General features: G+C 42.4%; 1 protein-coding gene across 1 annotated transcript; it reads left to right on the top strand.

The window, feature by feature from the left end:
• On the top strand, nucleotides 45,582–62,140 carry LOC102168731 (transmembrane and coiled-coil domain-containing protein 5B). Its single transcript, XM_005685455.3, has 13 exons — nucleotides 45,582–45,637; nucleotides 46,497–46,541; nucleotides 47,205–47,354; nucleotides 47,669–47,786; nucleotides 48,074–48,124; nucleotides 48,667–48,735; nucleotides 50,308–50,364; nucleotides 50,855–50,914; nucleotides 51,490–51,554; nucleotides 57,043–57,174; nucleotides 59,774–59,849; nucleotides 60,113–60,156; nucleotides 61,740–62,140. Exons 2-13 carry the CDS (start codon nucleotides 46,507–46,509, stop codon nucleotides 61,936–61,938), a joined length of 1,056 nt encoding a protein of 351 aa, XP_005685512.2. The 5' UTR covers nucleotides 45,582–45,637; nucleotides 46,497–46,506; the 3' UTR covers nucleotides 61,939–62,140.

Raw genomic sequence — 72,089 nt, 5'->3', positions numbered from 1 at the left:
TACTGATTGTGTGGCTGACCAACAGCTACCCTTGCCCAGCATCACAAGAGAGTATCGTACTAGCCTGGGAAAAGATCAAAATATGAAGTATGATTTCTACTGCACCACTGTAAAGTCAAAAAAATCATAGTCAAACTGTCATAGGTTGGGGACTGTCTGTATCCATATAGGAGTATGCACGCATGCACATGTACTCAGTCGTGTCCGACTCTTTGTGACCCCATGACTGTAGCCCATCAGGCTCCTCTATCCACAGAATTATAGATAAATAAATAAACACACAACTTGCTGATTCTATTTCTCTGGTAGCACCCAGAATGACACAGTGGGACTGTCCAAGAGTTCTGAAAGTAGTCCCTATAGTGGTTGGGAGAGGCAGGCACACATTCATTTTAAAAGAGGGGTTGATTAATGTAAAGAAATGAATTGTTAGTGATGCTTTTCTTTGATGAAATCCAAAATGAATGATCCAGATGAAAATTCTGGATCTCCCTCAAGTTATGCATACTGGCCATCTCCCCGCTGGTCTGAATTAGTCCCAGGTAACACCATCTTCAGACTTTTTTCAGTCACTCTTCCCTGTCCCATCAAAGCTTTACTTGTCATGTTTTCCATTCTCTCAGGGACCTCATTGCTAATACATCGTTCTATTATTCTGTTTTATTCACATTTACATTCCTAGCTCTGAGCATTGCAATTTATGCCATTTCGTACAGGTTTACTTGAAGACCGATTGGTAAATTTACATTTAAATAAGAGCATCCAGTGTCTTAACCCAGTGATAAGACAAATGGTCAGGTTCATGTACCATGAGGAGCTGCTGCTGCTGCTAAGTCGCTTCAGTCGTGTCCGATTCTGTGCGACCCCATAGATGGACGCCCACCAGGCTCCCCCGTCCCTGGGATTCTCCAGGCAAGAACACTGGAGTGGGTTGCCATTTCCTTCTCCAATGCATGAAAGTGAAAAGTGAAAGTGAAGTCGCTCAGTCGTGTGCGACTCTTCACGACCCCATGGACTGTAGCCTACCAGGCACTTCCATCCATGGGATTTTCCAGGCAAGAGTACTGGAGTGGGGTGCCATTGCCTTCTCCGCCATGAGGGGCAGTGAAAGAGAATACCTTGGGGCAGGAGCTCCTCCTCACGCTCCTCAAATCCTATTACTCAGCCACCTAATCAACTACCCATATTCATACACAGTCCTGTGCCTTTTCCCATACGTGATCACAGACTGATATTAAACCGTGCAAAATGGTTAAAGATCCGCATAAAGATCAGTCATCTCAAAAAGTGTGGTCTCAAGATCCCAACAGGTCCCCAACACAGTCTCAAGGGGTCTGCTAGGTCGTCCATGTCCACCTGTATTTCTGTGCGATATGATATATTCTTCATCCACTTCAATCAGACCAGCATATTAGAACATATTAGAAATGAAAAGGCAGATTTAAGAGTCATGTTCTCTTTTACTGTCATCCATGGAAGAGATTTGAAAAAATGTATCATTGCGGTCTTTTTCTCACTAGTTTTTTCAGGAAAAAATATTTTACATAAAATGTTACACACAATGACTTTATTATTTTAAATGAGTTAATACATGCCTATTTTTAGAAATTTGATCTGTTTTAACTTCTAATATGAGAAATATCGTTAGCTAGAGGATGAGATGGCTGGATGGCATCACTGACTCGATGGACGTGAGTCTGAGTGAACTCCAGGAGTTGGTGATGGACAGGGACGCCTGGCGTGCTGCAATTCATGGGGTCGCAAAGTCGGACATGACTGAGCGACTGAAATGAACTGGACTGATAACTCACATAAATAAAAGCTCTCTGTGTTCTCAGTAATTTTTAAGAGAGTAAAGAATTCTAAAACCAAATGCTTGAGAAACTGTGGTTATAGATCACTGATTATGTTTCTGTTGGACCGAGAAGCATAGTGTGCCCCGGGGGTGGGGGTGGGGGGCGGGGGGTGACTGGCCAGCCTCAGGAATCGGAAGCAATTCAGAGTGACAAAGAGCCTCAAGCCTGTTCCTCTCCTTAATGGTCAAATCCACGTCAGAGGCTGTGTTTTATACGCCTTCTTCGTCCTCTATGGAGCCTAGAAGGACCGTGAGTACGCAATACACACTGTGTAAAATGCATTGACTGATGTCTGTTGGTCTTCAATTGTGCTGCTGCTGCTGCTGCTGCTGCTAAGTCACTTCAGTCATGTCCGACTCTGTGCGACCCCACAGACAGCCTCCTACCAGGCTCCTCTGTCCGATTCTGTGTGACCCCATAGATGGATGCCCACCAGGCTCCCCCGTCCCTGAGCCACTGTGCACATGCATATGAGCACTGATGGGAATTGTTAGAAATTAAACTAACTAAAGAAGACCTTACCCCCAGAGAGCTATTTAGTTTTGCAGAGAAAAGGAGATTTATGCTTCATGAAACCAAGTTTGCACAATATGATCAAGTGCCAGATTATTTAGTTCAGACAACAATAATTAGCGAGCACTTTCCAGTAACAGTCCACACTAATCTTATAGCAAAATTTATAAACAAACCATCTGAATGTGCTGATTTGAATTCTGATCTCCTATTTTTCCTCACTATGATATATAACCATATGATAGGGCAGCAAAGGCAAGAACCAGGGTATAAAAGCCTATGAAGTCTACTCAAGGAAGGGTCACATTCCAATACTACAGTGGCTTTAGGGCTCAGGTGCCCCGTGGTCAAGAAATGGCCTCTGGAAGAAGCACAGGAGCCAAAGTTAAACTGTCTGAGGTATGAGGGACACTGCTGATACGAAACTGTTAGCAGCCAGAGTCTTCCCTCAGTAACACCCATGTACAGCTACAGCCCTTCAGTGCTGCTGCTGCTGCTGCTAAGTCGCTTCAGTCGTGTCCGACTCTGTGCGACCCCAGAGACAGCCTCCTACCAGGCTCCTCTGTCCCTGGGATTCTCCAGGCAAGAACACTGGAGTGGGTTGCCATTTCCTTCTCCAACTTCAATTGTGCAGAATGTATTAATTTGAAGTAAGGAGGTCTCTGTCATACAGCTCAAGAAGCTTAATATAAGTCTCAAGAGCTACAACATGAGCAGTTTTGTACCATTGTAAAGTCGAAAAATCATAAGCCAAGTCATCATAAGTTGGAGGCCATCAGTGTCCATATATGGATATAGATATATAGATAAATGCAGAACTCATTGATTCTATTTCTCTGGTGGATCCCTGAATGACACTTGTGGGAATCTCTGCCCCTTACACACACACAGATGCACACACACACACACAGACACCGACACAGACACACACACAGACACACACACAGCCTAAAGCCTGCAGCCTTTTCTCAGTGCATGGATGGAGTCACTAAGTCTGGGAGATTCTGAAGTTTTCCTTTGGTTCAAGAAACTAGCAGGCCAGGACACCAATATTTACAGCCTGGATCTTAGATCAACCACAGATTAGAGACTGGTGATATACAACCCAGGATATACTATGTACACGCTCTATCTCGTACAGTTTTTAAGTCCAGACTAAAGTACAGTTACAAGTTCTGAATCAAAGCTCATCCTACTGGCTGAGATCTTGAGCAAATTTCTCACACTCTGCCAACCTCAGTGTCCCTATCTGTAAAATAGGAATACTAGTAATACAAGTTGAAAAGGTTGTGGTGAATATTAAATGATATAATGTATGCCAAATGTTCAGCAAAGGGGCCTGGCACCACGAAACACCTGGAAAAAAACGTGAAATGCTATCGTTCTTCACTTTTTTGTGTTAGGCAGAATAGAGGGGCCAGAAAATGAAATTTCTGCTCCTACTTGATTGTTAATGTTTAATATTCGAAGCACTAGAGAGACGCATTGTTTCCCACAGTGATTGCTGCGGGTGAGGAAAGAAAACACAGATTTGTCTTGCTTCTTTTTTCATCCTCATCAAAAGCCTGGAAATGGAGGACAACCACTGGGGCATTAAAGACACAGTGCTTCCACTTTGACCTTCTGCTGTGTGTGAGTTTGGGACAATCCCCTTCAATCCAACAAGATCCTGTTTGAGTTGGGACAGGAGCTTCCCTTGCTGGAGGGAAAGGGCATGGTGCTGACCGGGCAGCGTGTTTGTTTGCCAAGGATCTTTGGGTTGCTGGTTAACTGTCAGCACAGAGTTGGTTTTCATGTCTGGAGCCAGGAAAACATATTCCTTAATGCCTACATATTTGCAGCGTGATACACGTCTTGGAAGCCCGTCACACAGATTGCAGCAGTCACCTGATTTGTTTCCCAGGAAAGACTGTCTTCATGAGATATTATTAGAGATGAACTCTATGAGCGAAGCACACCAAGGACAGGACGGCAGCCACCTAACTTCAAAGACTTCTCTCCTCCCCAGGCTCCTGTAGGCTGAGCCCTGTCATCGGCCTGCCCCAAAAAAGATCTTTCAGCAGCAAGGGGACTGTGACTCGCCTGGTATCTGCATTTGAGAATCAAAGGGCCGATTTCAGGTAATGATCTGCTGTTTGTCTGGAGACAGGTTTGGGGACTGCTCTCCTGTTCTGCTGAAGGAATGGAAAGCAGTATGATTTCACACCAAACAGCTGGTTCTGGTGTGAGTCTACAGTAAGACGGAAGAAAACAAGGAAACACTCACCACTTCACCAAGGTACCCAAAGAGGCAAGCTAATGCAGAGGGTTGGGACGAGAGAGTGCTGAACGTGAAATCAACTGAATCGCTTGTTTCAGAAGAAGGCACTGGAATAACAACAAAGCTAGAGAGTTGCAACGCCAAGTGATTTTTGAAAAGAAGCTAAAAAGAATGCATAATTGTTTAATAGGAAGAGAGAAAAACCAAGGGAATATATAACAAAATTTTCTGTGTTTAACAAGCTGTTTCCATCACTACTGGACAAAGGAGGAAAATGTGGATTAGAATTAGGAATTTGGGTTAAGCCACCGGAACTTTGTTGCTGTAGGAACAGGAGAGAAAATAGAACAAGTGCTTCAGTGCATCATTAAAGCAGGAGGGGCTCCTACATGTTAGGAGGGGCTCGAGGCCATCTTTCAATTTTAGGCTGCTGCTGCTGCTAAGTCGCTTCAGTCGTGTCCGACTCTGCATGACCCCATAGATGGCAGCCCACCAGGCTCCCCCTTTCCTGGGATTCTCAAGGCAAGAACACTGGAGTGGATTGCCATTTTCTTCTCCAATGCATGAAAGTGAAAAGTGAAAGTGAAGTCGCTCAGTCGTGTCCGACTCTTTGTGACCCCATGGACTGCAGCCTACCGGGCTCCACCGTCCATGGGATTTTCCAGGCAAGAGTACTGGAGTGGGGTGCCATTGCCTTCTCTGTCAATTTTAGGCAGTGAGTTACAAATACTATAGTGCGTTATTTTCTATATAATCTTTTCTTCTTCTTCTTCTTTTTTTTTTTTGGTCACATGGCATGGGGGAATCTTAGCTCCCCAACCGGGGATTGAACCCACACACCCTGCAGTGACAGCATGGTGTCCTAACCGCTGGACCACAGGGGGAGACCTCTACATAAACTTTGACCTAAAGAAACTTTTGTTATTGCAATAACAATGAGACAATGGCAGGGTTTAGAAATGACCAAGACAAGACATTAAAATATCAAGTAGCAAATAATAAGTGTGTCCTTAATAAACGAACAGGTTTTTAGAAACAAGGAAGTATGAAGAGGGGGAAATGGAAGACTGCAAGCATGTATATGCTTAATTTTCCAAACCTGTGTTCTTGTTGGTGATATTCTCCCTCAACAATTGGGGGCTCACTCCAGATCCAGCTCATTCATCTCCAAATATCTATCCACTGAAGCTGAAGCTCCAGTACTTTGGCCACTTGATGCAAAGAGCCGACTCACTGGAAAAGACCCTGATGCTGGGGAAAATTGAGGGCAGGAGGAGGAGGGGATGCCAGAGGATGAGATAGTTAGATTGCATCATTGACTCAATGGATATGAATTTGAGCAAGCTCTGAGAGATAGCAAAGGACAGAGAAGCCTGGTGTGCTGCAGTTTATGGGGTCACAGAGTTGGACACTGCCAATGGCACCCCACTCCAGTTCTCTTGCCTGGAAAATCCCATGGATGGAGGAGCCTGGTAGGCTGTGGTCCATGGGGTCACTAAGAGTCGGACACGACTGAGCGAATTCCCTTCCACTTTTCACTTTCATGCATTGAAGAAGGAAATGGCAACCCACTTCAGTGTTCTTGCCTGGAGAATCCCAGGGACGGGGGAGCCTGGTGGGCGGCCGTCTATGGGGTCGCACAGAATCAGACACGACTGAAGCGACTTAGCAGCAGCAGCAGCAGCAAATAAACAGCAACAACCAGTTCTGATCCATCCATCACCCTTCCTGAGATCTGAGCATCCCCATAATTAGGTTAGATTGCCCTCTGGTGGCAAGGAGCTAATCTTATTCTCTGCCATCCCTCTGATGAGTTCAACATTTTGATAAACAGCGTTTTCATATGTAGAAAATACAAACTCACAATTTTTACAGAATAAAGAAACCATAAAATATTAACTACTTATAGTTTCTTTTAAATTTCTTGTAAATGATTCAGAAAGCAATTTGGGATCTTGAAGAACCTGAGTAATAATTATTTGACTATTTTATAAAAAGGGGTATCATTGGTAGGGATTCTTTGTTACTGAGATTGATGGAAAGCCTGGAAAATAAGCTTTCACTGTTGATGGCAAATAAAACACTCTAATTTATAAGTAGATGTTTTCAGCCAAAACAGCCTTCACAAACCTACTTGAAATGAATCTGAAGGCCAACAATTACTGAAAATAACTAGGAGATAAGAAAAAAAAAGTAATAATTGAATTTCAATCATTGTCTAAGCAGATAGGATTGATTATTAATAAACAGACAGAATTCTTGTCCTGATACTGTCACTGTCTGGTTCTGTGTTCTTGGATTTCACTAGATCCTCTGATGATATTCAAATACATTTTCTCGGGCTTCCTTGGTGGCTCAGTGGTAAAGAATCCACTTTCCAATACAGGAGACTCAGGTCCGACCCCTGATCCAGGAAGATTCTACTTGCCATGAAGTACCTAAGCCAGTGCACCACAACTATCGCACCTGTGCTCTAGAGCCTGGGAACAGCCACCGCTAAGCCCACAGCCTCGACTGCCGGAGCCCTGCCACCTACAGCCCGTGCTCGGGAATAAGGAGGAAAGGCCACCACAATCAGAAGCCCACGCCCTGCAACCAGAGAAGAGCCTGTGCAGCAGTGAAGGCCCCCCACAGCCAAAAATACATACATAAAATTATTTTTTTAATTTCCTCTTTTTTCTCTAAGTGTCTCCAGTATTCAGTTCAGTTCAGTCGCTCAGTCATGTCCAACTCTCCTGTCCATCACCAGCTCCCGCAGTTCTCTCAGATTCACGTCCATCGAGTCAGTGACGCCATCCAGCCATCTCATCCTCGGTCGTCCCCTTCTCCTCCTGCCCCCAATCCCTCCCAGCATCAGGATCTTTTCCAATGAGTCAACTCTTCACATGAGGTGGCCAAAGTACTGGAGTTTCAGCCTTAGCATCATTCCTTCCAAAGAACACCCAGGGCTGATCTCCTTCAGAATGGACTGGTTGGCTTTCCTTACAGTCGAAGGGACTCTCAGGAGTCTTCTCCAACACCACAGTTCAAAAGCATCAATTCTTTGGTGCTCAGCTTTCTTCACGGTCCAACTCTCACATCCATACATGACCACAGGAAAAACCATAGCCTTGACTAGATGGACCTTTGTTGGCAAAGTAATGTCTCTGCTTTTGAATATGCTATCTAGGTTGATCATAACTTTTCTTCCAAGGAGTAAGCGTCTTTTAATTTCATGGCTGCAGTCACCATCGGCAGTGATTTTGGAGCCCCCAAAAATAAAGTCTGACACTGTTTCCACTTGCAACCTAAATATTAACCAAAGTAACATTAATTCAATATTCTCCAGAAAGCTGCAATCAGCACTGACCAATAATATATGCACACACATTGCTGCTGCTGCTGCTAAGTCACTTCAGTCGTGTCCGACTCTGTGCGACCCCATAGACGGCAGCCCACCAGGCTCCTCCATCCCTGGGATTCTCCAGGCAAGAACGCTGGAGTGGGTTGCCATTTCCTTCTCCAATGCATGAAAGTGAAAAGTGAAAGCGAAGTCGCTCAGTCGTGTCCGACTCTTCGCGATCACATGGACTTTAGCCTACCAGGCTCCTCCGTCCATGGGGTTTTCCAGGCAAGAGTACTGGAGTGGGGTGCCATTGCCTTCTCCAGCTCACACATTAGGGAGATAATTAAAGACAATGAATACATGAAGAAGGTTTCCTCTGATTATTTAAAAGACAGTGGAAAATATGGCAGAAATGAACATCAAAGTGGACATTTTATGGACACAACTGCAGGGAGAGAGCCTGACATTTAATTTCAAATTCAAATTTTAAAGGAAGGGTCTATAAATGAGCTTTGGGCAAGGGTTCATCGAGGTCTACATAACCATGTCTGCAAGCAGGGTGAATAGGATAGGGTTGGAGGTTGGGGCAGATAACTCAGCAGATGTCCACTACAAAGACAAAATTCATATCAGTCTAAAATAAGTGAATGATCTCTAGATTTGACCCCAATAAGTACATGTTTATGCTGCTGCTACTGTTGTTGATGATTAACAAGGAAGTGGATATTTTTAATTTATCTCATTGACTTTCGGTAGTAGAACTAAAGTCTTATTAGTCATATGTCATATATTAGTCATTAGTCATTAGTCATATATTCTACCTCATGCTACAAAAAAGCTTTATGTCTCTGTTAAGATTTCTTACAAGGAATATAAGAGTAAAAAAAATTAATCTCTTAGATAAAAATGCATCTGAGCCTTAATGTGAAAGTCATTCAGTCATGTTGGACTCTTTGCAACCCCATGCACTATAAAGTCCATGAAGTTCTCCAGGCAAGAATACTGGAATGGGGAGCCGTTCCCTTCTCCAGGGGATCTTCCCAACCCAGGAATCAAACCCTGGTCTCCTGCATTGCAGGCAGATTCTTTATCAGTTAAGCCACCACGGAAGCCCTAAATGTCTGCTATAAAATTCCATAATTTGAAAAAAAAAGTCAAATTTTAATAGAAGGATTTGAGACAGGAGTGAAGATCATTGGTGAAGTACTCTTTTAGTATGATTTTTGTCTAACATTTTTGTGTTTCCGCAGTTTTTAGTTTCATACACTAGCTATTTCCTCTAACACTGCAGGCAGAAGGATTATTAGTTAATGTCCACTTCATTAATTAGAGAAAAGAAATGAGGGCCTTCTCAAGATCACAGAAAAACTCCTAGAGAAGTTCACGGGTTCTTGTTTGATCCATTCATCAATTCATCCATTCATTTCCCAAAAGATACCTATTGAGTAAATCTGTTTGTAATGAGTGTATCCTTCTAAGTGTAGAAAATGTGAATAAGATAAAATATCCATATATTCAAGGAGTTTGGAATATAGTAGGACCAATCAGGCAACTAGAAAATAGGCTGAAATGGGTGCTTTATAAGTTCGTGGAATCAGAATTGCAGAAGCTAAAGAGACCTTAGAAATTATGTAGCCTGCCTTCTCTCATAGGGTACACTCTATAGAATATTTGGTGTGTGTGCATGCTAAGTCGCTTAAGTCATGTCTAACTCTTTGCAATCATATGGGTGGTAGCCCACCAAGCTCCTCTGTCCATGGCACTGTCCAAGCAAGAATACTGAAGTGGGTTGCCATGCCCTCCTCCAGGGGATCTTCCCAACCCAGGGATCAAACCCACAATTTTTATGTCTCCTGCATTGGCAGGCAGGTTCTTTACCACTAGTGCCACCTGGGAAGCCAAGAATATTTGGTACCCCGGATCAACTAAAGCCCTAGATCTTGCTGCTCCAGCCACCATCCTGGCCAAGGGAACTACACTGTGCAGTGGGAAGGGAGAGGGGACAAGGGAGGGCTAGTTAAGGAAATGTCTCTTACATTTTCTGGGTCTCTGGAACAGGATCTGGCATGTGGACAGAGGCGTGAACCAGTCTGGCCCTTGTCCTGGGTTTGGGGGCCCAGGCTAAGGAGAAAATGGAAAAAGAAGTCCTGAATGATGGCAGGCCAGAAAGCAAGGGAAAAATAGAAATTTAATAGCTAAGGAGCAAGTCAAGATAAAAATCAAGATCCATAGTGAAATGGTTTCAAGCCGAAACAGGCAAGGTTGCAACACACGTTAAAGAGGTGGTATCCAGAATGAAAACTTGGAGCAATTTTAGGTCTTCCGGGAATGAGCCCAGAGAACAAGAGAAAGCTATTAAGAAGACCAAGACTGTTCCAGCACTTTCACTTATTATTTCCTATTTGCTATGGCCTGGGCTAAGCACTAGATAGGAAATATGAAGAAGATCTAATCCAGATCTCAGAGTTCTCACAGCCTCCTTTTGGGCGATGGTCAAAGGCCATCTACGTGTTGCATAAGTGATCAGTACGATGGTGGAGGAGCCACAGGAGCTACAGAAGAGGAACAAGGCCTCTGAAGGAGGTGGCTGGCTGCATCTTACAATACGAGAAAGACTTGAGTAGATGAAAGAACTGGGAAAGACTACCTAGATGGAAGAAAAATGTCAAGAGAAGGCCCAGAGAGTGGGAGAGAGCGTGGTGTAAAAAGGAGCTGTTGGTAGTTCTACATTGCTCGATTGTCGAGTGTAAATCACCGACAATCAGATTTTTCCTTTCCTGTACTTGAGAAGTTACATTTTAGAACCTAAGTAAAGGTCATTACACTTATTAACTTTAATACTCATATTATTTGTTTTGCCTTTTCATAGTAGTCTTAGAATATTCTCAAAATATCAAAAGTCTGACTCCTCTTGGTGGCTCAGCTGGTCCACCTGCAATGCAGGAGACCTGGGTTTGAATCCCTGGGTTGGGAAGATCCCCTCGAGAAGGGAACGGCTACCCACTCCAGCATTCTGGCCTGGAGAATTCCATGAGCTGTATAATCCATGGGGTCGCAAAGAGCCAGACACTCCTGAGTGACTTTCACTCATTCATAGTTACTATTTCCCAAGGCTGCAGGTCATCTGTAAATTTGATGAGTATTCTTTTTCTAGTTTCCTTTAGCCCTTGATCAAAATATAAAAATAAAAGAGTTGAGCAGTACAGAACTAAGTCTAGAGCCCTTCAGTATTCTCTAGAGAGCTCCTGTCAACCTGACATTGAGCCAGCAATCAACAGACTACTGTTGATGGTTGTTTAATTAGCTAACACTCTGCAGGGATGAGAGATTGTATGGCTACCTAGGGCCGGGAAAGGCAAGTTGGGATAACTTGGAAAGAATCTAGATGTAAAAGTGCACCTGTTGAAGGGGAGTTCGGACATCAGAAGACAGATCCGCATGTTAGTGTTGGAGGGAACTCAGTCCAACAGGCAGTTTCTGGAAATCATGGTAACAGACAATAAGCAAGTAGCCAAGTGGGAGGGTGAGCAGAGAATAAGGATTACATAATATAATGGGTTTATCTAAAAGGCAAGTGAGGCACAGTGTTAGGGAGGATATTTGGAAATGTCCTCTTCAGCATTTAGGGGTAAAAGGACATATTTCTGCAACTGACAAATGGTTCAGAAATATAGATGCATGCATATGTATCTGTATGTAATACATATATCAACTACACATATGTGGGGTGTATATGTGTCTATCTACCCAGAGAGGAAAAATATAAAATGTGATAAAATATTAATATTTGAAGGGTCTAGCTGAAAGACAGTCTTGAATTCTTGGTACTTTTCTTAAAACTTTTCTGTAGAACCAAAAATATGTTTAAAAATAAAGTTTAAGGGAAAAAAATTCCATAATGTAATGCCAGAGTGGAGTGGAGTGACTGATTAGGTGGCTTGCAACTGTTCAGGTGAGAGGTGATAAGAGCCAGGTATAGGCAGGAATAGATGGGAGAAGGAGGCAAGAAACATTGTACAGGTGAAGATGCCCATATTAACAACACAATAGATAACTCAGGTGACTTGCATAATCACAATAAAAAGTGATGAGTAACTACCAGTCTCTTGTCTATTTGGTTTTCAGCTTTTAACTCACCTCTTGGATTTGATACTTTAGAAGTTTTCTTTGGAACTGAACTTCTGCTTGTTTGTGGCCTTTCCCTCTATCAGTTCAGTTCAGTTCAGTCGCTCAGTCATGTCCCACTCTTTGCGACCCCATGAATCGCAGCACGCCAGGCCTCCCTGTCCATCACCAACTCCCAGAGTTCACTCAGACTCACATCCATCGAGTCAGTGACGCCATCCAGCCATCTCATCCTCGGTCGTCCCCTTCTCCTCCTGCCCCTAATCCCTCCCAGCATCAGAGTCTTTGCCAATGAGTCAACTCTTCGCATGAGGTGGCCAAAGTACTGGAGTTTCAGCTTCAGCATTATTCCCTCCAAAGAAATCCCAGGGTTGATCTCCTTCAGGGTGGACTGGTTGGATCTCCTTGCAGTCCAAGGGACTCTCAAGAGTCTTCTCCAACACCACAGTTCAAAAACATCAATTCTTCGGCAGTCAGCTTTCTTCACAGTCCAACTCTCACATCCATACATGACCACTGGAAAAACCATAGCCTTGACTAGACAGACCTTAGTTGGCAAAGTAATGTCTCTGCTTTTGAATATGCTGTCTAGGTTGATCATAATTTTTCTTCCAAGGAGTAAGCGTCTTTTAATTTCATGGCTTGCAGTCACCATCTGTAGTGATTTTGGAGCCCCCCAAAATAAAGTCTGACACTGTTTCCACTCTTTCCCCGTCTATTTCCCATGAAGTGATGGGACCAGATGCCATGATCTTCGTGAACCACCCTTAATCCACGGATCATAAGGTTTCTGGTCCTCACCTTACAACTGACCCATCATGGCAATTCCCTGTACTTGCAACCCCACTGAATGTCTACAGGCCCACAGATCAGGAAATAGACATGAGATGGCAGTATTCGAAACACAGAGGTCCTTACCTTTCTAAATAAATTCAGCTTTCCTCTTTAGAACACAACTGAAAAGGAATGAAAAATGATTGGAAATAGTGAAAACCATAAATGCTCCCAATATTCAGGCCCGATGGCAGAAATTTATTTTTCAGAGAATTCCTCACTCACAGACTATATGTTTTTATATTGCATGTACTTATAGCAAGCATGGTCCTATGTTTCAAGGCCACATCTGACTGGAGGAGAGAAAGCCTGTATGCAAGGATACGGACATTCGGGAGGAGAGACATCTGACATTCTCATGGACAGAGAGAAGATAAAAATATATTAAAATGGGACATCAATAAAAGCAAAAAGCCCAGTGGTAAGTATCTCTATGCACCACAGGACATCTCTGTTGTGTAGTGGATCAAAGTATTTGCTGGGATTTTATTTTTTTTATTTTTTTATTTTTTTGTTGAAGTTTAATTGAAGTACATTTGGGATTTTCTTTCATCCCAGCATTTAGCTATCTGAATATAATTATTTCATGGGGACAATAAAAAGCTCTCAAGTTTGTGGTGTCTAAATGTTAATGTGAAGAGCCGACTCATTGGAAAAGACCCTGATGCTGGGAAGATTGAGGGCAAGAGGAGAAGGGGACGACAGAGGATGAGATGGTTGGATGGCATCATCGACTCAATGGACATGAGTTTGAGCAAACTCAGGGAGATAGTGAAGAACAGAGAAGCCAGGCATGCTGCAGTCCATGAGGTCGCAAAGAATCGGACATGACTTAGTGATTGGACAGCAAGTGTCAACGTACCACTAAGTTTGCTAGGAATGCTCTCCGTAAAACATACTGTAAATAAAATTCTGTTCTGCTCAATGCCTTTAAGTGACAAGCACTACATGTTTTCTTTCAGGGTTTGGGCAGGTGGAGCCTGGAGTAGGGTGTGCTAAACGTCTGGAAGCGCAAGAGCAGCCCTCCACAGCCTCCTTAAGAATCTGTATGGCTCGCGACTTTCGTGAGCTTTCATGTGTCACCCTCCTCCTGTCGTATCTCCCCTAACTCCTCCCACTGTTGCTTTCTTCTCTGGCCACTCCTGCTGTCCTCAGCCTAGGCAGCGTCCTCTGGGAGGCTTTCTCTGGCTGCCACCCCTCCCCAGGAGGCGTTAAGTCTTGGGTTAATTGTCCCCTTGGTGCTGTCACAGCCCCCTCAACCCACTCCTTTCGTGCATGCTTGGCCTTTATGACACCATGCTGGACTCACCTGTTGAGATGTGGGCATCCTCACCAGACTCTAACTCCTTGCAGGTAGGCTCTGTGTCTGCCTGATGCATCTTCCTTCATGACTGGCCACGAGCGGACTCCTAGTATGTATTCATTAAATGAGTAACGCTCCCAACAGCAGGGAATCTGCATTACGACCATGATAACGAAATGAAGACACTCATCATGGATCATTTTGACAGGAAGGACACTGAGCAACATTATGCCAAATGGTTGGCAGTTCTTAATGCTGAAGTCAAGATTTTACACCAAATTCCCGAATATATAACTATGTGTATATAACTCCACCTTGGACTCTCTCTAAACACATCTTTCCCATTCATATCCCTGGTCCCTGTGGCATTATTTGCATATACAGTTGTACTTCCCATCTAGTGCTGGGGGCAGCAGGACCCAGCTAGACAGGAAAAAAGGGGAATGAAAGTGTTAACAGTTTGGCAGAAAGGGGCCAGTGTGTACACAGAATTAACAATGTGCCCTCAGGGACTAGGAAAACATACTGGGGCAAGATGTTTCCCCAAAGAAAGGCTTGTGAAAAGGAATCCTCTCTCAAACCCCAATCAAAGGACATTTATCTGGACAATCAAAATGACTTCAGATTATGAGACTGACGTGCTGATGGCAATTTAAAAAACAGGGTTTACAACCATTGCTGATGGCAAGTGAGTGGTCCCATTATTTTGCAAAAGGTCAGAAAACTTGAGAAAATGAAAGGCATCAGGTAGAATGGTTTGTTAGAATGTAAGCTAAAAAGTCTACAGATCTGGGCTCTAGTCCACTTTTTTCCCACTAATTTCTGTGTGTACAAAACACAAGTTCCCCAAACACAGCAGGTTCATCATGATGACTAATAATTATTAAGGAAAAATGAAAATACATTTCAAGAGAAATAATTAATGAAATGAGAAAGTGTTCATGATATACTTTAAAGTGAAAAAAAAGCAACTTATAAGATAGTATGTTCAAAATTGGGAAAGGGAGTAAGTACATCAAGGCTGTATATTGTCAGTCTGCTTATTTAACTTATAGGCAGAGTACATCATGCAAAATGCTGGGCTGGATGAAACACAAGCTGGAATCAAGACTGCTAGGAGAAATATCAGTAACTTCAGATATGCAGATGATACCACCCTTATGGCAGAAAGCAAAGAGGAATTAAAGAGCCTCTTGATGAGGGTGAAAGAGGAGAGTGAAAAAACTCAACATTCAAAAGATGAAGATCATGGCATCCAGTCCCATCATTTCATTGCAAATAGATGGAGAAACAATGGAAACAGTGACAGACTTTCTTTTCTTGGGCTCCAAAATCACTGTGGATGGTTACTGCAGCCATGAAATTAAAAGACACTTCCTCCTTGAAAGAAAAGCAATGATAAACCTAGACAGTGTATTAGAAAGCAGAGATATTATTTTGCTGACAAAGGTCTATATAGTCAAAGCTATGGTTTTTCCAGTAGTCACGTATGGATGTGAGAGCTGGACAACAATAAAGGCTGAGCACCAAAGAACTGATGCTTTTAAACTATGGTGCTGGAGAAGACACTTGAGAGTCTCTTGGACAGCAAGGAGACTGAACCAGTCATTCCTATAGGAAATCAACCCTGAACATTCATTGGAAGGACTGAAGCTGAAGCTCCAATACTCTGGCCAGCTGATTCAAAGAACTGACTCATTGGAAAAGACCTTGATGCTGGGAAAGATTGAAGGTAGGAGAAGGGGAGGACAGAGGATGAAGTGGTTGGATGGCATCACTGACTCAATGGACATGAGTTTGAGCAAACTCCAGGACTTGGTGATGACAGGGAAGCCTGGCATGCTGCAGTCCATGGGGTCAGAAAGAATTGGACACTACTGAGCGACTGAACAATAAAATGTATAATATTCTCAATGAGTATAAGCACACACACACACGCATGTGTGTGTATGTGTGGATATACGCATAGAAAAATTATTTGAGTAAGACAAAGCAGATTATAACCAGTGATGGCACTGAAATTATGGCTATTTTTTTCTTGCCATGTTTTTGCATTTTTAATTTTTCAGTAAGGTACAAGTTTTACATTATTAGCTGCAAAAAAAATAAGTTTTGTGAATGTTTTCTTCTGTTCATTAAGTTAATATGTGTACTTTCTAATGGAGGTAATATTTTGTAACTATGTAATTGGAATTATAATAATAGTTGACCATTAATGACTATAGTAGAGCTCTGTAGCTATAAAATAAGCTATACTCTGTACAGATAATGTGCAAGTCATTTCCTTTTCAGCTCCACATTATTAGAGTTCAAGTAGCAATGAGAACTGAGGCAAGTCTCATGGCCTGGAGCTTAGAGTTTCACAGACTTCAGACATAGCGCCATGTTCCTCTCTTCCTCCGTCTGAGCTCATCTCTGCAGGCCTTGGCTGTGTACAGATCCAGCTTCTTCCCTGACTGTTTGAGTCTTCCCATTTTCTACTCCAATAAATATTTAACAATTAGTGTGATGACTTGATCCCATGGCCGGCTAGCTTAGGTCGAGCTGGTAAGCACACATCACAACGTGTGGCTGATTGTGGCAAATCAGTTGGAAGTTAGGAGGAGAAAGCTGTAGGGGGTGAATCCAGGCCGAGGTTCATTCTCTTGACACAACAGGCTTCGAACATGAGGTGGAAGATTAGCTCCTACACTGAGAGATAGCTTTTTCTTTCTTTTTAAACGATTATGGTATTGGGAGGAAAAGAGAAATAAATAGAGTGAGCTCTTGGCTGGAGTCAGAACTCCTCAGTGGAATTCCCAGCCTCTTCCACCCTCAGGACCTGAAGTCTCTTCCTCTCTGCTCCAGAAGCTTCAACACAGTGAATGGTATGATACTACCAGCCTGAAGTTTTCAGAAGAGATTAGGGGACACTCCCTCCAAGAAAGTACTCAAGATTTCAAGGGCTGGGGAGAAATGAATCATACTTTACTGGGGCAGGAAAAATGGGAAAGGGGCATAGGTAGCTATTGATCCCACAATACTAATTTTATTGAAAATAGATTAAGTCATCTTGTAATTCCACCCTTGCCAGCATTTGGCTAGGAATAGGCTGGTGACAAAATTCTGCTAATGAGATTCTAGAGAAATCTGCTGAGGGCTACCGGGAAGCACAGGAAGAAATGGTCTTGCTTCCCAAGGTCATCGTTATGTCTGCTGCCTCAGTCATCTTCTCCCAGCCTGAGAGTTGCTCAGCAGCTCAGTCATGTCTGACTGTTTGCAACCCTACGAACTGCAGCATGTCAGGCTTTCCTGTCCTTCACTATCTTCCAGAGCTGACTCGAACTCATATCCATTGATTTGGTGATGCCATCCTACCGTCTCACCATCTGTCATCCCCTCCTCCTCTTGCCCTCAGTCTTTTCCAGTGCGTCAGCTCTTTGTAATAGGTGTCCAAAGTTTTGGAGCTTCAGCATCAGTCCTTCCAGTGAATAGTAAGAGTTGATTTCCTTTAGGATTGACTGGTTTGATCTCCTTGCTGTCCAAGGGGCTCTCAAGAAGTCCTCAGCACTACAATTTGAAAGCATCAATTCTTCAACTCTCAACCTTCTTTCTGATCCAACTCTCACATCTGTATATGACTACTGGAAAACCAAAGCTTTGACTATATGGACCTTTGTCACAAAGTAATATATCCGTTTTTTAATACTCTGTCTAGGTTTATTATTGCTTTTCTTCCAAGGAGCAAATGTCTTTTAATTTCATGGCTGCAGTCACTGTCTGCAGTGACTTTGGAGCCCAAGAAAATAAAATCTGTCACTGTTTTGACCTTTGCCTGAGAGTTAAGACAACATTGATGATAACATACGGGAGACTTAGTAGCATGGCTGGCCACTGAATCAAACAGGCCTGAACTCTCTGGACTTCTAGTTATAGAAGGTCATACATGCCTTACGATTCAGTCACTAGGAGTTAGGGGGGAGGAAGACGTTTGACGAGTCATTCACTGTGGGTGAGATAAATACCCACAGGGCATAACTTCAAAGGATGGAGAATGACACTTGAGCTCATAGATGGAGAATTGGGTGATTTAGGTAGACTGGGTCCACCCAGCCCTTGGCTCCCCAACTAAGCTTAGTCTGCAATAAAGCAACAGTGCGGGAAAGAACTTTCCTTGGAGTTCATGTGTGTTTTTCTCAGTCAACATAGGAAGGTTACAAATAACTCAGACTCTGTATTCAAATGGACAAAAAAAAATGTAGCTAATTTTCCATAAGCCTCAGCCCTCCCTAGGTGCTAGAAAAACTTACTAATTAACTTGCTAATTAAAGTTTCTGTCTCTTAGGGTTTAAACAATCTCCTGAATCAGATTATTCACAGTCCAGTTTCCCAGTGGGGCTAGTATAAAGCATATATTTTGGATGACTTGGTCTCTCTGGGTAAACTCTCAGGTTCCAGAGTGCTGTCTCTTCCTTCCTAAGAGGTCTCTGATGCATCTTACTGGGTTCCTGCGGTAGGTATCCCCTGGGGCTTGCTGGTCTTTACAATAGTATGGCTTGTCTGATCTGCATCTTTAACTGGTAATCACTGCAGCATGGCTGGTCCCAAACAGACCTCTCAGATCATGTCCTGGGACCCATTCTTGAAATCTTCAGTCCCAGCTATCTGCTCCTACATGAAGATCCCTCTCATATTAACCTCTTTATCCTGCTGTTGCCCTGGCTCCCCCAGAATGTCCCATCCTTTCTGCAGGACACATGGGCTTAATCCCAGGCAAGATGAGGCCAGCAGGGAGCCAGGAACAGGGCTCCAGGCTTGCCAGCCCAGTCATCTCACTCCTTTCCATCACTCTATCATCACCTGGGATGTGAAGCTTTTTGATCACCTATGAATACTTCCTGAATGATGTGATAAACAGTTAAAATCAGTCTTACAGATTACTATTCCTCTCCACTGTTATATTAAGAAATTAAATAGAAAATTCTATAAAATAATCTTTGAATAAATACTGCTTAAATTAAGAGGGGGTCTGTAACCCTGTGTAATTAAATCTCAAACTAAGCTTAGAGACTGAGGAGGGCCATGTTTGTTAAGGAATTGCAATCGGATAGAACTAAAATCAAAATTGTCATAGCAACGGTGAACCACACACTGTCAGAACTTGAGATACCATTGGCCCAGAAGAGTGTATGAGCATTAAAAAGACTGGGACCGAGCATCCCTGGCAGTCCAGTGGTTGAGAATCCACCTTGCAATGTAAAGGACACCAATTCGATTGACCCCCAGTCTGGGAAGATCCCACATGCTGCAGAGCAGCTAAGCCTGTGCACCACAACCACTAAGCTTGCACTCTAGGGCCCATGAGCCAAAACCACTGTGCCCATGTATCACAGCTTCTGAAGCCCATATGACCAGAGCCTGTGCTCAGCAACAAGAGAAGCCACTGCCAGCAGAAGCCTGCCCACCACTAGCGAGCAGCCCCGTTCTCTGCAATTAGAGAAAGTCTGCATGCAGCAATGAAGACCCAGCACCGCCAAAAATAAAATAAATAAACCTTTTAAAGAAAAAAAGAAAAAGAAAGATGGGGCAAATCACCTACCTTCCAGTTATGGAAAGCAAAATCAGCATTTGATGAAGAATTTTTTCATGTTTGTGATTCCTAAGTCTATCCTTTAAGACAGGGCTTTTCCTTTTTTGTTTGTTTAACTGTAACCTATAATAAGAAATGGGCTTCCCCGGTGGTGCTAGTGGTAGAGAACCCGCCTGCCAATGCAGGAGATGTAAGAGACATGGGTTCCATCCCTGGGTTAGGAGGATCTCCTGGAGGAGGGCACGGCAACCCACTCCAGTATTCTTGCCTGGAGAAGCGCATGGACAGAGGAGTCTGGAGGCACTTGGAGGGTCCTGAAGGGCTGCAGTCCATAGGGTCAAAAAGAGCCGGACACAACTGAAGTGACTTAGCACACACACATAATAAACAAGAAATATATTTTATTTTCTTTCATGAACTTTTATAATAGGGAAGAGCCTTTCTATTTTATTATAAGTTAATCACTAAAGGGATGTTGCCTATAAGCTTAAATTATTTGTAATGGCTCATCTCTGGGAACCCTGACTCCCAGGTAATAGCTACTTTTGTTTAGCTCACAGGAAACACCCTGAACCATGCCCATCTGTGAATAAATGCAGGAAGAAAGAAATTAACAAATACCTTCCAGATTCTGGGGAACCAGGACTATATCCCCACCCCTCCCTCTTTAGTATAAATGAAGCATAAATTTCTAACTGAGGGAAGATGATTCTTTGGGAAATGTGTCCACCATATACTTTGTCTGCTGGCTTTCTGGATAAAGTCGCTATTCCTTGCCCCAACAACTCATCTCTTGATTTATTGGCCTGTTGTGCAGTGAGCAGTATGAACTTGGACTCAGTAACACTCTGGTCTATTCTGTTTTGTCCTAGTCTATTCATTATTTTTTAATACTGGTAGTGACCCATTAAATTGATGTCATGGCCCCCTAGTGGATTCAGTTCAGTTCAGTTCAGTCGCTCAGTCGTGTCCAACTCTGCGACCCCATGAATTGCAGCACGCCAGGTCTCCTTGTCCATCACCAACTCCCGGAGTTCACCCAAACTCATGTCCATCGAGTCAGTGATGCCATCCAGCCATCTCATCCTCTGTCATCCCCTTTCCTCCTGCCCCCAATCCCTCCCAGCATCAAAGTCTTTTCCAATGAGTCAACTCCTTGCATGAGGTGGCCGAAGTATTGGAGTTTCAGCTTTACCATCAGTCCTTCCAATGAATATTCAGGACTGATTTCCTTTAGGATGGACTGGTTGGATCTCCTTGCAGTCCAAGGGACTCTCAAGAATCTTCTCCAACACCACAGTTCAAAAGCATCAATTCTTTGGTGCTCAGCTTTCTTCACAGTCCAACTCTCACATCCATACATGACCACTGGAAAAACCATAGCCTCGACTAGACGGACCTTTGTTGGCAAAGTAATGTCTCTGCTTTTGAATATGCTATCTAGGTTGGTCATAACTTTCCTTCCAAGGAGTAAGCTTCTTTTAATTTCATGGCTGTAATCACCATTTGCAGTGATTTTGGAGCCCCCCAAAAATAAAGTCTGACACTGTTTCCACTGTTTCCCCATCTATTTCCCATGAAGTGATGGGACCAGATGCCATATCTTCGTTTTCTGAATGTTGAGCTTTAAGCCAACTTTTTCACTCTCCTCTTTCACTTTCATCAAGAGACTTTTTAGTTCCTCTTCATTTTCTGCCATAAGGGTGGTGTCATCTGCATATCTGAGGTGATTGATATTTCTCCCAGCAATCTTGATTCCAGCTTGTGCTTCTTCCAGCCCAGCATTTCTCATGATGTACTCTGCATATAAGTTAAATAAGCAGGGTGACAATATACAGCCTTGACGCACTCCTTTTCCTATTTGGAACCAGTCTGTTGTTCCATGTCCAGTTCTAACTGTTGCTTCCTGACCTGCATATAGGTTTCTCAAGAGGCAGGTCAGGTGGTCTGGTATGCCCGTCTCTTTCAGAATTTTCCACAGTTTATTGTGATCCACACAGTCAAAAGCTTTGGCATAGTCAATAGAGCAGAAAGAGATGTTTTTCTGGAACTCTCTTGCTTTTTCCATGATCCAGTGGATTAAGATCTGTGATTTTAAAAATGTATATTGCCTTTCAAAGTGTTTCTCAAAATGTGATCCAAAGACCTCCCACAATACACACAGCATATCAGAATCTCCTGGAGTTATTTTAAAATGCAGAGTCCTTTATTTCTCTCCGGGACTCTAAACTTGAATACATACTTTTCCTGTGGCAATGGCTCCCAGCCTCTATTCTCATTCCATCATGGGCCTAAAATCAGGGTTGGGATGATCACAAACCACAGATTTGAGGAGAAAGAATGGACCAAAGATAGAAGCTGAGCTGAGGTCTGAAGGTGGCTTAACAGAATTCAGACCTGAGGGGTAGGGGAGGAGCTACAGGACAAACAGATCAGAGAGGCAAGGGGCTTCCCAGCTGGTTCAGTGGGTAAAGAATGCACCTGCATTGCAGAAGACACATGAGAGTTGGGTTTGATCCCTGGGTCAGAAAGATGCCCTGGAGAAGGGCAGAGGAACCCACTCCAGTATTCTTGCCTGGAGAATCTGATGGACAGAGGAGACTGGTGGAGTATAGTTCATAGGGTCACAAAGAGTCGGACACAACTGAGTGACTGAGCAGGGGTGCACAAAGGAGAGAAAAGGAGCAGAAACAGACTGAGGAAAGAGAACAAGGAGAGGGGGCCGAGCCTTGCTGGATTTCAAGGCGCAGAACTGAGTTGCCAAACAAGGTCCACTCTCTTGTGCTGACCAAAACCAGAGTATGAGAGTGGGTTCTAGGATTCCAATTAAAATGAGCTCCCCAGGAGATTTTTATGCAAATAAAATTATAGCGATATTGCTAGGCATAAATTGCATCATTCACTCTACAAGAAGGAGATTACAATTTTTAGCTACAGGCATGATATAAATTTTTAATGTGCAGCCATCCACCAAAGTGAGGTTTAGTTACTTCTCTGTCATCATAAACATATTTACTTCTTTCAGTGGAGTCTCCCTTCTCTTGCTCACCATAATATCAACAAAATGTTTGATCTTTCGCCAGGGGCCCGGTCATTGGTTGCAGCTGTTACCTGAAATTCAGGGCCACTTTTGACTACCAGGTAAGATGCAGGACTCACATTCAGCCAGGGACATACAAGGGCAAACACGTTAGCCAGAAGGAAATAGGATTTCTGAATAAAAATGGCTTTGAGCTTGTTCTCAGCTAGGATCCGCAAAAAAAATTTCATCATCTTAAAAGCCGAATCCAGAAAGCTAATATATTAATTTTTAATGAAGAAAATGTAACTCTCAGCAAGATGAATGCTCGCGTGCCTCTCCCTGCAGGCAATTTTCCTGGGATACTAAATTATCAGAATATTGCTTGGTGCTCACAGCATCACAGCAAGCGAAACAGGTAGGGTGAACCTCCTGCCCACGGGTGTTGGAATGGATGCTTTTCCAGCCCTCTCTAAGGACACAGGCGCCCCCAGGGCAGCAGGTTCCAGTTTCAGGGGACTTGCTATTTTGGACCTTCTGGAGATATGCTACTGGCAGAAGAAGTTCCGAATGTAACTTTTCTCTCTCATTTTTATAAAACGAAGTTTTCAAACCTCTTTCTTCTATTTGTTTTTCACAGAATATTAAAAAAAAAAAAAAACCCTCCCAGAGAGAACTGCCATTAACAGCCTACTGATTCTTCTAGATGCTTTGGTTTCCATCCATTGTTGTTCTGATCTTTTCTGTTACAGTAGCCCTTGATCCCTCCCTTCTCTCCCCAGGGGTGACAAATGGGGGACAGGGCAGCGGGGGCCAGCAGCGTGCACAGTTCACCAGCTTCTCAGGGGGGAATTCAGGTGGAAGGCCAGGGTGGAATGCCCTGGCTGCAGTATGAGCAGGCTGCTGTTTGCTCTGCAAAAACATAGAAACAGACACCCTGGGAGTTTGCTTAGCCCTTGTTCTCTCTCATGCGCGCTTTTTAACTGGAGTATAATTGTTTTACAGTATTTTGTTAGTTTCTGCTGTACAAAAAAGTGAATCACCTATAAGTATATATACACCCCCCACCTTGGGCCTCCCCTCCAGCCCCCACATTCCACCCCCTAGGTCATCACAGATCACTGAGCTGAGCTCCTCATGCCATGCTGCAGCTCCCCACTAGCTATCTGTTCTACACACTTAGTTTATATTGTCAATGACACTCTCTCAGTCGGCCGCACCCTCCCCTTTCCTTCCTGTGTCCACGTATCTGCTCTCTACGGCTGTGTCTCTATTCCTGTCCTGCAAACGGGTTCGTCTGTACCATTATTCTAGACTCCACATATGTGCATTAACATACAACCTTTATTTTTCTCTTTCTGACAGGCTTCACTCTGTATGACAGCCTCTATGTCCATCCACGTCTCTACAAATGACTTTATGGCACGTTCTCTTGAAACTGAAATTTCTCCATGAACTGCCCTCTGCTCAGAGAAGTAAAATTGGTCAGTTGAGAGCAGACGACAATTATTGCTGATGTTTATGAAACATTTACCATGTGCCAGTCACTATTTGAATATTTCTTGAGGGCCTACTTTGTTCCAAGCATTTTTCCACATGTTAAAAATGCAGAAACAAAGCATAACAAAACCCTGCTCTTATGAAACTTCCATTCTCACATGGAGGCAATTTTTCAAACAAGTGAGATAAGAAGTGTACTAAATGGCGATGAATGCTATGAAGGGTAATAAGGCAGGAAAGGAGGGTGGACAGGACGATAGCATGATTTTTTAAAATTGATTAATTTATTTTTGACCACACTGGGCCTTCATTGCTGTATGCGGGCCTTCTCTGTTGCAGTGTGTGAGCTTCTCCTTGTGGTGGCTTCTCTTGTGGCGCACAGGCTCTAGGCACGCAGGCTTCAGTAGTTGTGGCGTATGGGCGTAGCTGCCCTGTGGCATGTGGGATCCTTCCCTACCAGGAATCCAAAACTGTGTCCCCTGAATTGGAAGATGGATTCTTAACCACTGGATCACCCGGGAAGTCTGAGAGTTAAATTTTGAAAGCAGTGGTCAGGAGGACCCCTTGGAGAAGGTGATATTTGAATTAGCATCCAAGGGGAGGCTGGATAATGAGTCACAAGGAAAAGCATTTTAGGCCCAGGGAACAGCCAGGGCCAAGGCCCTGAGCAACCAGAAAGGCTGGGTTGCAGAATAAGCAGAATAGAGGAGACAAGGACAGAGGCTGATGAGTGGAGGGAAGGGCTGGTTTGTGTTGGGCATTATTTAGAGGCCACTATAGTGACTTCAGCCTTTACCGTCAAGTCAAATGAGAGTCCCTGGATGTGGGAGGTAGAAGAGTGACATATGCTGATTTCTTTTATTAAAAGCTCCCTCTGGCTGACTTGCCGAGAGCAGACTACTGGGGCCCAGGTGGCTGGGAAGCTACTGTAGCACCCCAGGGGGCAGGCAATGGAGGCTGGGATGGAGGTCAGAGTCATGGAGAGTGTGAGAAGTGGTTGGTAAGCTTTGGGCATATTTTAAAGATGGATCTGACAGGAGTTGCTGCCCATTTATATGTGGAGTTCAAAGGAAGAGGGGAATCAAGACCGACAGGACAACTGGAAGGATAAAATTGCCTTTTCCTGTGACAAGGAAAACCATGGGGAAGCAGGTTTCCCTCGTGGTGGGATGATCAGATGCTCAGTCGGGTATAGGTTTGTGGTGCTTACTAGGCATAAAGAGACAGCGAACGTGAAAGATGCTCAATTTTGAACGACTCTTTGTGACCCACGGACTGCAGCCCACCAGGCTCCTCTGTCCATGGGATTCTCCAGGCAAGGATACTGGAGTGTGTAGCCATTCCCTTCTCCAGGGGATTTTCCTAACCCAGAGACTGAACCCAGGTCTCCTGCAATGCAGGCATAAATGTGGAGATAACTGTCCTTCAGGCATATATTTGAGAATGCCAGCATAAGACACAGAAGAAGACTAACTAGGGAAAGTAGGTAGAGAAGAAAAAAGGCTTAATAACTGCCCCTGGATCTCATCACTATTTAGAGATCTGGGAGATGAAGAAACACCAGGATATGAAATTGAGCTTGAGACCCAGGGAGATGGGGGGAAACAAGGAGTGGGAAGGCGGAGTGAAGGAGGAGAAGAGGCAGATGCTGCAGATGGCCAAGGGGAGCAGCTGGGTTTGGAGGTGCGGGAATTGTTAATGGCTTCAGGAGCAGCGGTTTTGGTGGAGCCATGGGGGGAATGAAAGCTCAGTGGGAGTGGTTTCAAAACAATATATGACAAGAGGAACTGGGAAAAGAATAAACAATTCTTTCTGCAAGTTCTGCCCTAAAGGGAAAAATATAGAGGGAATGGTAGCCAGAGGATGATGTGAGTCAAGAGAAGGTCTTTGATTTTATTTTTTCAAGGTAGGGTAAATTACGGTTTGTTTGTATCCTGGTGGGCATGATGCACTAGAGAGGAGAAAATGATAATAACAGGGAAGAGAGAGGAACATTGCAGGTGTGGTGACTTTGTGTAGAAAAGAGGGAGGGGGCTTGATGCATGAGCAGAGGGGTGCACAGACAAACCTGCTCTGTGGTACTAGGATGGGAGGCAGAATAGCTTGGCACAGATGCTTGAGCAAGGTGAGGTGGTGGTGGGAGTTTATGGCTATTCTCTTCTCATTGTTTTGGATTTTCAGAAATATAAAGCAGGCCATCATCTAAGAATGAGATTGAGTCAGGAAGTTTGGAAGGTTGAAAGAAAGAGAAGTCTCTGAATGGATTTTTAAAATGTACACTTGCTCTAAGTACTTTTTAGTTATTTGTGCATTAATTTTTGCAATAGTCCTATGTAGTAGGAAGTAGTCTCCTCATCTAAATATAAGGACACAGGATGATAAAACAGATAGCCCCAGTAAAGCAACACCTTGTAAGAGGCCGGTTTCACCAGCCAAGAGTGAGAGCAAGGAGTACAAGGTTAACTTAAAATCCTTCAAGCTAGGCTTCAGCGGTACGTGAACCAAGAGCTTCCAGATGTACAAGCTGGATTTAGAACAGGCAGAGGAACCAGAGGTCAAATTGCCAACATATACTGGACCATAGAAAAAGCAAGGGGATTTAAAAAAATTTACTTCTGCTTTATTGACTATGCTAAAGCCTTTGTGTGGATCACAACAAACTGTGAAATATTCTTAATGAGATGGGAATACCAGACCACATTATCTGCCTCCCGAGAAACCTGTATGCAGGACAAGAAGCATCAGTTAGAACTGAACATGGAAAAACTAACTGGTTCAAAATTGGGAAAAGAGTATGTCAAGACTGTATATTGTCACCCTGCTTATTTAACGTATATGTAGAGTACATCATGAGAAATGCTAGGCTGGATGAAGCACAAGCTGAAATCAAGATTGCCAGGAGAAATATCAACAACCTCAGATATGAAGATGATACCATTTTAATGGCAGAAAGTGAAGAGAAACTAAAGAGCTTCTTGATGAAGGTGAAACAGGAGAGTACCAAAGCTGATTTAAAACTCAACATTCATAAAACAAAAATTATGACTTCTGGTCCTATCACTTCATGGTAAATAGATGGGGGAAATGTAGAGACAGTGTCGGATTTTGTTTTCTTGGGCTTCAAAATCAATGTGGATGGTGACTGCAGGCATGAAATTAAAAGACGCTTGCTCCTTGGAAGTATAGCTGTGACAAACCTATACAGGGTATTAAAAAGCAGAGACATCACTTTGCCAACAAAGGTCTATCTAGTCAAAGCTATGGTTTTTCCAGTAGTCATGTATGGGTATGAGATTTGGACCATAACGAAGGCTGAGTGCCAAAGAATTGATGCTTTTGAACAGAGGTGCTGGAGAAGACTCTTGAGAGTCCCTTGGACAGCAAGGAGATCAACCAAGTCATTCTGAAAGGAAATCAACCCTTAATATTCATTGGAAGGGCTGATGCTAAAGCTGAAGCTCCAATACTTTGGTCACCTGTTGTGAAGGGCCAACTCATTGGAACAGACCTTGATTCTGGGAAAGACTGAAGACAGGAACAGAATGGGGTGGCAGAAGATGAGAGGTTGGATGGTATCACTGACTCAATGGACGTGAGTTTGAGCAAACTCTGGGAGATAGTGAAGGGCAGGGAAGCTGAATGTGCTGCAGTTCATGGGGTCACAAAGAGTCAGACATGACTTAATCACTGAATAACAACATGGTTAACAGAATTACCTCAGATCCCGAGACCTGCAAGGGTTGGTTCTTGTGTATCCATATGATCTATCTTATTTATTTATTTTTTTTACCTCAATGTCTCCATTCCGTGTAATAAGAGGGTTGAATTAGCACTGCTACTGCTGCTAAGTCACTTTAGTCGTGTCCGACTCTGTGCGACCCCATAGACGGCAGCCAACCAGGCTCCCCCGTCCCTGGGATTCTCCAGGCAAGAACACTGGAGTGGGTTGCCATTTCCTTCTCCAATGCAAGAAAGTGAAAAGTGAAAGTGAAGTTGCTCAGTCGTGTCCGACCCTCAGCGACCCCATGGACTGTAGCCTTCCAGGCTCCTCCGTCCATGGGATTTTCCAGGCAAGAGTACTGGAGTGGGGTGCCATTGCCTTCTCCGTGAATTAGCACAGTAATATAAAATAGGAAAGTTGGCCAACCCTTTCTCTCTGCTGGTCAGACTGTATGACAATAGGTAGGGGTTCTATGTACAGCTATCAGGTGATTTCTGAGCCCTCCTGCCTCTTGATTTGAACTAGGTTAGACTTCCCACAAGCTAGCATACTTCTGATTCCAACTTAAGAACTATTTTATTACTTAGAGCCACTGTACAAAAGCATTGCCTGAGAACAATAAATGTGGTCTCTCAAAGACTGGATATTTTCTGAGGAATAAAAGATGCTGTTTTAATCAAACTAATGAGAGTTGAACTACTTAGCATTTCAGTCCTTCAAGTTGACCGTGTTTGCGTGCACCACCTCTTGACTCTAATCTGAGAAGAGTTTTCTGTGCATAACTCAACCTACAAATTAATAAAAGACTTATTTGCTGTCACTATTCATTACTCTTCCTTGATCCCAGAGTTACAATTTTACCTTGATGTGTCAGTACAAATGGTGACAACTACTGATTGTGTTGACATTGAGTCTAGTTTCAGAAACTTTAATTAAAAATATGTGTAGTGTTGCATTTTTGCCAAGTGCTAATTAGACTCATTTTTTCCTACCATCTTCCCCATTTTAAGTAGCAGTTATGACCTTGGCATATGCCTTTATCAGAAAAGGAAATATCTACCTTTCTAGTTTTGGAGGAACACATGAGTAAAGAGGGTACTTTATGGCTTTAAGAAAGCCTAACTAAAATCTGACATGAAGAATCCTCATTCAGATTCTAGTTTTTAGATACTGACCCAAATCAATCTGAATTTGATTCAGAAAAGCTTTTTTGGGCCCACTTTGGTTTAGAGATGAAGAATCGGAAGTTTCATAAATAGCGTGTACAAACTTGAGCTGATGCGCCTTTGGATAAGAATGCACTTTTGCATGAAACCCTGTATCTTTGATCTTCATTACCACTATTTTCTGGATTCCAAACTAAACCAGAAGTGAGAAAGTATTATTTCAGAGTTCTCATTGCCCATTTAGAGCCATCTTCTCTGCTAGAACACCCTTTTTAAAAAATTATAGAGACTTCACTATTAAAAAAAAAAAAAAGGACAGTATTTACATGAGCTGTTTAATATAAGGGCTTCCCTGATAGTTCAGTTGGTAAAGGATCTGCCTGCAATTCAGGAAACCCTGATTCAATTCCTGGGTCAGGAAGATCCACTGGAGAAGGGATAGGCTACCCACTCCAGTATTCTTGGGCTTCTCTTGTGGCTCAGTTGGTAAAGAATCAAGACACACACACACACACACACACACACACACACACACACGCAGAGTTTGATTTAATGAAAGTCACTGTTGTACCAACAGATTTATTGTATGATATTTATCATCAACAGCAAGATAGACTATGTACCCATCAGTAAAACACTCAACTACTTCATCTTTGGTGTTTAGCTGAAAGGAACTATGGCACCCTTTTGATCCACTCATAAACAGATGCTTATTGAGTGTCCACATATGTTAGTCACTACACTAGTACTTAGGAATATAAAATTAGAGAGAATGTATGCTCGGAGTCAGTATAGCACATCAGACAGAAATGTGCCTCTTAGGGGAAAATTCTATAAGGAAAAAAGCTTATCTGTTTTATTCATTCTGAATACCAAGGTTACCTTTACAAATTACCTTTGCAATTTTTGAATCAGTAGAGTCGACTGAGATAACTCTCTATGATAATACTTGAGAAATTATTTCCAATTTTTGAAAATTTCATCAAAGGATTGAGAATGCCTGAACTCACACTGATGAACAAGAACAATAGTTTACTGTTCAGTTAACTCAGTGTCTAAATGATAGATCGGTAGAGAATAAATAAAAATGCTATATCTTGTTATTTAAGGATTAACTTCCAATCTATCCATATAGAAAATTAGTGAATTATTTCTTTCTGACTCTGCACCCTTTTCTGCTTGTTCAGATTCTACTGAGTGCTGTTATTGGCCTGGCCTTAAATAGCTGTTTCCTTTGTATCAAGGCACTTGTTGCTAATTTCAGAGTTCTAATTTCTGATTTGCGAATGTACAGGTTCAGATGTTATATAATAGGTCTCATCAAGTTTATTTCTTAGGAGATTTGCTTTGTTAAGTAAGCCTGGTAAAATGCCTGCCAATATATACTCATTAACTGGGAATAGTTTCTTGATTTGCATATTGCTGATGCTTTCTCTTTGTCTTTATTCTGAATGTTACTGAAGGAAAAATAACATATGGGTTGCATTTGAATTGGAAAAGAAATAGCACAGAAATTACAGGTGCCACAATGCTTCTCACACCTCTTAACCTTTAGACTCTTCTGTTTGCCTATGTGCATGCTAAGTTGCTTCAGTTGTGTCTGACTTTTTGCAACTCTATGGACTGTAGTCTGCCAGGCTTCTCTGTCCGTGGGATTCTCTAGGCAAGGATACTTGAGTGGGTTGCCATGCCATCCTCCAGGGGATCTTCCCAACCCAGGGATTGAACCCACATCTCTCCTGCACAGGCAGGCTTATTCTTCACCTGTAGGCACCATCAAAGCATTAGGAGTTGGGATGTCCCTGGCCATCCAGTGGTTAAGGCTCTGACCTTCCACAGTGTTCCACTGTGTGGGATGGGAGTTTGATCCTTAGTTGTTTAGTGGCTATGTTCCTGGCAGAGGAGCTAAGATCCTTGATGCTGCAGGGTGTGGTCAAAAAAAATTAGGAGCTCATGTTTTAACACGGGCTATACATTTATACTGTTCATGGGGTTCTCAAGGCAAGAATACTGAAGTGGTTTGTGATTCCCTTCTCCAGTGGACCACATTCTGTCCAGAAAGAATGAAGGGATGGAGCCAAAGCAAAAACAATACCCAGCTGTGGATGTGACTGGTGATAAAAGCAAGGTCCGATGCGGTAAAGAGCAATATTGCATAGGAACCTGGAATGTCAGGTCCATGAATCAAGGCAAATTGGAAGTGGTCAAACAAGAGATGGCAAGAGTGAACATCAACATTCTAGGAATCAGCAAACTAAAATGGACTGGAATGGGTGAATTTAACTCAAATAACCATTATATCTACTACTGCGGGCAGGAATCCCTTAGAAGAAATGGAGTAGCCATCATACTCAACAAAAGAGTCCGAAATACAGTACTTGGATGCAATCTCAAAAATGACAGAATGATCTCTGTTCATCTCCAAGGCAAACCATTCAATATCACAGTTATCCAAGTCTATGCCCCAACCAGTAACACTGAAGAAGCTGAAGTTGAATGGTTCTATGAAGACCTACAAGACCTTTTAGCACTAGCACCCCAAAAAGATGTCCTTTTCATTATAGGGGAATGGAATGCAAAAGTAGGAAGTCAAGAAACACCTGGAGTGACAGGCAAATTTGGCCTTGGAATGCAGAATTAAGCAGGGCAAAGACTAATAGAGTTTTGCCAAGAAAATGCACTGGTCATAGCAAACACCCTCTTCCAATGACACAAGAGAAGACTCTACACATGGACATCACCAGATGGTCAACACCGAAATCAGATTGATTATATTCTTTGCAGCCAAAGATGGAGAAGCTCTATACAGTCAACAAAAACAAGACCAGGAGCTGACTGTGGCTCAGATCATGAACTCCTTATTGCCAAATTCAGACTGAAATTGAAGAAAACAGGGAAAACCGCTAGACCATTCAAGTATGACCTAAATCAAATCCCTTATGATTATACAGAGGAAGTGAGAAATAGATTTAAGGGCCTAGATCTGATAGAGTGCCTGATGAACTATGGAATGAGGTTCGTGACATTGTACAGGAGACAGGGATCAAGACCATCCCCATGGGAAAGAAATGCAAAAAAGCAAAATGGCTGTCTGGGGAAGCCTTACAAATAGCTGTGAAAAGAAGAGAGGCGAAAAGCAAAGGAGAAAAGGAAAGATATAAGCATCTGAATGCAGAGTTCCAAAGAATAGCAAGAAGAGATAAGAAACCCTTCTTCAGTGATCAATGCAAAGAAATAGAGGGAAACAACAGAATGGGAAAGACTAGAGATCTCTTCAAGAAAATTAGAGATACCAAGGGAACATTTCATGCAAAGATGGGCTCAATAAAGGACAGAAATGGTCTGGACCTAATAGAGGCAGAAGATATTAAGAAGAGGTGGCAAGAATACACAGAAGAACTGTACAAAAAAGATCTTCACGACCCAGATAATCATGATGGTGTGAAGCTAGTGGAGGTGATGGAATTCCAGTGGAGCTATTTCAAATCCTGAAAGATGATGCTGTTAAAGTGCTGCACTCAATATGCCAGCAAATTTGGAAAACTCAGCAGTGGCCACAGGACTGGAAAAGGTCAGTTTTCATTCCAATCCCAAAGAAAGGCAATGCCAAAGAATGCTCAAACTACCGTATAATTGCACTCATCTCACATGCTAGTAAAGGAATGCTCAAAATTCTCCAAGCCAGGCTTCAGCAATATGTGAACCGTGAACTTCCTGATGTTCAAGCTGGTTTTAGAAAAGGCAAAGGAACCAGAGATCAAATTGCCAACATGTGCTGGATCATGGAAAAAGTAAGAGAGTTCCAGCAAAACATCTCTTTCTGCTTTATGGACTATGCCAAAGCCTTTGACTGTGTGGATCACAATAAACTGTGGAAAATTCTGAAAGAGATGGGAATACCAGGCCACCTGACTTGCCTCTTGAGAAATCTGTATGCAGGTCAGGAAGCAACAGTTAGAACTGGACATGGAACAACAGACTGGTTCCAAATAGGAAAAGGAGTACGTCAAGGCAGTATATTGTCACCCTGCTTATTTAACTTCTATGCAGAGTACATCATGAGAAACGCTGGACTGGAAGAAACACAAGCTGGAATCAAGATTGCTGGGAGAAATATTAATCACCTCAGATATGCAGATGACACCACCCTTATGGCAGAAAGTGAAGAGGAACTAAAAAGCCTCTTGATTAAAGTGAAAGAGGAGAGTGAAAAAGTTGGCTTAAAGCTCAACATTCAGAAAGCTAAGATCATGGCATCTGGTCCCATCACTTCATGGGAAATAGATGGGGAAACAGTGGAATCAGTATCAGACTTCATTTTTTTGGGCTCCAAAATCACTGCAGATGGTGACTGCAGCCATGAAATTAAAAGATGCTTACTCCTTGGAAGAAAAGTTATGACCAACCTAGATAGTATATTCAAAAGCAGAGACATTACTTTGCCGACTAAGGTCCGTCTAGTCAAGGCTATGGTTTTTCCAGTGATCATGTATGGATGTGAGAGTTGGACTGTGAAGAAAGCTGACTGCCGAAGAATTGATACTTTTGAACTGTGGTGTGGGAGAAGACTCTTGAGAGTCCCTTGGACTGCAAGGAGATCCAACCAGTCCATTCTGAAGGAGATCAATCCTGGGTTTTCTTTGGAGGGAATGATGCTAAAGCTGAAGCTCCAGTACTTTGGCCACCTCATGTGAAGAGTTGACTCATTGGAAATGACTCTGATGCTGGGAGGGATTGGGGGCAGGAGGAGAAGGAGATGACAGAGGATGAGATGGCTGGATGGCATCACTGACTCGATGGACGTGAGTCTGAGTGAACTCCAGGAGTTGGTGATGGACAGGGAGGCCTGGCGTGCTGCAAATCATGGGATTGGAAAGAGTCGGACACGACTGAGCAACTGAACTGATACATTTATAATGGAGGTATATACAAAATTCTGTAAGAATAAATTAGACAGAGTAATTAATTGCTCTAGGAGTTGGAGATTCCTGGAAAGTTTCAAAAAGGAGCTACATCTTGAGAAGAGACTAGGCGTTTCCAAAGTAAAAAAGTGCAGAAGACTTTCAGCTAAAGAGGAAAAACACAGCATGAGTAAACTTTCATTATGCTTAATTCTGCCATTATTTTTATGTAATTAGAATCTTGGCTTTCCCTGGTGTCTCAGATGACAAAAAATCTGCCTGCAAAGTGGAGACCAGGGTTGAATCCCTGGATTGGGAAGATTCCCTGGAGAAGGGCATGACAACCTACTCCAGTATTCTTGCCTGGAGAATTCCATGGACAGAGGAGCTTGGCTGGCCTCAGTCCATGGAGTTGGATATGACTAGCAACTAACTAACTAACACACACAACACACAATTAGAATATAGTTTCGTCTGGGTCTGCTAACAAAGATGAAGGCCAACCCTGGAAGATGAGAAGACTAGTTCTTCAACTTCAACTTTCTATATCCCATGAAGACCAGCTTTCCTGAAACGCTGTGAAATTCTTTTTCACATCCAAAGCATCTGTCCTGTACCCTCATTCACTCAGGACATTTGTTTCCTCATTTTAGGGCAGCAATTCTTTATTGCAAAAGTTATAATTTTTGGATGAAAATCTTCACGCTAATAACCAACAAATAATAAGTCTGGCTCATTGAGAAGGATTTTGTGAAAGTTACCAAATTCCAGTTATAAGATAAGTAAGCACTTGGGATGTAATATACAACATGATAAGTAAAATTAACACTGCTATATGTTATATGTGAATATTGTCAAGAGAGTAAATCCTAAGAGTGCTCATCAGAAGGAAAAATGTTTTTTTCTGTTTCTTTAATTTTGCATTTTGTATGTATTTGAGATGATGGATATTCACTAAACTTATTGTGATTATCATTTCAGGATGTGTGTAAATCAAATCATTATGTCAGGCACCTGAAACTTACACAGTGTTGTATGTCAATTACATCTCAATAAAACTGAAAGAAAAAAATTAACAAAGAAAAAAAAAACCTCAATAACTGGTCATAATTGATATAGTACTCTTTCCAGGAATAACAGCATTTTAATAGGTTGATTCCAAATGCAAAAAGATTTAGTAAAAATTACAGCACCCCACGCCAGTACTCTTGCCTGGAAAATCCCATGGACGGAGGAGCCTGGTAGGCTGCAGTCCATGGGGTAGCTAAGAGTTGGACACGACTGAGCGACTTCACTTTCACTTTTCACTTTCATGCATTGGAGAAGGAAATGGCAACCCACTCCAGTGTTCTTGCCTGGAGAATCCCAGGGGTGAGGAAGCCTGGTGGGCAGCCATCTATGGGGTCACACAGAGTCAGACACGACTGAAGTGACTTAGCAGCAGCAGCAGTGAATCTTTCAGTGAAGGCAATGGCACCCCACTCCAGTACTCTTGCCTGGAAAATCCCATGGATGGAGGAGCTTGGTAGGCTGCAGTCCATGGGGTTGCTAAGAGTTGGACATGACCGAGCGACTTCACTTTCACTTTTCACTTTCCTGCATTGGAGAAGAAAATGATAACCCACTCCAGTGTTCTTGCCTGGAGAATCGCAGGGACAGGGGAGCCTAGTGGGCTGCTGTCTATGGGGTCACACAGAGTCAGACACAACTGAGGTGACTTAGGAGCAGCAGCAGCAGCAGCAGCAGCAGCAGTGAATCGTTATTTGTGGAATTTTTGTCATTTTGGTAGATTGGTGGGGATATGTCTTAGTACAATAACTTTAGTGTCTTCTCTCACAGCATGGACAAAACTGTGAAATATTATCCTTCTCTTGTATCATCAGACGTTAACTTTGTGTCTTAGCCATGGGAATCTTTGTTTCATTTGCCCTCTATGACCATGATTACATTTTTCCCAATCCATGAGGAACTGATTTCACTGGAAACTGGAATATCTTTTTCAGCCTTAATTTATTTTAAAACAAGGAAGAAAAATGGGAATTTAAAAAAAAGTGTGGAGAAGCATTTTTATTCATTTAGCTGAACAAGCTTGTGTTAAAAGAGTGTTTTCCTTCTGTAATGAGACTTAAAAATGGTAATTTACATAACTTTTTCATTCTTGTGAAAAGCTTTCCACCACTGTTCTGGTTTCTCCACTAATAAGTGAAAATGTAATGGGAATACATTAATTACATTTTCTAATAAGAGTCTGTAGCTATTGGTCCTAAACTCTAGAGAAACCGTAAGTCCCTAATTAGAGTTTATCAATTGCAATTGAGCCTTTCAACTACTCCCTTGATGTACTTGAGAAAAGGAAAATGAGTGGCTAATAAATTTGAGGAAAGATTGAAAGCTCTTTCTATGACTGTCAAGGGGCCCGCTATCAACCTGTGGGAGAAAACCTCACCCCGTGTTTGGGAAGTGATTGCCAGAGATTAGCTTTTATCTTCCCGAGACAGTCTCAGGACTTGGGTAGCTGGTGCAGTGGCTCTTATGGAGGTGGGTTGGTCTTAGGCACGATGGCTCTGATTGCCTTTGCACACTTTGGGTCAATACTGTAGAGGCACCTGCTTACCATTCACAGTTTCAAGTGTCCCAGTTTCAAAAACCTGGAGTTAAGCACTGAGGGTGAGGCAGAGAGTGCATGGAGGAGACTCACTACACACTGGAGAAGCAGGACAAAGATGAGATGTGGTGTTTCGTGTGAAGGCCAAGGATGGAGTGCAGGAAGGTGAAGGTTAATCCAGCAAAGCTCCTTGGAGCCACGCAGGGAACCGGGGATGACCCTCGGGGTTTCTCAGCTGCAGTCTTTCAGGAGTGACCACTGAGTCTTGCTCATGAGGTCCAGTAGATGGAAAGAGCCCTCTGTTTAACTTCTGGTTGGGTGCCTGCAGTTGCAGTATGCTTGAACTGGGACCCTGTTCTTGGTTTGGTGTCTGAAGGACTCTAAGCACCTTGCTCTTGGTTTCTTGCCTCCTGCTCACAGGACCTGAAAGTTAGACAGTGTTCTGGTTATCTACATCTCTGGAACAACAAACCACACATACAACTTAGATGCTGAAGACAGTTAAGATATTTCCTTCTTTTCATACAAATCTACAACTTGGGCAGGTTCTCATGGGAAGAGCTAGTCTCTTTTCCAAGGTATTGGCTGGGGCTGTTTGATTGGAGGATGGAGGACCTGTTTTCAAGATTTCTCACTCATGTGCCTAGAAAACTGGTACTGGCTATTTCCAAGCAGCTCAACCAGACCTGTGAGCCCAGTACTTTGAGCCTTTTCCTGGGCTGCTCAGGCTTCTTCAAAGTATGTGGCTAAGTTCCAGGGGACCAGGCAAAGTTGCAGGGGCTTTTCTAACCTAGACTTGGAAGCCACTCAGTGTCACCACCACTGCATTCTATTTATGAAAACAGTCACAAGTTTGGCCAGATTAGAGGAGGAAGGGACTTGGGCTCCTTACCTGATAAGGGAGTGGTCAAGTCCTAGAAAGACATATGGCCATCTTCAGAAAATGTAACAAAGTGGTCCCTTCCGCTGAGGGGTCCTGTTCACGGGGGACCTGGTGCTCTGTGTTCTCTCTCTCCAAGTCTCATGAGTCTTCAGCCTCCTGATGCCTCCGTGGGACCGTCTGAGTGTATTGCAACCCCCACCAAACCTTTTATATGTGTCAACTGCCTAATGAAATTGTAATGTCTGGAGTACTCTTATAAAATTAATTTTAAATTAGCTTACAGACTAGATTTCTCATCTGTAAAATTAAGCAATGTGGAATAATTTCGTAGGTTCCTTGAACAAGAATATTCTCTATGTGTATCTTTTTTAATATTAAGAAGACTATGTACTATGAGGAATACTTCATGCAACAACTGGCTTACAGTCTTCAAAATATCAGGGTCATGAAGACACAAGAAGGAAGAATTGTTTCATATAAAAGGAGACTAGAAAGACACGACAACTGTAAACAGAGATAGTTCTTGATTCACCTCCTGGAGTAATAAAAATAAAAGTAAAAATAAACAAATGAGACCTAATTAAAAGTTTTTGCATAGCAAAGGAAACCATAAACTAAACTGAAAGACAACCCTCAGAAAGGCAGAAAATATTTGCAAGCAAAGCAACCAACAAGGGATTAGTCTCCAAAATATACAAACAGCTCATGCAGCTCAATATCAAAAAAACAAACAACCCAATCAAAAAAATGGGCAGAATATCTAAATAGACTTTTCTCCAAAGAAGACATACAGATAGTCAAAAAGCATATGAAAAAATGCTCAGTGTCACTAATTATTAGAGAAATGCAAATCAAAACTATAGCGAGATATCACCTCATATTGGTCAGAATGGCCATCATCAAAAAATCTGCCAACAATAAAGCTAGACAGAGTGTGGAGAAAAGGGAACTCTCCAACACTGTTGGTGAGAATATAGATGGTGCTGCCACTATGGAGAACAGCATGGAGGTTCCTTAAAAAACTATATAGAGAATTCCCTGGCGGTCCAGTGGTTAGAACTCTGCACTTTTGCTGCCGGGGGCTCAGGTTCATCCATCCCTGGTGGGTACGTAGGATACCACAAGCTAGATGGCCTGGCAAAAAACACAAATTTTAAAAAATCCCTAAATATAGAACTACCATATGATCCAGCAATCCTACTCCTGGGCATATATCCAGAGAAAATCATAATTTAAAAGATACATGCACCACAATATTCATTGCAGCACTCTTTACAATAGCCGAGACATGGAAGCAACTTAACTGTCCCTCAGCAGAGGAATGGATAAAGAAGCTGTAGTACATATGCACAGTGGGATATTGCTCAGCCATAAAAAAGAAACGAAATACTGCCATTTGCAGCAACATGGATGGACCTAGATTGTCATACTGAGTGAAGTAAGACAAAGACAAATACCATATGATATTCCTTATATGTGGAATTTTAAAAAACGGTACAAATGAATGTATTTACAAAACTGGAATAGAGTCACAGATAGAGAAAACAAACTTATGGCTACCAGAGAGGAAGTGGATAAACTGGGAGACTGGGATTGACACGTGCACTACTATACACAAAATCAATAAGGACCTATCGTATAGCACAGGGCACTCTACTCAATACTCTGTAATGACCTATATGGGGAAAGAATCTAAAAAAACAGTGGATTTATGTATATGTATAACTGATTCACTTTGCTGCATACTGGAAACTAACACAACATTGCCAATCAACTATACTTCAATAATGATTAAGAAAAAGACATGGACAACTAAATGCAATGTGTGATCCTAGATAAAGAAAAATTGCTGTAAGACTATTATTGGCACAATCAGCAAAATTCAAATACTATATAAACAATAGGCATTCTGCAAATATACATAGAATTTAAATGAGTTTAATTTGAATATATTTGAATTCCAATGCTTAGAATGGTATGTGACAGCAATCATAAAAATCGTTTGTTTATATTCCAAATAAACACCCACTAATCAGCAGCGAGGCACGGTCAGGTGAGGAAAATATGTAGAAAAACATTTACTACATATTTTCCCTTTTAAGATCTTTTAGTGACTCCAGCAAAAATTCAGCTCAGGGTTTCCTTGACTTCATCTGACCTCCTTCCAAAGCATGAGAGCCTCCCACCCCTGTAGGCAGTAGAGAAATGGAAATAGCACTCAACTTCTACTGTAGCTCTGGTTGGTCACATTCCCACTGGCACCATCCTTACCCTTTGGATTCGGGACTTTACCCATGTCTTATCTGATCTACTGGAATCTGCTCCTCTGCCTGCCCACTTCTAAACTTGGACACGTCCCTCTTAAGTGAAAGTCCCCTCGCCAGGGTCTGGATCTGTTGGATTCCATGCTGTGGGGTAACCCTTATGAGTCCTGGATTCTCATTGCCTTGCTTCTGTAAGTATCAGCATCAGGTCCAAATGAGACTTCGTTCTCCCACCTACTGCCAAAGAACAATTCCGATTCTTTATATTGTGTCTGTCAAAACTACTAAATAAATGTTAAATATTAAGGGGAGGTCTTATTTCATGTCTGAAGCACCCCGGTCTTTACCTTTCTGTCCTCTACCGATTCCTTTCCCACCACCTGGCCCTCAGGCTGATTCACCTGCAAGACGCTCCCCATCCCTTTCTACCCAACCCATTTTCTCCCCTTCCCCTCTCTCCCACTTTTTATTGATGTGATGAAGCTCAATTTAGCTACCTTCCTTCATTTCCCCCCTCTCTTCACTTTTTCTCACCCATTTCTGACTCTACTCTGGCAGTTCAAGTATAGGAACTGCTCTGGGATCAATCAACAGAGATCAAGAGAGTAAGAATATGCTAGCAAAAGCAAGATTCTCTTTTTTGAATGGGAGGAAAGACAGGGACTGGAAACATTTAGATGTTATTTTAATTGTGAAAGTGTTAGTTGCTCAGTTGTGTCCAACTCTTTTTGATCCCAAGGACTATAGTCCACCAGGCTCCTCTGTCCATGTAATTCTCCAGGCAAGAATATTTGAGTGGGTTGCCATTCACTTCTCCAGGGGATCTTCCCAACCTAGGGACTGAACCTGGGTCTTCTGCATTGCAGGCAGATTCTTTATTGCCTGAGCCACAGGGAAGCCCAAAACTCCCAACAAAACAGGTCATTATAGAACACTGCATAAATGGAATGAATGAATGTTCCCATAGAAATCAAGGTACAAAAAAAGATCTTTTTTTTTTTTTTCATCAAGTCAAATCTGTTCCTCAGCCTGCCTTTTCAAGATCAATGGGATGCCTGATATCAATGTGTTTGTATTGTTTCCTCCCCTTGCCACCCACCCTTCCTTGTATTATAACCAGGATCTTCACCTTTTTTTCTTTCAGGAAAAATGGGAGAGAAGAGTTAGCCATACATCATGGTCCCTACTGACCCTACTGACATTCTCCCCATCCAACTGCTGTGAGGACTGAGGGGTGGCCATCCACTGAACCTCATCCCTTGATGCCAGACCTATGCAGGGACATTCGTTGTTGCTATGTCAGAGACCACATCACACAGCCTCCAGCTTCCATGGGCATTCCCAAGGCCTCTACCATCCTGATGTGATAAACTTTGATTACAAATTGTGCAGATTCACTGTTACCTTGTGAACAGCTCTAATAATGATACAGGAAATTTTATTTTATTCTATTAGTTTTGATTGACAACTTAGTCTCAATGTTATGAAAAGTTATAAAATGCAAAATAAGTGAATCTGTTTTAAATCTCAAAAGATTTCATTTTTTACATATCTGCATGTTAAGAGAATAATGCAAGATTTTTGAACTATATTAAGGCTACATTTCTGATCTTCTTCCATTATGCAATCCAAAGACTGAAAATGAATTTCCTTAATCAGAAAACAAAGTTAATTCTTGATGCTGCAACAATTTGTCTTGCTATGTTGTGATATTTGTAGGGACCTAAAATAGCATGACAGTACAAATCCTTCTGACTTGTGGGATTTCTAAGAAAATGGTTAAAATTGCATTCTGCAGTCATGCAAATTAGTCTAGACCTCCTCTATAGCCTTAGGTACTGGAACAAAACAGGAGTATTTCTCAGTAAACCTAAGCTGTTGAGATAAAGAGTCAGAACTCAATACAGTAAATAAGTGAAACTGCTCAGTCGTGTCCGACTCTTTGTGACCCCATGGACAGTAGCCTGCACCAGGCTCCTCCGTCCATGGGATTTTCTAGGCAAGAGTACTGGAGTGGGTTGCCATTTCCTTCTCCAGGGAATCTTCCCAACCCAGGGATCAAACCCAGGTTTCCCGCATTGATAGACAGATGCTTTACTGTTTGAGCACCAGGGAAGTCCAAAACAATAAATAGAAACCATCAATTCTTTGTTTCCCTAAGCTGCTGAAGCTTAGAGTTCTCTGGTTCCTCATTACAAGAGGACAGCTAGGTGTAGGGAGTGCCATAGGGAATCTAAAGAGTTAATTGCTTTTAGATTTAGTTTTTTTTTTTTTTAAACTGATGTGTTAAATAGGTCTTTATCTTCTTGATACATACATCATTCTTTCTGTTTGCCAGGGTCACATGAACAGAACTACATCAAGAAGGCATATATTTGGGTTTGTATTCACAGCGAGTGGTTCACATTCACGGATCACACACTGCACCAGGAAAAAGAACATATGGGCCATACTCTTAAAAATTGATATGTATAGGGGCTCAGGACCTCAAACTATGTTTTATTCCATAGAAAAATCCAAATGCATTTTACTAATTAGTCATACATATGCACTTGCTAAATGCTAAGAGTTACTTGTTTATTGGTGTTCGTTGCTCAATCATATCCGACAAGAATACTAAGTCAAGTGGGTTGCCATATCCTTTTCCACAGAGGATCTTCCCGACTCAGGGATCAAACCCATGTCTTCCGCATTGCAGGCAGTTTCTTTACCATCTGAGCCACAAGGGAAGCCCAAATGCTAATAGAAGCCCAGAAAAAAATAGATTTAACTCTACAGTTCTACTTTTCCAATGAAAAGGAAAAAATTTTTCACTTACAACAGCATTTACCTAGGAGCTAAATGTTGTATTACCACAACTGGATTTAACTAGCTGAACCTGTTGAAAGACCATGATTTGGCCAATAGATTTTTTACAAAGGCGCAAAAACAATTCATTGGAAGAATGTTAGTCTTTGCAACAAACAGTGCTGGAGGAATTGGACATTCATAGACAAGGAAATGAACCTCAATATATAACCTCATACAACAAGTTAACTGAAAATGGATCATAGACTTAAATGTAAAACAGAAAACTAAAAATAAAATTAAACATAATAAAATAACTTAAGGACTTAAGGCTTAGATCAAACAAAGGCATGATCATAAAATAAAAAATATCCATAAATTGACATTAAAATTTTAAAATTTTGCTCTGCGAAAACTGTTAATAGGATGAAAGAAAAGCTATAGACTGGAAGAAAATGTTTGCAAATCACATACTTGACAAAGGATTGTATTTAAAATATATAAATAATTCCCCAAACTCAGCAAGAAAAAATAATCCAAGAAGAAAATAGGCAAAGAACATGAAAAGACATCTCACCAAGGAGAATATGTAAATGGTAAACTAAGCAATGTTCACCATCATTAATCATTAGGTAAATAAATGCAGGTCAAGACTGTGATGAGCTATTACTGCAAATCAATTAGAATAGCTAAAATAAAAATAATTACAACCCAATACAGGGGACAACCCACGTGTTCCTGCAGTTGAACTGTGGAATCTGAACCACTAAACCACCAAGGAAGTCCTTGTGTGGTGTCTTTAGGGAAAGGAGGGTGCAGTGAGTGGAGAGAATATGTTCTTTATCACTGATTCTCAGTCAGAGGTGCCTACTGCTCTAAGGAGTTTAACAGAGGCTTTCAAACTGCATCCCCAGTGATTACAGATTGGCCTCCTGGGGAGTGTGGCCCTTTGTTGAGAATGCTGTACTGCCAACGAGAGTGTACTAATGGCAGTGTACAGGTAAGCATCTCCCAGGAGGGTGGAAAAGACAGGGAGGATATATCAACTGTTCTAGATAAAGGGAGTGGAATGAATTGTTCATTCACTGATTCTTTCATTCATTCATTCTAAAAACATTCAGCATATGCCATGTGCAAAGGTAATATAAGATTTTACAAAATGAAATATATTTTGTGTTGGCTAATGATGGGAATTAAGTACTTATGCATGCCACACATAAGGTTAGGAGTTTTACATATGTTAGTTCATTTAATCTCCCAGGTAACACTAGCAGTAAAAAATCCACCTTCCAATGCAGGAGATGCAAGACATGTAGGTTCGATCCCTGGGTTGGGAAGATCCTCTGGAGCACAAAGTGGCAACCACTCCAGTAGCCTTGCCTGGAAAATTCCATGGACAGGGGAGCGTGGTGGGCTACCGTCCATGGGGCCACGGAGTTGCACACAGCTAAGCGACTGAGCACACATGACTTTGCGAAGCAGGAGTAATGCACATCTTACAGATCAGGAAACCGGACCTCAGAGAGCTTAAGCAATGTCCTGGGTACCACAGCTTCAAAGTGCCAGGACAGAGTGAAATCCCGTGAAATTCGGTTTTGATCTGTGTGCTTTCTGTATCTAACCCACTCTCTGTTTTCAGGGTCATCCTCTTCTTGAACGACTCTAGGGGGCACCATTGCTATTGAATTCTGCAAATGGTACCCCTGCAGCACAAATCAGGAGGGAAATCAAAATGGCTTTGATTAAAATACGCTATTTCAAGAAGTTTATAGATTAACTGTGGAGTGAAGACCATTGTGAGCACATTCCTAAAAACAACACAAAATAACAAAAGAGAATAGAGGTTGGAGGGATTAATTCTGCCAGGATTTGAGGGTGTGGTATCTGAGAGAATGTAGAAGCAGCAGCATCTGAGCTGAGCTGAGAAGGATGGATAAGCTCATGACCGATAATTGTGTGGGAGAGAGATTTTCCTGGAGAGAGAGTGGTATGTTCTGCAAGGCCTTTCTAAGGACTTAAGGTTAGTATCATTTAGCTGGAAAAGGTTAGACTTACATCTTGGAGAAGTGAACCAAGTAAGAGGGCTGGAAATGAAAGATACAAAGTCCAAGCACACACCTTTATAAGGGTATCTCACCAATTCTGTATCTTGCCTCATTTCCTCCAATAATACAGAGAGGAATCTAGAACTGGTTAGTAGAGTGACATTGATAATGTAAAATCCCATCTACTATTCCATTAATTTAAGATCTCAAAAAAAAAATGAGGATAGAATTCTTTATAAGTGAGCAGTTGAGTAGGGTCTCTGGATCTAACCCTCCTCTTTCCTCCTTCCAGCTTGACTTCCACATACTCAACTACCTTTGAAACATCAGGCTTTTCTTCCCAATGACTTGGCAGTGCCTCCCTAGGAAAAATAAAGAAATTTGTTTTGCTGCTCCAAAAATCCAACTTGGTTAAGAATGAGGATTTGCTTGGCTCATGGATAAGACATCTTTCATATTCTTCCTACCCCGCTCTCAGATGTTCCTACCGCTCACCTCTTGGCTACATTGACTAGAGGTGCTTGGTTTGGATTTGGGTACAGTAATTTGCTCACATACTACACAGAGGTTGTGAAGGAAATGAGCATGATACCAACTACTGCTGGGTCAAAGGATCTGGGGAAATGAAGGAATGTTTCTCATAGAGATGAGTGCTGTTTCAGAGCAGTTTAAATTGTGTCCAGAAATTTGTTCCATGGGTCTTATCTCTCTTTAGGAAGAGAATTAAACTGTCCTAAAGTTCTGAGCTCTGCTCTCACTCTGCCTACAGAGATGACAAGGAGTTGCTTTCACCCCACCCACCCCTATCCACTATGACATGCTGCCCCACCCGGCTAGAGATGACAGGTCCAGGTGTATGTGGAGAATGCCATCATCAAGGAGATACCTTTTCTGAAACTTGTGACATTCAGTTGGAAATCTCAGTGTGAGAGCAGAAGAAATCTCTGTTGAGAAGAGAAGGGTGAGCTCAAGGGCATCATCACAAGCTGGGCTTCCTAATGTGTAAAGAGAGTAGAAAGAAAAGGGAAATTCAGGGAGGGCTATGAAAGGAGAAGAAGGTACAGGAAGGAATTAAAAGGGGAATTAAAACCAAAACAAAAAAAACTTCAAAGAAAGAGAGAAGGAAGAGAAGATGGAATGTGAAAGGAGATTTGGCGTTCTCCTTTTGTTAGATTCGGTTCAGTCCTGAACTTTAATTTTGGGGCAGTGGAACAGATACCATCCCTGAGAACCTGACATTTTCATATAACCCCTTTCAGTCATTATATCCTGTTACCCAGGCTGCTTTATTTGTTCCCCTTTCAGCATCAACCCAGCCATAACATCTAGAGTTTGTAAAAAAAAAAGTAGGATGGCTATAGACCAACAGAAATCAGCCAACCAATTCTTTTATATCCTCCAATTTTTCTATTATTCTTTTTTCCTAAGTCTCCCTGAAGGTCAGGGTTAGAAATAAACTCTCAGTGTGTTTGCCAATAGATACAAACTTTCTCCTAGCACTTGACCTGCCAATGTGCAGGCAAGAAAGGGGCAAGGTAGCCAAAGTGTAAAAACACTTTTGTGAAAAAAAAAAAAAAAAAGATTTCTGTACTCCAGTGGGATTCGTTTATGAGATTCATTTAAGAGATATGATCTGGCTTACTGACATCTAGCAAAATATTGCAACTGATTCTGAAATACAAAAGGGTCTAGGAGGCATAGGTTTAGTCTCAGTTCTGTCTTGCCTGGTCAAACCTTTTCTCTGCTCCTTCCTGGGCTAATGACTATGTTGAACACTAGAAGCTTTGTTTCCGTAACACATGTTTATATTAACAACATAGGAGACCTACAATGGAAGAAGCTGGACAGGACCCATTGGATGATGTGTAAGTAACAAGAACGAGGAACTAGTAATGGGAAGCATCTACTGCAATCCAGTAAGGAAGGAAACCTCGACTGTGCAGGACAGTATCCTCAAGCCTGGAAGCCTTCCTAGGGAGCAAAGGCTCTGGTTTCAGTTCTTTGGACTTCGTCAGACTAGAAGTGGGGCTTGTAGAGACAGCCAATGTCTCCAAAAGCAAATCAGTCTTATCTGGGGAAAAGACCCTCGTCCCTGCCCCTTACCCAGTCCATGTTCCTATATGACTAGTACAGAAGGTTTTCAATATAACAAACTCCTTAGCAGACTAAAAAAGGAAGACTGAAAACATGCCTCTTCCTTGGATTCTTTATAGGTGTGGCGTGGAGTCCACATACTCAGTATAAATTTTTTGAAAACAAGTAAGTTAGAATATAATTATAAAAATGTTTCTTTTGCTTCTTAAAAGATTTGTGTTGTAATGGGTTCCATTTACAATATTTAAAATTAAAATGTGATTTGACTCCAAGCATTTGCTTTGTGCAAAACATCATAGAAACCAATTTATTGTGGACAATGATACTGCAAGGCTGGTGGGGCGTAGTGACAACCAAAGACAGGGCAATAAGTGAGATGACAGCGCATCTGTTTTCCTGTCCTGAGTTTGGTAATGAAGATGGTTTTCCTGCAGGCAGGAGGTGATGGAAATACCGAAACTAGAAGTCACAAAGCAGACCCTGGACTTCCTGAACTCAGACCTTGAAAAGGATCTGCAGAGAATGGATGAGGCAAATCAGGTTCTTCTCAAAAAAATTCAAGAGAAAGAAGAAACTATTCAAAGGTCAGGCTTTGTAGGTGGATGGGAAAGTTCTCCTCATCTGAATGCCCCCTTGGGATCAAGAGGTGGGTGGGAGGAAAGTTTACTTCTTTGTCCCAGAATTGAGGCAAGTTGTTTAAATTCTGAACCATAAACAGTGGTGCCCTCAAAAGGTTTTATGTAGAGATTCTTCACTACATTTCCACATTAAGTCATTATTTTATTGCCTCCTCATTGGGTGGTCACTTTGGCTCCCCGAGACCTTGGCGGTAGCTTCTCAAGCTGGGGCCCTGGCAGCTTCCTTTGGACTGAGCCACCCCTGGGTGACTATGTTTCAGTCTGGAAAGAGATATCACACTGTCGGTCAGACAAGCCAGAGAGAGGGAGGAGCTGAACCACTTCATATCTAAGAAGGAGGAAGCCCTGCGGGACCTGGAATTAGAGACGGCAAAGCTGGTAAGGAGGTGTCTAGAAAAGGACAGTGTGATGCATGTTGCTGCAGTCCACCACTCTCTCTTTCCCAGGGGACCATCATCGCTGGTACCTGCTGTGTCTATGGAAATCACAGCTGTCTAGCAAAGTGTTTTGGGCATGATGTGCTCGGCGTGGGGGCGAGACCTGGGCTCAGTTCCCAGATCCTCTGTGTGGGGCCCTCGTCCCTGGGTGGGATTTCAGTGGCCCAGTGAGGAAGATGGTTTGAGAGCAGGGTGCAGTTTTTATCCTTTACCTCTTTCTTTCCCCAGGAAAAAAATAAGGAAATTCTAAGCAGGAGCGTGGTGGAGGTGCAGAAGGAGGTAGGGTGGGCTCTGATTTTTTGGGGGAGGGAGGGTGGTCCCAGGATAATAAGCCCACTCTTGAAAGGAGGCTCATTTCTTAGGAATCCCAATAGGATCCATCATCTTTCCTAACTCCCCAGTCAGAAAAGCAGGAGGAAGAGGAACCGGCAAAATGGGTGTGCTCCCTCCCAATCTGCCTTCCAAAGCTCTTAGAAAAAACTGGCTAATTGATACCATCCTTTGTCCTCTGGGAGTTCCAGCTCTGGGATGGGAAGGTTAAAGGAATGTGAGAGGAGAGGATGCCCTTCCCTCCCACAGCTGCTCTGCGTCAGTTTCTCTTCCCTCTCTCCCCCCTGCCTTGCCTTCTTTGTGCCATACTTTTCATGGGCTCTGGGAACAAAAAGGTCTGGCATGGAGGAAGAGACAGTGTTCTATTAAGCTTCCATCTGCGATCTGAATCAATTGACCACTGTTCTGCTACTTTGAAACCTTCAAGTCTATCCCACGTTTTCATGTCCGGATGCCTCACTCAGTTTACAATTTGGGGGATGGTATTTCAGATTTCAAGGAAATGTAAGAATGTTGGCCTGGATAAAGAAGCCCTAAAGCAGATGCTGGCAGAATTGAAGGTGAGTAGAAAAGCAAATATGCCGGTTTTCTGGGAGATGTGGTGTCATTCTAACTTTGGGGAGGAATAGCTTCCAAGAACCCACCAGGCTGTCTGCGTGCTCACAGAGGTGAGCCCGTGTCCTTTGTTCCCTCTGCTTTACTCCCTGACCTGGGCAGGATCATAAATTATTTTGCATCATTTGCAACTTCAGTTTTAGTCACACTGGTAGCAGAGATGACTACAATGCCCCAAAGTGAAGGGAATTGCTCCAGAGACCTCTTCATCCATCAGTCAATAGGACATACATTCTGAATGCCCATTGGGACCTGCCCTCTAAAAATTTATTATCTAAATGACACACAGATAGTCGAGGAAGAAGAGAATACTAACTTCCACAATTGCAGAAGGATAGGTCAACAATTGTATTTGATTTTCTAACCCATTGTTTATAACTAAAGGGAGGTGTTTTTTTTTTAATTGAATTGAATGTTTTACTAGGTGGCAAACCCAATGAGAGCATGAAGTTTTGTCTGTGTGGTTCACACCTATTTCCCCAGTGCCTAGAATAATGTCTGGCACATGGTAGTAGCTCGCTAAATATTTGTTGAATGAAAAGATGAACTGGATGCCCAGTAGAGGGCAGAAATCCTATGGGGATGCACTCTGCAGCTTTATGTGGTGAATATGACCATTTGGCTGAGCCCAGCATGCCAGAGCACTCCTGTTCTGTTTTTCTCTGAAAATGAGGCAGAAGGTTTCTCTTTTGCTCCATGATTCAGGCTGCATGTGAGTGCACCCAGTGGAGTATAAGATGGAGGAACAGGTTGGCACTTTATTCAGTAGGACTGGAGGAAGAAGGGTGATTAGGTCCAAAGACTGGGCAGTCAGAAAACCAAGGCTTAAATGTTGACTCTGCCACTGTCTGATTTTAAATAAGTCATGCACTTAACCTTTCCTTACTTTTGTCTCCTCCTCACCTGTAAATCAGAGAAGGCAATGGCAACCCACTCCAGTACTCTTTCCTGGAAAATCCCATGGACAGAGGAGTCTGGTGACCTGCAGTCCATGGGGTCGCAAAGAGTCAGGCACGACTGAGCGACTTCACTTTCAATTTTCACTTTAATGCATTGGAGAAGGAAATGGCAACCCACTCCAGAATTCTTGCCTGGAGAATCCCAGGGACAGAGGAGCCTAGTGGGCCACCGTCTATGGGGTCGCACAGAGTCGGACACAACTGAAGCGACTTAGCAGCAGCAGCAGCACCTATAAATGGGCCAGTAATATTGCCCACTCCAGGTTGTTATGGTCTGTCCTCACTATATGATAGCCATTATCATCATTTCCTGGGCTTCTCTGGTGGTTCAGCAGCAAAGAGTCCGCCTGCAATGCAGTACATGGCTTGCAATGCAGGAGATATGGGTTCAATCACTCGATCAGGAAGATCCCCTGGAGAAGGACACAACTTAGAGACTAAACCACCACCACCACCATTGTCATGCTCATTGCCTGTCTGGGGGAAGATGAATATTACCCATTTGCTTTCACAAAAGAATGCTCTCAACCTTCTGCTGTCACACGCTGTCTTTACCAGGTGAAACTACAGAAGTCAACAGAATCCTGTGCCAGTCAAGAGAAGGAACTGGTCAAGGTAGAGGTGGAGTCTCCTCCACTGAGGGTCTGTTCAGGGTACAAATGGGAGAGAACCCCAAAGGTTTTAGAAACAGAACAATTGGAGGCACGGGAGGGGGAGGAGCAAGAATATCTGGCAAATGAATTTCTGACTCACCTGCAGGTAAAGGAAAAGAAAGCTTATGTTAAAAGTACTAGTCTTGTCATTCCTTAAATACCCCTCTACCTCAAATACTCAAACACTGTTGTTGAAGCCCATATCTAAGTGCCCTGAAATGTCTCCTGATGTCTCATGTAAAAGGCATATGAGAACCTGGGAAAACAACTTTCTTTGCTCAAAATTAGACCCTGCCCATGAATGATGAGATCACTGGCTTTTATGATGTGGTTGCTTTCCCTGGTAAGAAGTTGCTAGGTAACCAGCCAAATAGCCAATGCACCAGTTGGGAGCAGCCCAGGCTTCATTGTGATTTAATCCATGAAATTTGTTAATTCTCATTTCTTTCTAGATAGAGAGTGACTATCAATCTGTGTATCAGCTCTGTGAGGATCAGGCCCACTACATAAAGGTACACTGCCCCTGGGGACAAGTCATAGTAGGGCAGAATTGTTCCAATGCCTCGGATCCCTTGGTTTCTCATTCAGGCTAAAATCTGCCACTAGGGGAAATACCGTTTATACAACAGCAGCAACAACAACAACAAGAACCAGGTGTATGTTAAGGATTTATTTATACTGGCCCATATAATATTTTTAAGCAATACAGTATTTTTCTCAATTAGTTTGTCCAGTAACCCTTTGAGGATCATGTTGTTATGATCAAGAGGACACAGGTTCAAAGAAGTTTGGTAATGTGCTCTGAAAACACAGTAAGTGTGAGAGCTGGGATCTTCCTACAAGCAGGATCCAAAGAGAGAACTCTTTCCCTTTTTTTCCATATGCATCCATCCAGTCACTAATATCCTAATTTTTATTAGAACATCTTCATACTGTGTGTGTACATTCTTGCATGCACCATTTGGAAAATTAGGAGTTAGTCTTAAGAGAATCTTTCATCAGTGACAGTGAAATGTCATTGATACAGAAATTCAGAATACAGAAATTCTTGATTATGACCAATATTTTTTTTTATTTCCATGGGAAGAAATACCAGGAAATTCTGAGACAGATGGAAAAGGAAAAGGAGATGATGCTTCTTGAAAAAGAAGTGTAAGTTTGGGGAAATGACCTCATTGGTGGGATGAAGCTATAGTCCCCAGTGGTCCTTGAAGGGCAGAGTACTTCTCAGACCAGTTTGTGTCACTATAAATAGCTCCCAACAAGTTATCCTTGTCAACTTCTGCTCCATGTTCTGTACTGAAAATTCATCAGCATTCAGGCTTCTCTCTTGCCTTTCTCAGCAGTTGGTGTTTAAAAGGTCTCTTTTCATGCATCCTCAGTTGAGTGTTGTTCTTGAAAAAACTGATTGTGTGGACCCCTTTCCCAGGACATGGTGAACCCCTACTGGGGGCCCCAGCGATAGCCATTTACATACGTTGTGTATTTGTAGACTTGCATGGTTCAGGACTTGACACACTTTCCATTGTTTGCTTATACTCTTTAACTGTGTTACGTGTTATATTGTATTATGCAATATACAGAGAGTGCATAAATCTCAAGTGGTGTGTTAACATGACTCAGATCAAGATATAGAACATTCTGAGTACGCCAAAAGGCTCCCTGTGCGCTCTTCTCAGTCATTGTTTCTTGCAAAGGCAACCATGATTCTAGCTTCTATCATTTCTTGGTTTTGTCTGATCTTGAACTTCATGTGAACTCAGTATGTTCTCTCTTGTCTCTGGCTGTCACTGACATTTATCCACATTGCTGCATGGCTCTGTGGTTCATCCTTTTCCTAGCTGTGTATAGTATTCTACTGTAAGAATATGGCACAATTTATCTATTTTACCACTGATGAACATTTTGGTCATTTCCAGATTGGGGTTATTCAACTAAAGTTGTTATAAACATTTTTGTGCATGTATTTTTGTTGACATATATGCTCATTTCTATCAGTTATGTACCAAGGAGTAGAATTCCCAAGTCATTGAGTATACATATCTGTGGCTTTACTAAACAAAGCCAAATGATTTTCCAAAATGGATCACCAGAATCTCCTCCAATGAGAATCTATACTAGCTCCAGTTATTCTGTTCCTCGTTTCACTTCATATTTACAGTCTTTTTAATTTTAACCACTCTGGCAGGAGTATAGTGATATTTAATTTTTATTTTAATAATGCATTTCACTATTGATTATTAATATATATACCTTAAAATGCTTACTTGAAATTTGGTTATCTGCTTTCATAATAAGTCTTTTGCTTTTATTTGGGAGATTATCCATCTTTTTCCTATTGCTTTATAGGATTTCCTTATATTTTTTTATGCGATCCATCATCAGATACGGATGGACACACACACACATGTTACAGTCATTTCTATGGCTTTTCTGTTTTGCTCTCTTAATAGAATCTTTTGATAAAAGATTTCTTAATTTTAAGGAAATCCAATCCATGAAAGTTTTTTCTTTTCTTTTTTTGCTCAGTACTTTTTCTGGATAATAAAACTATTCTTTAATGCTTTCCCAAAGAATTTTCTGTTTGTTTTGCCTTTTACATTCAAATGAATGTAAACATTCATGTGAAATATTTTTGTGCGTGTGGTGTGAGGTAGAGATCAAGATGCATTTTTTCCATGTGTGGATAGCCAGTTGGCCCAGCACCATTTATTTAAAAGAACATGCATTTTCAGTAGTGCCTTGTTTTATAAGTAAGGTGACATATTAATGTATGTGTGAGTCTGTTCTGGATATTTTATTCTGTACCATTAGTTTGTGCCTCTATCCTGTGCCAATACTACACAAGGATAGAGGCATCGACTACAAGCATAGACTACTGGAATTCTGAAAGAGATGGGAATGCCAGACAACCTGACCTGCCCCTTGAGAAACCTGTACACAGGTCAAGAAGCAACAGTTAGAACTGGACATGGAACAATATATTAGTTCCAAATTGGAAAAGGAGTGTGTCAAAGTTGTATATTGTCACCCTGCCTATTTAGCTTATATGCAGAGTATATCATGCAAAATGCCAGGCTGGATGAAGCACAAGCTGGAATCAAGATTGCTGGGAGAAATATCAATAACCTCAGATATGCAGATGACACCACTCTTATGGCAGAAAGCAAAGAATAACTAAAAAGCCTCTTGATGAAAATGAAAGAGGAGAGTGAAAAATCTCAACATTCAAAACTCAACATTCAAAAAACAAAGATCATGACATCCAGTTCCATCACTTCATGGCAAGTAGATGAGGAAACAATGGAAACAGTGACAGACTTTCTTTTCCTGGGCTCCAAAATCACTGCAGATGGTGACTACAACCATGAAATTCAAAGATGCTTGCTCCTTGGAAGAAAAGTTATGACCAACCTAGACAGCATATTAAAAAGCAGAGACATTACTTTGCTGACAAAGGTCTGTATAATAAAAGCTATGGTTTTTCAGTAGTCATATACGGATGTGAGAATTGGATCATAAAAAATTGGACCAAAAATTGATGCTTTTGAACTGTGGTGTTGGAGAAGACACTTGAGAGTCCCTTGGACTGCAAGGAGATCCAACCAGTCAATCCTAAAGGAGATCAGTCCTGAATATTCAATGGAAGGACTGATGCTGAAGCTGAGACTCCAATACTCTGGCCACCTGATGCGAAGAACTGATTCATTGGAAAAGACCCTGATGCTGGGAAAGATTGAAGGCAGAAGGAGAAGGCAACGACAGAGGATGAGATGGTTGGATAGCATCACTGACTCGATGGATGAGTTTGAGCAAGCTCCGGGAGTTGGTGATGGACAGGGAAGCCTGGTGTGCTGCAGTCCATGGGATCGCAAAGAGTCGGACATGATTGAGCAACTGAATCGACTGACAGGGATTACAATTATAATTTAGTTTTATAATTAGTTTTGATTTAGTATATCTTAAGTTCTGCAACTTTATGCTGTTCTTCAAGACTGTTCAAGGCTATCTTAGCTATTTTTGTCTCTTCAAATTTCCATATAAAATTTAAAATTGGCTTCTAAATTTCTACCAAAAAAATATTGCTGAGATTTTGATTGTAATTATATGGAATCTATAGATAAATTTGGAGATTAACAATATCTAAACAACATTGAGATTTCCAAGTCATGAACATTTTTATCCCTACATGTATTTAGATCTTATTTATTTTTTCATAAACATGTTTTGCAGTTTTCTATAGTGTGTTGTGCATCTTTCATCAGATTTATTCCTAGGTTTGATATTTGATATTTTTGATGCTATTGTAAATAAGAAAATTGTCAATTTGATTTCCTAATTCATTACTAACTTTGGCCACCTCATGCGAAGAGTTGACTCATTGGAAAAGACTCTGATGCTGGGAGGGATTGGGGGCAGGAAGAGAAGGGGACGACAGAGGATGAGATGGGTGGAAGGCATCACCGACTCAATGGACATGAGTCTGAGTGAACTCCGGGAGATGGTGATGGAGATGGAGGCCTGGCGTGCTGCGATCCATGGGGTCGCAAAGAGTCGGACACGACTGAGTGACTGAACTGAACTGAACTGAACAGTATATAGAAATACAATTCATTTATAGATTGAACAATGTGGGGGTTAGGGGCACAAGTCCTCTGCACAGTTGAAAATTCATGTACCGCTATCTCTCAAAAACAAAGGAATTAATAAACGACTCACCCAAGGACAGATTGCTAGGAGAAATATCAACAACCTCAGATATGTAGATGATACCACTCTAATGGCAGAAAGTGAAGAGGAACTCAAGAGCCTCCTAATGAGAGTGAAAGAAGAGAGTGACAAAGCTGGCTTAAAACTCAGCATTCAAAAAACAAAGATCATGGCATCACCTTATAGTGGCGGGCAAATAGGTGGGAAAAAAGTATAAACAGATTCTATTTTCTTGGGTTCCAAAATCACTGCAGATGGTGACTTTAGCCATGAAATTAAAAGATACTTGCTCCTTAGAAGAAAAGCTATGACAAACCTAGATAGCCAATTAAAAAACAGAGATATCACTTAGCCAATGAAAGTTTGTATAGTCAAAGCTATGGTTTTTCCAGTAGTCATGTATCTATGTGAGAGTCGGACCATAAAGAAGTCTGAGCACTGAAGGATTGATGCTTTCGATCTGTGTGGTGCTGGAGAGGACACTTGAGAGTTCATTGGACTACAAGAAGATCAAACCAGACAATCCTAAAGAAAATCAACCCTTAATATTCACTGAAAGAACCGATGCTGAAGCTGAAGCTCTATTACTTTGGCCGCCTAATGTGAAGAATCAACCCACTGGAAGAGACTGATGCTGGGAAAGCTTGTGGGCAGGACGAGAAGAAGGAGGCAGAGGATGAACTGGTTGGATGGCATCATTGATTCATTGGACATGAATTTGAGCAAACTTTAGGAGATATTGAAGGAAAGGGAAGACTGGCACACAGCAGTTCATGAGGTTGCAAAGAGTCGGACATGACTGAGAGATTGAACAGCAGCGACGAAGGGCGGGAAGCTGGAACAGTTCAGATAGACTCAGGACTGAAACCCTTCCTTGGACTTTCCCTCTCAGGGTCTTAAACTCCAGTCTCCGTCTCCGTTCAGTTGTTAAGTCATGCCCGACTCTTTGTGACCCCATGGACTACAGCATGCCGGCCTCCTCTGTCCTCCACTATCTCCCAGAGTTTGCTCCAATTCACGTCCACTGAGCCAGTGATGCTCTCTTATCATGTCATCCTCTATCACCCCTTCTTCTTTTGCCTTTAATCTTTCCCAGCATCAGGGTCTAAGTGTAACAGGTCTCAAACTCCAAATTCTACTTCCCAGACCAGCATGACTACTATAATCTTTGCTCAGCTCTTGAGGCATCTTCTGCTCTCTGGGCTTTCTTGGAATCCTGAGCTACTTATATAGAGCTTAAGAGCCAGCCATCACCTTAAGGGAAGTTCATGCAGATATTTGAACTCATTTCTTTATGGTTTCTTCTTTCCTTGGATTTTCCCCCTTTAGGGAATTAAACTGCAATCTCTGTCTCCTCAGCCAATTGATGCTGCCACTTGCTGCTTGGACTCTATTCACTGTACCAGGAATTGGCAAGTGCCCTTGGGGAAAGGCCTTGGATGAATGAGGGATTATCTCAGTATGCTTTACTTTGCTCAGGATATGTATCCCCTCATCTTCTGACTGCATTCTTTAATTCATTCAAGTGGCTGTTTTATGTACTTTGTCCAGTTTTTATAGTTAATTGTAGAGATGGACTAGCCTCAAGCAAACTATTCCATCAAGGCCAGATCATGAAATCTGGGCTGCTTCTCCCCTTTCTTCAATATTTGATGATTACAAAAAGCTTCCCATGAAAAGTCTAAAAGTTTTTCTTGGAACTGACCCTCTGGCAGGACACAGTTCCAAACTCTGAGCAACAAAATAAAACAAATGAATGAACAATCAGAAGGCCCTGGAGAGTGACTAAAACCAAGCAAATTCTGGAGGGCGGGGGCTGCCAGCTGGAAGAAGGGAAAGGCAAGAGGCAGTTTTCTCATCTGATCATTTTTAGTCTGAGGGTATCACCAGATGGTCAATACCCAAATCAGATTGATTATATTCTTTGCAGCCAAAGATGGGGAAGCTCTATACAGTCAGCAAAAACAAGACCAGGAGCTGACTATGGCTCAGATCATCAACTCCTTATTGCCAAATTCAGACTTAGATTGAAGAAAGTAGGGAAAACCATTAGACCACACAGGTATGACCTAAATCAAATCCCTTAAAATTATACAGAGGAAGTGACAAATAGATTCACGAAATTAGATCTGATAGATAGAGTACCTGAAGAACTATGGATGGAGGTCCGTGACATTGCACAGGAGGCAGGGATCAAGACCATCCCCAAGGAAAAGAAATGAAAAATGGCAAAATGGTTGTCTGAGGAGGCCTTACAATTAGCTGAGAAAAGAAGAGAAGTTAAAGGCAAAGGAGAAAAGGAAAGATATACCCATCTGAATGCAGAATTCCAAAGAATAGAAAGGAGAGATAAGAAAGCCTTCCTCAGTGATCAGTGCAAAGAAACAGAGGAAAACAATAGAATAGTAAAGACTAGAGATCTCTTCAAGAAAATTAGAGACACCAAGGGAACAATTCATACAAAGATGAGCTCAATATAGGACAGAAATGGTATGGATCTAACAGAAGCAGAAGACATTAAGAAGAGGTGGCAAGAATACACAGAACTATACAAAAAAGATCTTCATGACCCAGATAATCATGATGGTATGATCACTCACCTAGAGCCAGACATCCTGGAATGTGAAGTCCTGGGCCTTAGGAAGCATCATTATGAACAAAGCTAGTGGAGGTGATGGAATTCCAGTTGAGCTATTTCAAATCCTAAAAGATGATGCTGTGAAAGTGCTGCACTCAATATGCTGGCAAATTCGGAAAACTCAGCAATGGCCACAGGACTGGAAGGTCAGTTTTCATTCCAATCTCAACGAAAGGCAATGCCAAAGAATGCTCAAACTACTGCACAATTACACTCATCTCACAGACCAGTAAAGTAATGCTCAAAATTCCCCAAGCAAGGCTTCAACAGTATGTGAACCATGAACTTTCAGATGTTCAAGATGAATTTAGAAAAGGCAGAGGAACCAGAGATCATATTGCCAACATCCACTGGATCATCAAAAAGCAAGAGAATTCCAGAAAAACATCTACTTTTGCTTGATTAACTATGCTGAAGCCTTTGACTTTGCGGATCACAACAAATTGTGGAAAATTTTTAAAGAAATGGGAATACCAGACCACTTGACCTGCCTTCTGAGAAATCTGTATACAGGTCAAGAAGCAATAGTTAGAACTGGACATGGAACAACAGACTGGTTCCAAATCGGGAAAGGAGTACGTCAAGGCTGTATACTGTCACCTTATTTATTTAACTTATATGCAGAGTACATCATGCAAAATGCTGGGCTGGATGAAGCCCAAGCTGGAATCAAGGTTGCTGGGAGAAATATCAATAACTAACCTCAGATATGCAGATGACACCGCCTTTATGGCAGAAAGTGAAGAGGAACTAAAAAGCCTCTTGATGGAAAGTGAAAGAGGAGAGTGAAAAAGTTGGCTTAAAACAATATTCAGAAAACTAAGATCATGGCATCTGGTCCCATCACTTCATGGCAAATAGATGGGGAAACAATGGAAACAGTGAGAGACTATTTTGGGGGGCTCTAAAATCACTGCAGAATGTGACTGCAGCCATGAAATTAAAAGATGGTTGCTCCTTGGGAGAAAAGTTATGACCAACCTAGACAGCATATTAAAAAGCAGAGACATTACTTTACCAACAAAGGGCCATCTAGTCAAAGCTACAGTTTTTCCAATAGTCATGTATGGATGTGAGAGTTGGACTATAAAGAAAGGTGAGTGCTGCAGTATTGATGTTTTTGAACTGTGTGTTGGAGAAGACGCTTAAGAGTTCCTTGGACTGCAAGGAGATCCAGTCAGTCAATCCTAAAGGAAATCAGTCCCGAATATTAATTGGAAGGACTGATGCTGAAGCTGAGACTCCAATACTTTGACCACCTGATGTGAAGCACTGACTCATTTGAAGAGACCTTGATGCTGGGAAAGATTGAAGGCAGGAGGAGAAGGGTAGGACAGAGGATGAGATGGTTGGATGGCATCATCGACGTGATGGACATGAGTTTGAGTAGGCTCCGGGAGTTGGTAATGGAGAGGGAAGCCTGGTGTGCTGCAGTCCATGGAGTCACAAAGAGTCATACACGACTGAGCGGCTGAACTGAGCTGAACTGAGTCTGAGGCTAAGCTAAACTTGATGTGAAGGTCTTTTTAAAAGTCTTGAGGGAACCGTACAGTCTCTCTGAGATAGAAAATAAAGGACAGAGCTCAGTGGAGTCAAACTGCTGGATTAAAAACCAGAGGGCTAGAGATGGAGAGTCTCAAGTTGTATCTACACTCTGACCAAATCACAAACTGACCTCCAAAACCATGCACTCCCAAGGCATTCTGTGGCCAGCTGAAGATATCAGACCTGAACTGAAGTTTGAACTGCCAGCAGGAGATAGAATTCACATATTTGCAGTGTGAATCCAGTATCAGGGTTGTGTCATGGTTACCCGTCATTGGTTGTCCTTTCTCTTGAGACTGGACCACATTTTGCTGTTTCTTTGCATATTGACCAATTACACATTTTGAATATTGTTCCTTGTGAATGTTACCAAGAACCTAGGAAATGAATTGCATACATTGCCTGACTTAGAAAAGCATCTTTCATCGGTCCCACAGATTATGTTACTAAATTCTTGGATCTGATCTTTGTCACCCAGATGCAAAGCCCAGAACAACTCCGTCCAAATAGTGAAACCGGGGTCAACTCTGGTGGAGACAATCCAAAGCAATATGGTAAGTTTTCCTTGCCCCAGATTGGAGTTTCCCTCTATCTTTTCCTACCCTGGCTTCCCCCTCGCTGCCCCCTGACCCCTTCCCTTCTTTTCAATAACCTTAGAGGTAGGAAATTAACAAGGCTCAGTACCTTGCTTCACACCACAGCGGCTAGGAAGTGGCAGAGCCAGTGACTCCTGGGTCAAGCTCTTAGCCACCCTAGTACACTGCCTTTCTACGAGCACATGGACAGGCACACCTGTGGCTTTTATTGCTTCCCACAGGAGAAGACCATCATTAAGAAACAGAAGAGAATCTTTTGGTACAGGTAAGTTAGAATCTTGTGTTTTCCTAGTCTAGGTCATGTTCACTCTGTAGCAGTAAGTGACTTGATAAGAGCATGTAGAATAAGGATAAACACACCCACCAACCAGAAAATACCAGGCAGCCCCAGATTTCTGCCATCTCTCCCTTTCTTCTTTTCTGAAAACCAGAGTTATGTAGGATTTGATGGCTGGAGAAAATGGCTGTTTTGGAGACGTTTAAGGCGAAGCTTGCATTTTAATTTCAAGTTCCACTCTTAAGACTCATAGTAGGGCTCCTTTCTATTTTTCAGATCCTGAACCTGATAATCTGCTCTCCTCTTTACTGGAAAGAGAGTTCAAGGTGCATTAATTTTCTTAGTTCTTTTACTGAAGGCTGTAAAATTTTAGAGAAAAAAAATCACTTGAACTCCATGCCTTTTCTTTTTCAATCTTTGAAACAAGGAGACTAAGATGCTCCGTGTAGCACTTTAATGAAAAACTTCAATTTGTGACATTTTAGTATAGTTAAGGCAATGGCACCCCACTCCAGTACTCTTGCCTGGAAAAATCCCATGGACGGAGGAGCCTGGTAGGCTGCGGTCCATAGAGTCACTAAGAGTCGGACATGACTCAGTGACTTCACTTTCCCTTTTCACTTTCATGCATTAGAGAAGGAAATGGCACCCCACTCCAGAATTCTTGCCTGGAGCATCCCAGGGACGGGGGAGCCTGGTGGGCTGCCGTCTATGGGGTCGCACAGAGTCGGACACGACTGAAGCGACTTAGCAGCAGCAGCAGCAGTATAGTTAAAGATGGAAAGCCTTGGGCCAGTTTTCAGGGCGGAATTTTCTTGGGTGCACACAAGAAAACACGTGCACACAACCTATTATTGTTTCAGTTTCTTTTTCTTTCTTATTTTCTTTTGTTCTTCCTTCCTTTCTTTTTTGGCCACACCATGTGACCTATAGGATCTTAGTTCCCCAACCAGGGATTGAAACTGCACACTCAGCGGTGAAAGCCCACATGGAGTTCTAACCACTGGACTACCAGGGAATTCCCGAGTTGGTTTCTTTTGGCGCTTGATGTTTAGCAAAAAAAAAAAAAAAACTCAATCATTTTCTGTGGATGTTAATGTCAGAGATGGCGCAGACATATTTCACATTCTAAAAGTTTTTGCTATAGTAGAGTGGGGAGGACCGCTGATGATGAGACTTTCAAGAGTGCAGTTCTGGATCTCTTGTGACAACCCCCACAAAGGCCTGCATATATAGTACCTGGAAGGTCTTATCCTTCTGCATCTCCAGCTCTTCTGTGTGGACATCTATTCTTTTTTTTTTACTTTACAGTATTGTATTGGTTTTGCCATACTTCTGTTGGAGGGCTTAGAAGTCAGGAGGGCTGTATCCCAGTCCTCACGACCACATCAGCCTTTTTCTATTATCACCTACCCCCTGCCCTCACCCTCTGTATCTGCATGCCCCACTTCCCCATCAGGCTGGCCCAAAGAAAGCGATTCACGGTCATTTATGAAGATGAGGTTCACCTCCTGCTGCTGCTTCCCGGGCTGTCTCTTTCCCCCATGCTAACGATGAATGTCTCTCTGCAGGCATTTCAGGTATTTTATCTCCATGGTCATGATCTTCTTTAGGCTGCTGGGTTACGTGCTTTTCTACCTGCAGTACATAAACCCAGACCTCCTTGTGGACGCCCTGCCTGTGGTCATGAGCAGAGAAACCTTGAAGAGACTGCGGGAAGCCTTATTTCCCTTCCTCACTCTAGAGGTGGAAGAAGTTCTACCACATTAGTCTGGAGTGGCCTGGGGGCTTCACACTGCACCCAAGTGGAGAGGAGGGCATGGCTGTGGCCCCCAGGTGGGGAATGGGCCAGGAAAGAAGTAGGAGCTCTGACTCAGGGCTGCTGCTTTGACATCTGACCTCTTCATTTCATTCTTTTCCCACGCTTTTTCTCCAGTGTCTCTTTTTCAAATAAAACATATGTTTGGTCAGAGTTCACTGTGTTGGTCTGAGAATTTGGTCCACGGGTCCTTTAGCGAAGATAACCATACATTATCTTCCCTAAAGTTCTCTTATTTTATATTATTTTATGTCTTTTAGGAGTAGGATAGCCTGAAAAGCTAACCTTTTACATGTACACAGATGGTTACTCATTCTCAATTGAGAAGAAAATTACCCTAAAATTCAAGTGCTGTAATAAAATCAAATCATAATTCAAATGCCTTCCTTCCCATAATGCCTCCTCTGATCCTCCAGCTGCACCTGCCACCTTCTCCGGGCTTCCCTTACTGGCCTGCCCACTTCTGCCTTGCAGTATCATTACTGTCTTGAGGGTGGGGCTTCTGATACCTAGATTCTGTATCAGCACACATGGCCCCAAGCATAATGTCTTTGCAAAGACTCCTTGGAGAGCAGCGTCTACTGGATACTGAAGCTGAGTAGTGGAGGCAACTTCCTTTTGCGGCTCCTTCCTCCTATGCATTTCTGAAGCCCTTGCTTTCTGGTGACTTTTCTCCTTCCAAGACCATTCTCTTGAAAAGGTTCTAACTGAATTTCACTTGCACAGTAATGTCAAGGTGGAAGAGACACATTGTGTGTTCGCTTTGGCTGCAAACATGACCCTATCCCACATTTTCTTTTGGGGGTCTAAGGAGGAGAGAGTGAATGAATGGTCTCAAGACGCCTAAAAAAAAAAAAAAGAAAGAAAGAAAAAGAAAAACTGATCAACACCACCCTCTTGTGGTCGAATACAAGCTCTATTGCATTTCAGCAGGATTCCCTCCAAAAGGCAGGTGTGTGATTAACAAGTTGAAGCAGAAACATGGGTCTTGGACAATTCTCTGAGCTCTAAGAAGTCCAATTAGTATTCATTCATTCATTCATTCATTCATTCAACAAATATTCATTGAACCTTTTTCTTGGTCCAGGCTCTGGGATTAAAGCAATGAATGAAACAGCAAAAAAATCTCTTCTCTCATTGTGGTGGGTGTGTCACTAAATCATGACCAACTCTTTGCAAACCCATTGACTGTAGCCCACCAGGCTCTTCTGTCCATGGGATTTCCCAGGCAAGAATACTGGAGTGGATTGCCATGTCCTCCTCCAGGGGATCTTCCTGACTGAGGGATCAAACCTCCATCTCCTACGTTACAAGCAGATTCTTTACCACTGAGCCACCTGGGAATCTGTAGTGAGTAGAGTCAGATAATAAATTATTAAAATATTAAAATATCAGATGATATTAGGATATGGAGGAGGAGGAAAGAAATGATGATGAGCAGCGGTTACAACGTTCCCTTGAGAAAGTAGTATTATAACCAAGACCTGAAGGAAATGAAGGCATGTGGGTACCGAGGTGGGTGGCTGAGCCAACTAGGAGACAGCAAGTACCTGGCCTAGAACATGGAGTGTGCCTCTTGCTGCTTTTGAGTTTCGTTGGCTGATTTCCTGCTCACACCTCTCTAATAATCCCTTCATTAAACTCTCTTCATTGGAATCCTCTGAGCTAAGTAGGAGTAGGATAGCTTACTGGTTAGTACCAAGATCCTGGCTGATCCTCTGTTCACTGACCAGACACATGCCCCAGGCTGGAGAACTTCAGGACTGGGCCGATTCTAACTACAGGTGTATGTGAGGAAAACACCTGCAACTGGCCAAGAGGTGTATCCACAGAACATTACTTCCTGCGTCATTCCCATCTCTGGTCACACAGTCCCTCACAAGTGCATGAAATGCCTAGGTGCCCCTCCAATACCCAGCCCCTCCCATATCACATCCTAGACAGATGTGGGCCCATCCCAATAAAGACTGGCTAGGAAATACCGGGTTAGGAAAACTGTGGCTAGGTGCCTCCTTATTTGTAGTCAGCAATCCACTGGGGTGGGGGCGGGGGGACTTCCCTGGTGGCTCAGAGAGTAAAGTGTCTGCCTGCAATGTGAGAGACCCGGGTTCGATCCTTGAGCCAGGAAGATCCCCTGGAGAAGGAAATGGCAACCCACTCCAGTATTCTTGCCTGGAGAATCCCATGGACAGAGGAGCCTGGTAGGCTACAGTCCATGGGGTCGCAAAGAGTCGGACACGACTGAGCGACTTCACTTACTTACTCACTTTCTTAATCCACTGGGGACTGAAACCTTAAAGTTGTATTGGAAATTCACATTGCAGAAGCACAGTGACCTTTTCTGCCACCAGGAGAGCCTGGCTCCAGGTAGGAAGCTGGGTCCTGATGGGCCTGGAAAACATTCAAAGGTCTGGGAAGAACAAGAGTGGTTACTGCTGCTTTAAATTAACAGTGCTGAGCTGGACATTGGACTTTCAGCAAATGGGAGCTTATCATATCCAACCGTCACATACCCATCAGTTTCTGAAAGATTGTAACAAAATGATATAACACACCTAACACAGCAAAGGGCACATGGTGGGCAATCAACCACAAGAGTTTCTTTCTTTTACATGAGAGTTTGCCTTCAAAGGCAATGGCACCCCACTCCAGTACTCTTGCCTGGAAAATCCCATGGATGGAAGAACGTGGTGGGCTGCAGTCCATGGGGTTGCGAAGAGTCGGACATGACTGAGCGACCTCACTTTCACTTTTCACTTTCACGCATTGGAGAAGGAAATGGCAACCCACTCCAGTGTTCTTGCCTGGAGAATCCCAGGGATGGGAGAGCCTGGTGGGCTGCCGTCTATGGGGTCGCACAGAGTCGGACACGACTGAAGTGACTTAGCAGCAGTTAACCTCATATAGCAACACAGCAAAGTGACTGCCTCTTATATATTTTAGTCACTAAAATGAACAGCCTTCTGTTCTCCAAATGAACATTTGCAAGTCCTCTGAGCTGTCACATGACATGGTTTCTAGATCTTGTATTATCTGATTTACTCTTCCCTGGCACCCACCAAGATGAACAGAATATACTACAGATGAGGTCTGTTTGGCACAGAGTGTGTGTGTGAGAGAGAGAGAGAATCACTCAGGCATGGCCAGCTCTTTGTGACCTCATGGACTGTAGCTTGCCAGGCTCCTCTGTCCATGGAACTCTCCAGGCAAGAATACTGTAGCCCTATTTTCCCTTTAGTTTAAACAACTATGACTTTATTAAAACTGCCTAAAATTTCATTAGTCATTTTGCCTGTTGTATCTCTCAAAAATATGAGCTTGGAGTCAACCGAGATTCCTAACCTTTTCAGACATGAATTATTTTATCCTACATCTTCTCTTTTTTATTTGTACTGATTTTCAAAAAAAGTCATACTAACAAAATAATGCTAAAAACCATGTAGACTTACTGCTTGCTTTATCAAACTTCATTTGGTGGTTTGGATGCTTTGTTTCAGTCTGTTGCAATAAAAACTCAGATTATATGAAGGAGGTACTGGTCCCTTTAATGACCTAAGCTGCCTGGTAGAGGAGACATTGCTGAACTTTGGATGGAGAGAGGTCTTCGGTTTTGTAATAATTATTGACCCCAGGCAGCTAGTTAACCCTGGCTTTAAAGTAGCTAATTATACTCTCCTTCAGGAAATTGTTACAGCAGTTGCCAAGTTTTTTCTCCAGTATTCTGAAATGGAAAGTCTTTGGGGCTGAAGGCTTGACTTCAGTTAAATGGATTAAGCACTTTCCTTGTGTCTTTTAACCTATCATGAAACTTGAACCTGTTAACTATTTTGGACTATCTTTCTTATCCATGCTAAAGATCAATTTCTTATCCACACTAAAGGTCAATTTCTTTGATAAAGATGGCTGAAGTGGAACAGACTCTTATCTTTTAACATATCGAATACCCTAAGAAGTGGCCCACCCTTCATCTTTCCTATTCCAAGCATAGCACTAAAAGTACATTTAAAAAATGCACTTTGTAATATCTTTTTGTAATCACCAGTGTTGTGTAGGAAAAAGCACCAAATAAGGAAGTAAGCCTTGGACATTAGTCCCAGTCTTTCTGTTATGTAGCTGATTTTCTACAAGCCAAATAGTCACATACCCTCTCTGGGCCTATGATCTCCATGCCCTAGTTTGGTGAAATGCCTGATATTATCCAGATGGTAAATGGCAGAGCCAGAGCTCACAGGCCACCTCTGGGCTCCTCTGGGACACATGCAGTGCAAGTAAGAAAGACATAATCTAGACCCCTGAAGTCGTCTTCTAATACAAAATGAATCTGCCGAATATTAGAGCTATATAAGTCAGTTACTTTTCCATTACTTATATTCTTGAGATCCAGTATAATTCCTTTCACTGCCTTAAATTTTCCTTTGGAGCTGAATTATTCCTCTAGTTTAATGATTCCCATTAAAATAAAAGATAACTTGTATAAATGTTTTATCAAGGCATTGAGGGCCATTTGTATCTTAGTACAAATACAAAGTGGAAGAACTGGATTTTACAGGGGGAAAGGAGGAGCTGAAAGAAATATTAAGGCCATTGTCCCCTGAAGGTGGGTGAGGGTATTGAATCAAGGTAGTGACAGGGAAGCTGAAGTAAGCATTCGAATAATCACTCTATCTAGAGCAGCTTTGCCTGAGATAGCCCTTGCGGAGTCCACTTGAAAGCTTTAGTTCTCACATATAACCATGCCACTCTCATCTTACATCTTTTAGTACAAAATAATTGGACCTGGAGGGAACCAGACCCTGTCCAGGGGTGCCACTGTCCCCTGCAGATCGCTCTCTTGCAAAGCTCAGTTGAATTGTTCCTGGTGGATCATTCTCCCACACACCATATATACTTACCAGTTAGAACTTCGTCAGATCTTTTTAAATCTTTGCCTTTATGCTTTACGTCATTCACCCCCTGCGTGTGGCTGCCAGCTTGAAAGAACAACATTAGTGGCTCCCTCTGGGAGTTCAGTGGGCTCTGTGGTCCCTGAGTTCAAGAGCTGCCAGCCCTGAGGGACCACGAATGAGCAGGTGCTGCTCCCTGCACTTGCTCGGGCAGAAAGAAGGTTTTCCTGCTCAGCTGGCAAAGCTGCCCTAGTGTGTGACTGTCCACCTTTTGCCAACAGTCTGCAGGAGACTGATTCCAGTTTGGAGCTCAGCATTATTTTTCTTCTGGGAGGTTTGTTGGAAGATTAGTGAAGCTTGGATCTAGCCTGAGGCTTTTCTCAGCCCCACAGAGCTATTTTACAGAAGAGTGAAGGGAACAAGGGCAGTGACTTTCAGCAGGCATTAAAAGAGTCACAATTCAGGGGGCAGTAAGACAGGATGGAGGTGAAGGCTAGGGCAGCTTGGCAGAGGGGAATGTCAAGAAGGTCAAATGAAAAGGGAAATAGATTTCCTGCCTATGGATCCTTCCTTTTGCTAGAATTCTCCTGCTCCAAATGTAGGTGGTTAGGAGATTCTCTACCTTCCAGGACTCTTGGGCCTAGAACTACATTTTCAGTCAAGTTTAACCAAAACCACACGAGAGTGTAAACGCTGTACAATTCACAGTCAGTGCTGCAGTCTGAAAATCAGAGGTAAATTTGAGACAAGGTGTTGAAAGATCCATCTGCCTCTTGAGGCACAGTCTGAGCATCTCCGGTCTAGGAAACTAGACCAGAGTCAACAAAAGCAGGGAGCCAAGTGTACCAGTGACTTCCTATGTCATGAGAAACATATTCTCTCCTGAGGTATTTTCCAACTGGGAAGATCACCAATGACCAATTTATATGAAAAAGAGTCAGTTCAACAATTTATCATGTCTCTCCTACCTACCTAGCACATAGCAGACTTGTGTATTTGATTCCCTAACTTCTACCTTGAAAGAGTTTATAATTTACTAGCAAGGGGAAGAAAGTACTAAGTAACTGTAAGGTAAAGCAAAGTGAGGCGAGTACCATTAAGGGCCTATTTGCAGGGTAGGAATAGAGGCTCAGACACAGAGAACAGACCTTGGGACATGGAGAGGGGTGGGGTGAAAAGAAGGTGGGACAAATTGAGAGAGTAGCCTTAAAACATATATATTAGTTAGTTAGTTAATTCAGTCACTCAGTCATGTCTGACTACTTGCGACCCTATGAATCGCAGCACGCCAGGCCTCCCTGTCCAACACCAACTCCCGGACTTCACTGAGACTCATGTCCATCAGGTCACTGATGCCGTCTAGCCATCTCATCCTCTGTTGTCCCCTTCTCCTCCTGCCCCCAATCCCTCCCAGCATCAGAGTATTTTCCAATGACTCAACTCTTCGCATGAGGTGACCAAAGGGCTGGCATTTCGGCTTTAGCATCATTCCTTCCAAAGAAATCCCAGGACTGATGTCCTTCAGAATGGACTGGTTGGATCTCCTTGCAGTCCAAGGGACTCTCAAGAGTCTTCTCCAATGCCACAGTTCAAAAGCATCAATACTTCAGCGCTCAGCTTTCTTCACAGTCCAACTCTCGCATCCATACATGAGCACTGGAAAAACCATAGCCTTGAGTAGATGGACCTTTGTTGGCAAAGTAATGTCTCTGCTTTTCAATATGCTGTCTAGGTTAGTCATAACTTTTCTTCCAAGGAGCAAACATCTGAATTTCATGGCTGCAATCACCATCTGCAGCGATTTTGGAGCCCAAAAATATAAAGTCTGACACTGTTTCCTCATCTATTTCCCATGAAGTGATGGGACCAGATGCCATGATCTTCGTTTTCTGAATGTTGAGCTTTAAGCCAAGTTTTTCACTCTCCTCTTTCACTCTCATCAAGAGGCTTTTTAGTTACTCTTCACTTTCTGCCATAAGGGTGGTGTCATCTGCATATCTGAGGTGATTGATATTTCTCCCAGCAATCTTGATTCCAGCTTGTGTGTGGATCACAATAAACTGTGGAAAATTCTGAAAGAGATGGGAATACCAGACTACCTGACCTACCTCTTGAGAAACCTATAAGCAGGCTAGGAAGCGATAGTTAGAACTGGACATGGAACAACAGACTGGTTCCAAATAGGAAAAGGAGTACGTCAAGGGTATATATTGTCACCCTGCTTATTTAACTTATATGAAGAGTACGTCATGAGAAAACATATATATTACCATATGTAAAATAGATAGTGGGAAGTTGCTGTATAACAGGGAGCTCAACCCAGTGCTCTCTGACAACTTAGAGGCGTGGGATGGGAAGGGGTTTGGGGGAGAGGTTCAAGAGGGAGGGGATCTATGTATACTTATGGCTGATTCATATTGTATGGCAGAAGCCAACACAATATTGTAAAGCAATTATCTTCCAATTCAAAATAAATTTTTTAAAAAGAGGATACAGAGTGTCAAGGAGGCTCAAAGTAAATAGTATCTAGAGCAGGAAGGAGTGGATGAGGAGGTGTCATTTGAAATAGGCTTTGACAGAGAGACAGATTTCAACTCTCAGAGACAAAGGAAGGGCTTTCCAACTAAAGGAAGATGAGAAATGGTGATTCAGATACTCCCTGGACTTGTAAATAAACTAATCTAAAAGGCCCAGGGAAAGAGTTGAGCTCCACTAATCCTTTCAACCTGGAAAGAAAATTCTCCTAGGAGAGAACATCTTTACAGCAGTTTACTTGATTGCTAATTGTTCAAGAGATGTGATTAATTATTCACTTATATTTGGTACTCAAGAAAGAGTTCCAAAGCGGATTCAGGCAATGTCTGTCTTCAATGGATTAAATATTGACATGATTGGAGGGCAAATTTCCCAAATAACCCTGAGCATCCCCTGTTGGTTCACAAACTAGCCCCCATACACCAGGGGCAAGGAGAGACAGAAGAAGCAAACCACTCCTGGTTGGTGGGCAGCAGTTTAATAAGCAAGAAACTGAGGAGGTTTGTCTTAGGCGGAAAAAGATGAGGAGACCTCCACACAAACCAACAAATCTCAGAGTTTCTGTAGAGGCCTTAAATGGGCCTTAGTCATGTGTACCATCCAGATGGTTTCAACAAAATATTACTCTCTCAAGGCAGCATCCTTGAGGCATCTTCTAGTGTGGGGGTGGGGTGGGGTGGGGTGGGTGGAGTGGGTGGAGGAACAGGTGAAACACACATTCCAAGGATGGGGGAGGGGTAAGGAGTCCTGATTGCCCAAGTCCAGGTAGTCAGTCAATTAGTAGGCATGTCCATTTGATGACCTCCGACACCCTCCCTGGTCGAAATTTATAAATTCTTAAAACTTTAAAACCAGTGATTTTCAGAGATACTCAGAACAAAACAAAACACTATTTAGTAAAGAAAAGGAAAAGGACATTTTGTGAGTCTGCAGAAGAGAAATTCAGTTACTTCTTTACACCAGAGACTCCCACTAGAGAATAATACATTAGAATCACCTGGGAATATATACATATATTTAATAAGAAAAAAATTCCTCAGCAGCAACACCAGATATGGGCTGTTCTGGAGGCCAGAAGTCTAAAATCAAGATGTTTGCAGGGCTGGGCTCCCTGCAGATGTTAGAAGCCCTGAAGAGGGTCCTTACTGCCTCTTTCAGGTTTTGTGGCTCCAGGTGTCCTTGGCTTTTGGCCGCATCCCTCCCGTCTCTGCCTCCATCTTCATGCAGCCTTTCCTCTGTGTCTCTGGATATTTAAAAATATTAGTGCCTGGGGCCCAACCTTAGCTATCTTGATTTTGTTTAAAGTTACTGATAGTTTTGAAAAGCCCTCACTTTCATTCCAAATAATTCCAATAAATAGCCAAGGCTGAGAACCACTGTTCTAAAAGCATTTAGAGTAACCGCCAGATTCTTTATGCAAAGAGAAAGACGTGGGCATCTATTTCTAAATTGGGAAAGTAAGTAAGAAGAAGCAGGGACATTTCTATGTGGGAAAACAGAGTTCACCTCAATATGAAGCCAGCTATCTGATCATTCTCCTTTCCTATTTACAACTGCTTGGTGTATTCCACCTGGGTCTACATTTGCTGCCTTCTACCTTGAGTTGATAAGAATGCTTTCTTTTTGTTGTTGTTCAGTCACTCAGTCGTGTCCCATGATTTGTGACCCCATGGACTGCAGCATGCCAGGCTTCCCTGTCCCTCACCATCTCCTGAATCTTGCTCAAACTCATGTCCATTGAGTCGGTGATGCCATCCAACCATCTCATCCTCTATCATCCCCTTCTCCTGCCTTCAATCTTTCCCAGCATCAGGGTCTTTTCTTTTTCTTTTTTTAAATATAAATTTATTTATTTTAATTGGAGGTTAATTACTTTATAATATTGTATTGGTTTTGCCATACATCAACATGTATCCACCACAGGTATACACGTGTTCCCCATCCTGAACCTCCCTCCCTCCTTCCTTCCCGTATCATCCCTCTGGGTCATTTCTAATGAGTCGGCTCTTCGTATCAGGTGGCCAAAGTATTGGAGCTTCAGCTTTAGCTTCAGTCCTTCCAATGAATATTTAGGACTGATTTCCTTTAGGATTGACTGGTTTGATCTCCTTGCAGTCCAAGAGACTCTCAAGAGTCTTCTCCAATACCACAGTTCAGTAGCATCAATTCTTTGGCACTCAACCTTCTTTAATAGTTTCTTCAGACTGTTCATTTTTTTTCTATTCCATAGAGTACAGAGATCAGGGTAAAGCAGAAACTTATGCCTTTCCAAATGTGGGAGGCAGAATAAATATCCACATATCTATATGGATATCACTTCAGTGTATAAGCAATACAGAAAATTACTAGAGATATTTAACTTTTTTTAAATCATTCTAAGCCTTTGAAATCTGGTTTTTAATTAATTGATTTAATGGATTCTTTTGGATTAGATAACTATAACACTAAAATTAATTTTACCTGTTTGTTTTTACCTTTAATTTTTTTAAGATTAATTTATTTATCTGACTGTCTTTGTTGCTAGGTCTTCATTGCTGTCCATGGGCTTTCTCTGCTTGCAGAGGCAGGGGCTATTCATTGCAGTCCATGGGTTTCTCACTGTGGTGGCTTCTCTTGTTCTGGAGCATGGGGTCCAGGGCATGCAGGCTTCAGCAGTTTCGGCTCACAGGCTGCAGAGTACAAGC

Source organism: Capra hircus, chromosome 10 (assembly GCF_001704415.2).
Source record: "Capra hircus breed San Clemente chromosome 10, ASM170441v1, whole genome shotgun sequence".
In the NCBI taxonomy this organism is placed as follows: Eukaryota; Metazoa; Chordata; class Mammalia; order Artiodactyla; family Bovidae; genus Capra; species Capra hircus.
Note: the sequence above shows the minus strand (reverse complement) of the source record. Positions and strands in the feature narration are given on the sequence as shown.

Coding starts and splice junctions, on each gene's coding strand:
- LOC102168731 (XM_005685455.3), top strand. CDS start 46,507: ATGGAAGAAGCTGGACAGGACCCATTGGATGATGT. Junction 50,365..50,854: donor AAGAGAAGGAACTGGTCAAG/GTAGAGGTGGAG, acceptor ATTTCTTTCTAG/ATAGAGAGTGACTATCAATC. Junction 51,555..57,042: donor ATGCTTCTTGAAAAAGAAGT/GTAAGTTTGGGG, acceptor TATTCTTTGCAG/CCAAAGATGGGGAAGCTCTA.